Genomic DNA, 72,089 nt, shown 5'->3' on the forward strand with positions numbered 1-72,089 from the left:
TCTTTACAGAGAGCCGATTTGGAAGCCTCACATATGCAAATGGTGACACTTTATCTTCGCTCCACATAAGAAACTCATTAATCTTTGAATGCTTTCCTCTTCACTTGCAGCACTAGCATTTGTCTACAGTTTGTGGCATCTTTTCAACACAATATATTTCACCATGGACTGAAAGGTCAAATGGTTTTGGCAAAAGATAAGGAGATCTCCTGGCCTGTAAGGGATCAAACCCACAACCGTGGAGATATTAGAACGACAATCGATCCAACTGAGCTACACATATGCGTGAGACTCTCTGTGCAGCATAAAATTTAATTTAGAGAATTATTTTTCCCTCTGAATTTAAACCCTCACAATTATGTGTACTGGCTTTCTGGAAGTGGTGGATATGATGAAGAAGAGATCAGCCTCTGTGATGCAATATCAAGTGACACTGACCTTCTGTTATACTGTTCCCTGCTGCATTTTAACCTACTGGGGAAATGCTGGTATCCATGCATGTAAGGTTTCCTCCTTGTCAAATTATTTTCAAGCACATTTTTGTTGTTGAAAATAAACCTTGTGAATTTACATGATGTGTCCCTCTTCTGTTAGTGTCACCCAAATTGATACATTGTGCTCTGGCGATTCTTCAGATCATACCATTTTGTACAATACTGTATCAGTATTGTTAAACTCATATCATTAAAGAAAATAAGGCTTTTTTGTATATTTTATTATAATTGTATTTATATGTGAAAATATGTTATTTTAATATCTACATGTAAATTTGAAAAATTATTTTCCCCCCTAAAAGCAGGCAGCCTAACATTTTCAGCTGACAAAAAATTATATGAATTTTTAAAGATCCAGACTGAAAGTTTATAAAATATTGTTTTACACTATATGCTGCTGTTTTGGAAGTTTACTTATTTTACAGGTGACACTGTGGTTAACAATGCTGCCACGCAGTGCTGGAGCTCTGTGTTTATTTCCTGACGTGTTGTTCTATCTGAGTGGAGTCTGTATGTTCTCCCCATGTTTGTTTGGAGTTTCCGCCTGGTGCTGCAGTTTCCTCCCACAGTCCAAAAACATTGTGATATCATATTAGGAAGTGAATTTCATGATCATAAGTTTTCTAATGTCATTTTGTCACACCTGTCAAAGTGTGTATTGTTTGAACTTTCGTCTTTCCTGTCATTTGAACCCAGACGCCTTTGTAACTGTCTGTAGCTATAACATTTCTGCAGTTTTAGGTGAGAAAGAGATGCTGTATATTTCAACGAGCCGTCCCTTCTTGCAGGACAAGGACCCTTAATTTCTCTTGATTTGTAGGGAAATGTAAATAACAGTCAGGATGTCTCATGTTGTGTCTGGATTTGTCCACAGTGGCTTTTCTCCTTTGTGTGGTCCAATGTATACATATTGATAACAAACATTTAAGTTTCCCTTTCCGCTGGGGTTGATATTTTCATTGTGAGTTGAAATATGAAGAGCTCCTTCATTTTTAATTAATAGGTTTAATATCATACATTAGAAATTATAAGCACATAAAAATGGTTCTAAAAAGTTTGTTGCAAAAAAACCTTTAATAAAATGTATAAAAAATTGTTCCCATCAAAAGTATTACATTCAGAATTTACATCAATGAATGGTTTAATTTCTTATTTCTGAAACATCAAATTGTAGAAAGAAGAAAGATGTCCAAGCCTCCCTTTTGTAAAACACAAGGTGCAGATACAGACATTGAGGAGAGTTTGGAAACAGTGGAGTGAAGTGGACTCAGGTCACAGTATCAGTGTGGAAACAGTGGAGTGAAGTGGACTCAGGTCACAGACGGTGTCAGTGTGGAAACAGTGGAGTGAAGTGGACTCAGGTCACAGTATCAGTGTGGAAACAGTGGAGTGAAGTGGACTCAGGTCACAGTGTCAGTGTGGATCCCATCCCTTAACTACCTCACCCACACTGAGTCCCCTGTATGTAGTCCCGTTAAACTGAAGTGGGGTCTCCCTCACTGTCCCCTGCATCTCTGTATCCAGAGGGCGTCTCATCAGAGAGGAGTCTCCCTGTGAACAGACGAGCAGGTCAGTAATGGCTCTGACACAGATTGGCCTGTCAGATACCTCTTCTCTCCCAGTCAGTGTTTATTTGCTGGTGTGAAATTAGGTTGAAACTAATCTCTAATGACAAAGGTTAGTCCAGGTTTGTACAGGGTGTACTCCTGCATCTTATTCATAATAACTCACCTGACAGCGTCTGGACTCTGGGGCACACTTTTTTTTCAAAACTCTCCTCCTCTCCATCTTCTCCTTCAATTGTTGCTTTTCCAAAACTCTCCTCCTTTCCTCCTCCTTCTTCATCTTTCTTTACCTCGTTTTCACAAACTCTCCTCCTCTCCTTCTCCTCCTTTGCTTTTTTCCTGTCTCCCTCTTCCCAAAATCTCCTTCTCTCCTTTTCCTCCTTTGCTTGTTTCTTATTCTCCTCCTTCAGCTGCTTCCTCCTCTCCTCCTCCTGAGCTCACCTCCATTCCTCCTTCTCATTCTGCCTCCTCTCCTCCTCCTGCTGCAGGCGTTTCTCCAGCCCCCTAGCGTAGGCTTTCCATCTCTTCTGCTCCTTCTTCTCCCATCTCACCTCCTGCTTCTGCTGCTCCCTCCTGTTCTCCTCTGCCTCCCGGGCGCGTCTCCTCTCCTCCTTGTCCACGGTCCTCCTCATCGCATCTGCTGCCTTGGTGCGTCTCCTCTCCTGCTTCTCCTCAGTCTTCCTCCTCTGCTCCTCCTCCTTCTCCCATCTACTCTCCTGTTTCTCAGACACCTTCCTCCTCTCCTCCTCCTTCTCCCGTCTCCTCCTCTCCTTCTCCAGCACCTTCCTCCTGTCCTCCCCCTCCTTCTCCCATCTCCTCTCCTGTTTCTCAAACACCTTCCTCCTCTTCTCCTCCACCTTCATCCTCTCCTCCTCCAGCTTCCTCCTCTTTTTCTCCTCCTGCACCTCCTGTCTCCGTTCCATCAACCACCCTTCCTGCTTCTGCCTCCTCTTCTCATCCTGCCCCTGGGTGTTCAGGGACCGGTGCCTCCTGACCTGGACACTCCTGACTTTCTCCACTGGTGCCGCTGTCCTCTTCCCCCCTTGCAGCTCCTTCCTTCTCTTCAGCTCTGTAGTGTCGCTCTCATCCTCATTGACCCTGGAACAGCACAGCATCCTGATGAAGGAACGGCAGGAGCTGACCTGCATAGAGAGATGGAGTTAATACAGACACACTAACTGGACAATCCAGTACATTAACACTGCACTGAGAGAGAGGGGTTAATACAGACACACTGACTGGACACTCCAGTACATTAACACTGCACTGAGAGAGAGAGGGGTTCATACAGACACACTGACTGGACACTCCAGTACATTAACACTGCACTGAGAGAGAGAGGTTAAAACAGACACACTGACTGGACACTACAGTAAAGGTTCACTCCTCACCCCTCCTAGAGTCTCAGGAGCTACAGGGTCCTCTAAATGTCTCAGCAACTTTCAGCAACTCTGGAGGCTTGTTTTCAGGACTCGGACCTTCCTGACTCTCCTACTTCCTCTGCCTCTTCTTCCTCTTTTTCTTAGTCTTCTTCACCTCAGTCTTCTCCTGAGAGGTGATGGGAGGGAGATGAGGGAGGGGTCTGGGGACAGGCAGCTGGCTGGACAGTGGGGCAGTGACCTGGGGTGGGTCAGTGTCAGGATTGGAAGAGGTGGACATGTTGCCCTCTTCATCTTTCTCAGGGTCCACTTGGAAAGCACGCCTCTTTGCACCTGGACACTGAAGACAGACACAAGTCTTTGCTGCTGGGGTCAGTTCTTGACTTCTTATTCTTAATATGCCCTTAGTATATGCATTGTGACTGTAATAAGATCCTGTACAGGTGAGTCTGTACAGTGTGTCCAATAAGAATCTGTGCAGTTGACTCTAAACAAGGACAGAGGTTCTGTTCATCTCACCTGTTTCTGAATCTTAGGAGCTCTGATGTTCCTCGAAGGAGAGGACTCTTCTGGGGGTTGATGGGGGTAGCATGGAGCAGTTGGCAGGGAGTTTAATGAGCTCAGCGGGGTCACAGGTGAGTGGAGAGGGAGGGCCCAGGGGCTCCGAGGTCCAGGAAAGGAAGGGGTGGACAGCTGGTTCTCTTTGAAAGCCTCGTCCTCCTGGATAATGTGCCTCATGGGCTGTGGAGGCTGAAGACACACAGCAGACCTCGGTAACGGAGACACCCTTCACTTCTAATTCTGTAACCACTCTAGGTCCATATGTACTGAGTTTCACCAGGTGAGTGCACAGTTTGTCCAATAAGATCCTGGACAAGTGTGTCTGTACAGTTTTTTTAAGTGTTTGTACGGGGGCGAGTCTATACAGTGTGTTTGACTCTGTTTTGAGTCTGTACAGGTCTGTTTATATAGTGAGTCCTAATAAGAGCCTGTACAGGTGAGTCTATACAGTGTGTCCTATAAAAGTCTGTACAGGTGACTCCACACAAGGACTGAGGTTCTGTTCGCTTCTCACCTGTCTCGGAAGCTCAGGAGCTCTGACGCTCCTTAGAGGAGGGAGCTTCTCCGGGAGCTGATGGGGGCAGCATGGCGCAGTCACCAGGGGTTTCTCTGAGCTCAGCGGGGCCACAGGTGATCGAAGAGGGAGGGCCCAGGGGCGCAAAGATCCAGGAGAGGGAGGTATGGCAGCTTGTTTTCTTCAACAGCCTCGCCCACCTGGATTGTGCGTCTCCTGGGCTGTGGAGACTGAAGACACACAGAAGACCTTCCTGTTCCTGCTCTGACCACAACAGGTCAGACGGTCCTAAGACTACTACAAAGAGAAAAAATAAACCTGCTATTCACAGACCTCGGCCACAGCCTCTCCCAGGTACTTCTGCAGGATGAGGTCGACATCGACGTTGGCTGCAACCTGGTTGAAGCACTTGTCCACCTCGGAGAAGCCACACCTGACCTTTGTGTTTTCGAAGTAGGACTTCAGTGTCTCCTTGTAGTCATCCTGCTTCATGATTCCTGCGCTCTGGAAGGGAAAATCCTGGGAATAAGGGGAGGGAGAATCAGGCAAGATGTCCTGACCAGGTCTGCTGCCGTCAAACCAAACCTCCATTATCAGAGCTCCCTTTGTGTTGCCTGTTGTCTTCACTGTTTTAATTTTGGGATTGGGCCAAATTTCTTATCATCTCCTCCATGAAACTCCACTAACTCAGTACCAACTCCTGTACCAGAAAGGGAGAACAAGGACAGTGAATCATCATCATACCTCCACAGCGCCAGACAGGAGATGCAACCTAGGGGTGGAACTGTGGTGTCTCTAAAGCCAAAAGAGGGGGGGAGGTGGGTCACCCCACTGTTTATAGAGCCAATAGAGAATGGGGAAGTCTCCCCACTATTAATAGAGCCCCGCTGTTGCCATCGATGACCAAGAGTCTCACCACCTAATCGATGATGGCCCCTAGTGTTGATCTGTAAGCAGAGTGTCTTTCACCCACCCACTTGATATAACAGCAAGCTGGAGTCCCAGACCAGCTCCTGTCTCTCTCCCCTTGGATCTGGAAGATTTCCTGGGGACCAGGTTGAGTGGGGTGACGCAGGTATCTTGGAAAGTTGAGGGGGACAGGAGAGTCATTCCAGCCCCTAAGTACTGCAGTGCAAGCTGGACAAGGGGAAGGGGTTTCAGGGACTCACCAATCCCACTAAGCAGCCTCTGATCCAAACTCGGCCAGGACCTCATCATACAGCTCCAGGCAGTCAAGCTGGACAGAGGACATCGTGTTCTGAGCCCAGGTCCGCACCCGGCTCTCCTCCACCTAGAGCAGCCCCTCCAGTTCAACCCCCAGGTCCTCCCTGAGACACCACAGGGCAGCCGGGGCCAGGCTGGGGTGAGTGGGCATGCCAGCAAGTAAGTGAGGGTACACAGGGGGAGTCTGCTTCCTCTTCCTCCGACAGCCTGCAATCGTCTCCTTAATGATCTGTAGGAGGAAAGATACTGTCCCATCAGATGACAGCAGCAGACCTGACCCAACCCCACCTCCCCTTTCACACACATCCACACACAGGCATGACTGTGTCACCTTCATCACCACCTCCACCATCACAATCTCCATGATCTTAATCACGATCATGATCATGATCAACTACACCATCTTCATCACCATATCCTTCTTCATCATGAACATCATCATGTCCACCATCATCATCAACAGCTTTTTCATCAAGACCATCATCATCAAGACCACCTTAATTATCTTCACTATCATCTGCATCACCATCATCATCCTGAGCAGAACACACTGGTTGTCTTACTCTGGAAGAGCCTTTGCTCACAGCCCCTGTATCGGTCGCCCCTCTCTGGCCTTTCAGGGTCACGTCCGTCTCTGTCGAGATCTTTCAGTAAGTTGACTACTTTAGTCTCAACAGCAGCAGTAGACCAAGTTTATGCGTCTTGGAACAGGCTTATTCTTAGTCAAACAGTATTAAACACAGTAGTAAAACAGTATTTAAAACTGAGAAGCAGGAGGCATTTCTTTACATAGAACGGCGTGGGGGTGTGGAACAAGCAGTCTAGTCATGTTGTTGAAGCTGATTCCCTGGTTTATCTCAGGAGACAGCTGGATGAGACCCTATAGTCAGGACAGGTGGCACTACTGTACTAAGAGGGTGGTTGGGGCGTGGAACAAGCTACCCAACCATGTCGTTGAAGCCAATACTCACGTTTCTTTGGGATCTGCCCCAGGCATCAGTGTGAAGCCCGTCTCACTGCTTGGCTATTCCTCTCTCGCCTTAAGCGAGTCTCTCCCAGCGGCTGGGGAGTAGAAACAGAGTTACCAGCCAGGCACACAAACACACCTTCATCATCATCATCATGGGCCAAGATGACCATAAATCACAGTGGTCTGTCGTCCTCGAACCAGAAGCAGTGTCCAGCCCTCAGCTATCCAGCTTCATGATCCCCAGCATCCCTGCTGAGGCCTGTTGATGGACCAGTTCTCCTAGACCAGGAGTCTCAAGCCCCATTCCAGTCACTGGAGAGCTAAGTGCATCTCCAGGTTTTCTTTCGAACTGGGGCTAGCCAATTAAACAATTAAGCTAATTATTTTCTTAGTAAGATGTGGAAATAATGTGTTCAATAATATATTTTAATGTCTCTCACTGTTGAAGACTCAAAACGTTCAAGGCACAGTTAAATATTTTAGGCCTGTAAAATGGAATTAGAATAATTTTTCGTTTAATTAAAAAAACTGGATCAACTTTGTAACCGAGATCTGGATAGAAAACTAGGAGACTGATGTCTAGGAATGGAGTTTGGGACCCCCTGTCTCTCACACCCTCTCAATCCTAATAATAATAATAATAATGCAGACTCACTATTTTTGGGGTCCACATCCTGTGTCAGTTGAGTCTCCTGTTACCTCCCTCCTGATCTGTCGGACACACTTCTGTTACAGACAATGGCTGGACCAGACTCACAAGCACACACACCGCACAGACACACACTCCCACACACTAACACACACACAGACGCACATACTGTCATGTAGAGTCTTCTCTTCCCCCAAAAGAGGATGGCAGAGCCCTGCTACTGCGATGCGTTTTAATTTTAGGAGGAGGAGGAAGAGGAAGAAGCACAATATGAACTAGAACAGCAGTGGACTCACAGCTCTCTGGGTCTGGGGCCTGACTCTTGAACCTGTCTCCAGTCTCTGGTGGGTCTGGACATCTTCTCTGTTCACCTCTGATGATATCTGTGGACAGGACAGTTCTGTTAGACAAACGAGTTCGACCAGACTTCACTCTCACAGTCAATCAATCAATCATTTTTTTCTTATAATGTGCCATTTAATCCAGAGCATCATACCACTTTATAAAACATGCCTAGAAAATAGGGTATAAATGTGTAATACTGTAGTTTCTGAATTAACTGCTTGGATAATCCAACTACCACTGTTGTTACTGCTACTGCTATTACTTCGACCATGACTTCAAATTCTTAAACTAATTCTGATACTAATACTCTTGCTAGTACTACTGCTGTCATTATTTGCAATAGTGATAAAAACAGAGCACTCACAGCTCTGTGGACATTGGTCTGGACTCTACACCCACAAACTCACACACATTATCACACACTGACAGACACCCACCCACACAAATTAACACAGAGACACTATACTCATTCACAGGCACCACACACACACACATAGACACAACACACACTCACAGACACTACGCACATACACACGTTCACAGACACATACATAGACACTACAAATACTTACAGACACACCCACACACTCACAGACACACACCCACACTAACACTGTTAATACACTAATAATAATACACTATAACTAAGACTAACACAAATTCCACTAACATTACGACAGTAACACTATCACTAAGACTTACATTATCATCATCACCACTAGAACTGACACAAACTACTACTACACTACTAATACTATTAATAACAGTAATGCTATCACTAAAACTAACATGACGACTAATGTAAATACTCTAACAGTAACTCTATAATTATCACTAATATTAACATAAATACTAGCATTAAAAAATCAGTAGCGATATCATCACTAAAACTCACATGAACACTGGCATTAATATTAAAACTACAAGTTGTACTCACACTAATATTAACATGAATACACTAGCATTAGTACTAGTTGCTGTCCGTGACGTCACACAGCTCTTTGTGACAAGTCGAGACCTAGCCGGACACAGTGATGTGGCACGTGTTGCCGTGGTTACCATACTTATGGTTTGTAAACAGTGGAAAAATACATTTAAACTGTTGCCTACACAAATTTATCAACTTGGAATATACTTTTCTAGCTCTAGGATACAATTCCTTATTGATCGATACAAGCTGTATTGACTGTATTCTAGATTTTTAAAACAGGGTCAAGAAAAGAATCAGTACTCACCAATCGGTGAAGTTAATCAATTATTCAGTTTAATTAATTGGTTGTCGATAGATAAGTGATCAATAACTCTCCGTGTGCTCTGCGCGCCTCCAGCGGTCTCACTCTCTGATCTCGGCGCTCTGGCTGGTGTCTGTGACGTCACAGCGCTCTTTCTGACAGAGCAGAGCGCGTCTCCGCTGGAGGAGACTCCTGTCTTACACATATAACACCTCCAAAAAAAAAAACACACCGGGCTGTGAAGAGAAGCGATTCCTAACAGTTGGAGAAGGACAGCGACAGACAGGAATGAAATTAATTAAACAAAAAAAAATAGTTTACTTCACAGACTAATGCGTTGTATAGCGTACTCCCGTAGAGCAGAAAAGAAAGAGCACAAGTCACTGTAATAAGCGCTTTTAATCGTTTTACACGAATCTCCACAGAATAGAAGCCAGGAGGATCAGACTCCTGATCCTGGAGGTAGAAGTGCATCTCCTGGTTTTATTTCCACTCAAGCACTCAGTTACTCAACCTATTTGATTCTTTAATTATCTATATAACTGTTATCAGATTCTGTTTAACTGTATATTTATAAGACTCTCTATTGTAGACACGACCATTGGTCTGCTGCTGCTGAGAATCATAATACACTGATCAGAGTATCAATACTGGTGTTCATTACATAAGTTATAATAATTGCATATTGCTCAATTGTGAGTCAGAACATTTCTGACAGATGTTTGGAGGTTGAATTAAGTAAGTAATAATAAGTACAAAATATTTACAATAATTACATAATCAGACTGCTGTTCAATTATTTGTCAAAACGTTTCTAAAATATGTTTGGAGGCTGACTTACAGTAAAGACACTGAATCAGGGCAGTAATACTGAAGGGCTGGAGGTCCTGGAAAGGGTTAATAGAAGCGTCTTGCTTCTGACCTGGAACAGAGCCCATAGCTGCCAGATCAGTGACCCCTGAGCCCAGTTCACAGAGAGGAGAACCAGGAGCTCTGCTCTGTCTCTAAAAAAAGGGGGAGATGTGACTGTTCTGTCTGATATTATTCATGTAGCAGCACTGATTGTCTCAATGTCCTCTGGTTCTGGATTGTCAGGATAAAGAGAAGGATGGAGATGAGCTTCTGTTTCTTTTGGAAAGAGGAGTTTGGGTAAAGTACTGAGGGACCCAGAGCTCTGTGTGTGAGTCTGAGCTGTGAAGCTGACTGAAAAGAGTTTTTTTTTACTCTGCTTCTGATATTTTTTTTTCCTTTGCCAAGTGATGTTACATCCCCTTCAGATACTCTGCACAGATTGTCAGAGTGAGAGAAGGAGAGAGAGAAGGAGAGAGAGATGGAGAGATAAGAGCACACACAGCGAGAGAGACAGGAAGGTGGAGAGAGAGGAGAAGGAGCAGGAAGACAGTGCAGGTGTTCAACCACACTGTGACCACAGGAGACAGGAGGCTTCTCTCAGCTGCTGAGGAGCTTAGGGCTCATGGTCACTCAGGCTCAGAGGATCTGGCAGCAGTCAGGTCTGAGAGCTTCTCCTCATACTGACACTGGAGCTCTGAGAGTCACCTTCCTTTTTGACAGGAACAGCCCCTCCTGTTCAGCCCTGAGAGACACTATGAGAGAGCTGTGTAGGGAGAGGACCTGCCACCCTGTACAGCACTGGAGCTGTGAACACATGACTCCTTTTGTGTCTCCCTATACAGCACTAGATCTCTTAACAGTGGGCTCTCCTGTCTCTGTACAGCCTCATCACACTCACACCCACAGCCTCACAGTACAGCCTGGCTTCTTGTCCTGGAAGAGCGCAATGTTCAGACTCACTGCAGAGTCTGATCTGAGGCTCCAGTAAAGCTCTGCCTTATATCACTGCTGTTAGGCTGTATTAAGAAGGACTGTTTATTTTTAATTCATCATATTTTTGCTTTTTCAAATTTGAAACTGACTCCTGCTCTGCTGCTCCTAATGCTGCAGTTATTACGGTGAAGCTGTAACACAGGAGCTCTGCTATATTGAACAGGAGATTTTTTAAATACAGCATAACTACTAATACCTTTAAGAATAATAAGGAGGTGGAGGTGAGCTGTGTCCTCACTCTGTTCAGCCTGGGGGTGTATCAGCTCCACTGTATTTTTAGATAGTCTCAGTCTCACAGTCAGCTCCACACAGAGAGACATTGGGGCCACAGCTGGAGGGGCTGGAACATCTGTGTGGACTGGAGCTGCACAGGGACAGACTCAGGGTCTGAGGGACTCTACTGGAAGAGCTGCTGTCCAAGGCTCAGTACAGAGGGGACAGTCACTGCTGGGCTTTTCAGATCTCTGCTCACAGCCACAGGACAGGCAGTTCGTATAGCTTGTCTCTGTATTCCTGTGCTAACTGAGTGACCTTTTTACCACCTTGAGGACTGCTGTCTGGAGATACAACAACCTCTTTGTGACTCACAGCTGGACACCAGTCACTGGACACTGCCTGACACTCGCATGCAAATTTTATTTAGCTTTTGTATTGAACATAATTGAATAACTTGATAATTATTTAAAGTTACGTAACTTGTCTAAATAAGAGAAAAGTGCAAATTATTTTTATCTGATCCTTTCCTGTCCCTGCAGCACCTGCAGCCCTGCTGTTTGTATCGGTATCTGTGTTTCCTCCTATGAGACACAGAGCTGCTCCTGTCTCTCCTCTCCTCCGCGCTGCTGGGAGTGTCTTCAGGAGAGGAAACAGTGATGTGTCTCTGATATATATGGAGAAGACTGAAAGGGCCCTGTGTGATTGGTGTCCCGCCTGTGTGAGAGGTTCCTGCTATCAGTCTGAAAAGGCAGTGCTGTGTGTGATTGGCGGGGCGGGGGGCTGTGTTGTTACTGGGGGTCTGGTGTGCGGAGCAGCAGCTCAGTTGCCCTGTGGGCTCAGGGGTGAAGACAGGGGTCTCAGCTGCTCTCTGTCCTGATGACAATGGAGAGCTGCCTGTCCATCTTCTCTCTCGCTGTCCTGGTGCTGCACAGCTCAGCCAGTAAGTGACCAGTCTTCTCCTGTCCAGACAGACAACAACTGGAATTAAATTAAGTAAAGTTTTGATGGAAATGGAGCAATAAGTGGGTTGAACAATTTTTGAATTTTTATTTAACATTCAGCTTTGTGGGTATTCATCAAAAATATTATAACTGTATTTTATCTTGGTCTGTAAGTAAGGAAATATAATTAGCTGTGTCTAAATATAATTAGTTGCTTTTAATTTTTATTGGATTTTTTAAAAATATTCTTAAGATTTCTAAATATTATATAATAATAATGTTATAGATGGATACAGCAGAAGCTGGCCATTATCACCCTCTATTGATAATTTGTGAAAACATGGAGTGTATAAAATCTTTAAAAAGTTATTTAACTTACTCGTTACTGTAATAATAAACTTTATATATAAGTGATAATTTGAGTGATATGCTGTGACATGTGAAAAAGTCTTCATTTACTCGAAAACAAAAAAAGTGTGAGCAATAAAAAATGTTTCTAGAATAATATCATATTATACAGGATGATTCAGAAATACCCTGGGTTGTTTATTGTTTTATTGTGTTCAATTCTGACTCCTCAGTATTGTATTATTACAGACTGGTGCATTAATAGAGATACACGTGTTTTTAAATAGTGAATTATTATTGAGACTGATATTAAATTATTACAGACTGATGTATTAATAGATATACAGTTAATATGTTGTCACCACCTAAAGTGTTTATGCTAGAGAATTAAGACTGGAGTTTTAATGCTGCCATTATATCTTTGGTGTATTCAGACAGTCCAGGTTTCTATCGTTAGGCTGTGTGATATTCAGTTGCTGTGAAAACAAGTAGTTCCTCTAGGTGTTTTAAGAATATGTGTTCCAATATGATAGGAAGTTATGAATGTGAATTCTTCATTTTAAAGACATACAATTACATTTTGAAAATGTATTTTCAGTCATAGGACAATTACCTCTTGTATTTTTATAGTGTGAAAATAAAACGTGTATACTGTATGTATTTGTATTTGTATACCTTGTTCATAAAGACCAGGCTTGCTTGTTTTCACATTGAAAAGCACAGGCTGATAAAAGTTACATTCATTATTGGTTTATAAGCTATAAAATGAAAAATATTAACAAAATTGTGGAAATTCTTAGTATTGTAGGTGTATTATTATTAACTGGGGTCTCATCAGAAACTGAGGTGTAACATTAATAACATTAACAACTACAAGACATTGTGGCATTACAGGAAGAATTAAAAAATGGTAGTTGTGTTTTGTGTTTATACAGGATTTGTCTATTATTTAACAGCTAAATAATTTAATTTGTGTTTTTAGGTTAGTTATCTAATGACAGTTTTTTTTTGTAAATTGTGAAGTTTTAATAAGAATGCTTTATTGTTTTTGACTACATTCGGAATCTGAAATTATTATCAAATCCAATTATATAAGTATAAGTAATACAAATTAAATATTTAATTACATGTTATCATACAAATTAAATATTTAAAAATTAATTCGTAATCACAGGACTCAAGTTTAGATTTTTGAGCAGTTGCTCAGGACAACATCACAATAAATGTATCTGTGCCTATATGTTAAACCTGTTGAATTCAATTAAATTCAACTGTATTGTCATTAAACTTACACAGGTGCAAGGTATAATGAAAAGTGTTTCTCATTAGTCACTCAGGTGCATTATATAAATAGGACAGAAGATAAGACAATAGACAGTAACACAATAGCAAAAACAGTAACATGTAATAACATAACATAAATAACATGTAATCAAGTAATCAAAACTGTGCAAAATTCCGCAAACAGAGAAAATATTACAGGACAAAAACAGTGCAAGGTAATTCTTGGAAAAGTGCAAAAATAGTATGGTTAAAAATAGTATGGTTAATTAATAAATATTAAATATTATTACGACCGGTACAGTTTTACTGGGCTGTCTGGTATTTTTGAAAAATGTTGTTCTTTAATATAATTTAATCTGATGATCATGTGTTAAGTTTAGATGTTGGCAGGTAAAGGCTAGAAAATCATTGTCAACAATTCACATACAGACAATGGGAATATACACCTCACACACATTTCAGCACAACATGTGAAGTACCTGTCAGCCTCTGACCACTGTTGTGACCACAGGTCCCACTAACACAGAAACACTGGTCCCAGGACTTGGAAGCCACAGAGTTAGTACAGTGTCCAGTACAGTGACCACAGTCTCCTGGAACCCAGGACCAGCCATCTGAGGTTCTATAGTCATTACAGCCACTGCCCGCCGTAGTGACCACAGTATGCAGAAGCGCTTTTCTGTTTAATTTAAAACTCAGCTTTATGGATATCCCTTAAAATTATAATTGATGCTATAAATAAGGGAGCTTATATAATTAAAAATAATTATAAATAATAACAAGAATTTCACCTCTACAATTAATCATAATATTAATTCAGCTTATATGAATTTTTAAACTATTTTCTATTAATGCTGTATTAATAGTTTTATATGCAGTTATACACTATTACACACAACACAGACTAAGGATAGTGTTTTTTAAGTACTAACATATAATTATTATAACTATTAATATTGTAGATATTTAGCAACCTTATCAAAAATGATATACAACTTGACAATCCCTTATCTATTACCTTATCTATTACCACAATAATAAAATACAAAATTTTAGCTGTAATTTTGGTGTGCTAGGACTTGTGGAAATTTTCCCATTTGCAAACAAATAGGAATACAAATGTTTTAACAATAATACAACATCTTCAAAATATTTACCAGGGGTTGTTTATTTCATTGTGCTCAATTCTGCCCTCTCTAACAGGTATAATAACACACTAGTGTATTAACAGAGATCAGTGTGTTTTTAAACACTGTTGTATTAATCGGACTGATATTTAATTTTACACACTGATGAATTAATGTGTTATTAAACACTGGAGTATTTTTAGACTAATATTTTAAATGAGATAAGTGTGTTATTTAATACTAGAGTATTATTGAGACTCCAGTATTATTACCATTGACACATTTTGTATTTGCTGTATTATTAAAGTAACACTAATAATAATAACATTATAACATTATGGAAATGTTATTAAAAAATAGAGTATTTTGAGAGAAGGTGACAATTTTAGTGCAAAGAACTATTACAGACAGGTGATCAGAGATAAAAGTATATTTAAGGCCCGTTTCCGATTAACAAATAATATTAGTAACTATTGCAGGTGAATGTGCTAATACAAATAGGAGTACTGAAGGTAAATGTATTAAAATATTTTTGATCCATGGTTATTTTTGAGAATGATTACAGTAGTTTTAGATACTATGGTAATTATATTACAGAAGGATCTAACATTGTAACATGATTGAGGACAAGACATATAGTTGTGTTTATTTGTTATAACAGTCACATTCAGGTGGTAGGTATTTGTATTACAGTGTGTTGTAGTTTTCTGACCTGAATCCATACTGGGTGCTTTTAGACAACAATGTCCAGTTTCAGAGTCCTGAGGCAAATCTTGTAGTTTTTTCAACTTTAAACAAAAGTTTGGGATCTGTTCAGACTAGAGTTTTATTTGAGAAATGTGTCTATTATGTTGGAAGAAATGTGTATTTGACCCGGAAGTCCTTCATTTTGAAGAGAGAAAGGTTTAATTATTTTTTCCATGTTTATTCTGCATTTGACTGATACTTCACAGCTAAATGAATTGTTGTTTGTAAGTCTTAGATAACTAATGATAGGGATAATCTTTCTTACATTATGGAATTTGAAAAAAAAGATTAATAAAAACAACCTGTGCACTGTGATTCTAGAATATATTATTAAGTGCAACTATTCAATTCAATCTGTGAATTATGTACTAAGAGGTAAAAGCTAAAACACATTGTTCACATATTTATCATGTAAGCATAGCAAAAAATATATGAATAAAAAGTAGTATTTAAATGAATTGTAGCATATAGTGTGTAATGGAAAAAAATATTTCACACTCCAAACTGAAGGTGATTGAAAATGTAATCAAAAAGAACAAATCTAGTTACTGTAAATGTGCCCTGGACAGTAAGTATACACACTTCACGTACAGTCTGGGCTGGGACTGACTCAACAGCAACATTCCCTTGAGTGCTCACCCTGTCATTCAGACTGGGTCAGGACGTCTTTCAATTAAACCTTCAGTCTTTCATTCAGGCTCCCAGTCACACTAATCACCTCTTTATTTGAAACTGTTCAGAACACCGAATCTCCATCATTAGAGCTAAACCTTGTGAACCTAGCGATCACATTACTCTCATAGTCAAGTTTATCACTTGGTTATTTTAATTTCTCACTACTCCTGCTCTTCGATCCTGAAATATTTTCTGTGTTTTAATTCTTTCCTTTTCCTCTCTGACTCTCCAGCATTTGTTTTCTTTATTTCAGCTGGGAGACAGGTGTCCCTCTTTATTTTTTCTTTCTGCTCACCTTTTTCATTCAGCCCAGCAACCTGCATTCGATCTGTTACTCCCTGATCATTCAAACTCTGAAAGAGCTCAAAGTCCCGTGCCTGGGTTTCAATTATATCTCCTGCTGCAGATTTTCCATCTTTCTGCAGCATTACACTTCACATATTTCAGCACAAGTTGTGAAGCATCCATCTATTAAGAAAATATTTTTATTGATTCTGTTTTGGATTTTATAACTTATTTTCAAAGTAGACCATTAAAAAGACTTATCAGTGTTTAAATCAGTGTCTGATACAGACATGTGGTCAGTGTGCACTGCTAAGTACATGTGGGGCCTGAGACCCAGATACACCAGATACACCAAACCTGGTTTCAGTCATTCAGCCTTCTGACACCACAGCCACTGTCCACTGTACTGACCACAGCTTCCAGAAACCCAGAACACCATCATTACAGTCACTGTCCACTATACTGACCACAGCTCCCAGAAACACAGGAACACACTCATTACAGGCACTGTCCACAGTCCTGACCACATTTTCCAGAAACACAGAAACACCGTAATTACAGCTACTGACCACTGTACTGACCACAGCTTCCAGAAACACAGGAACACCGTAATTACAGCTACTGACCACTATACTGACCACAGCTTCCAGAAACACAGGAACACCATCATTACAGCCACTGTCCACTATACTGACCACAGCTTCTAGAAACTGATGAACATAGTCTTTACAGCCATTGTCCACTCTACTGACCACAGCTTCCTGAAACACAGGAAGACCATCATTACAGCCAACTGACCACTATACAGACCACATTTTCTAGAAACACAGGAACACCATCATTACAGCCACTGTCCACTGTACTAACCACAGCTTTTAGAAACACATGAGTACAGTCTTTACAGCCACTGTCCACTGTAGTAACCACAGCAGAACAGCCCTCTGCAGTCACACAGTGATATGGACAGAGAGATATATAACAGGATCTGGACACAGGTGTGTGGAGGGAGAGGTAAGATGGCTGCTGGTGGACTTCCTGTCACTCCACTGTCTCTTGTTCCCCATGGGAGAGACTAGCAAACCAATCAAACAGGTAAAACAAAATAAAAATTCCAGATGTGCTTCTAAAATGTCTTAGTATAAAAATATCCTGTAGACGTGGTGATAGGGATTGTTTCTCTCTCTCTGCAGGCAGTGCTGATGTGAGGCTGGTGAATGGTGCCAGTCCCTGTGAGGGGACAGTGGAAGTGTATCATGGTGGAGAGTGGGGGACAGTAATTCACTATGGTTGGGATCTCAATGATGCTACAGTGGTGTGCAGACAGCTGGGCTGTGGATCTGCTGTTTCAGCACCAGGAGGAGCTCACTTTGGACCAGGGTCTGGATCAGTCCTGCTGAATCAGGTCAACTGCAAGGGGTCAGAGGCTGTGCTGAGGGACTGTGGAAAACAAGAAGTGAAAAAGATTAGCTATTATCAGGATCATGACTGTGATGCTGGAGTGATCTGTTCAGGTAAGAGACACAGACTCTCTCCAGTCTCAAGCACTGAGGATAATTAAAACTCCTGCACCAATCTAGAGTCCTTCATCGTTTGTCCATCCTCCCATTGCTGCTGCTCCTGTCCTGCTGAGAGCTGTAACAGCACTCATCCCTGTCACTGTGTGTCTTTTCTCCTTCAGGATTGTATTTCCTGCAGTGTGTTGAAAAGATATTGAAAACTGTCTGAAACCCCCAACCCCACCTGTATGATTACTGTTAGGTTTTACAATTGACCAATAAAGAGGCCAAAGGACAGTGTTTGATCATAAGGCTGTAAATCTACAAATAAATTTACAGTATGTGACCGATAGATCAGTATAAACAAATTTATTCTTGGTCTTGATTTGAAAACTACTGTTTGTCTTCCTTGTAATTCACCAGCATCATTTTCACTTACAGTTCTGCTGTGTCTCTAATTGTGTCTCTAATTCAGATTCAAAGAGCTGTATTGATCAAAGAATTACAGCATTGACATTGAACATCAGTTGCTTTTCTCTGACATATTTACAAACATTACAACAACTACAACATTCTCTGAGATTGAGTGAAACAAATTAGTTACAACAATATCTAAAAACTATAGAAATAAAAACTATAGAATAAAAACAGTATGACTGATATATATTCTCAAAATTTAATCTATTACAAAGTAGAGGAGATCTCTCAGCTTCCTGGTCCATTTGGTAGTCAGTATTGATCCAAGGATCTCATCCACTGTTTCTTCAAGAAAGCTGGGATATCTGGGTAACCTGTTCCATATTCCTACAATCCTTTAGCAAAGGTGCCCTCAGTTCTTAGTGTACATATGTAACCTTTTTAAATACATAATGAATACAATCACATTCTTAGAAACTAACTAAAAAATCTGATGTAACATCTCAGAAAATGTCCTTCTCCCTCTGTTCCATGTCTTCCAGGGTTCAGGTTTCAGAAAAGAAAAACGCTTTGTAAGTTAGTGTCAAACCCAGAAGCCAGCTGCTGTAAACAGGCAGGTCTTTGGATGAACACAAATACAGCCTTCATTTCCAAAGTAGTGTTTCATTATTTACAGAACAATAAAAACAACCCAAAAACAAAAAAAAAACTAAAGCTAAACATTTGAATGAGCATCTTCACATGAACTAATACAACAGGCAGTTAAGCTGCTTACCAGCTCTTTAATATCTTTCTCAAAAGTGATCAGTCCCTTCCTTCTGCTCCCATCTCATCAGGGTGAACTGCTTCCTGCTTTTAAATGTCAGCTTACAGGCGACTGAGGATGGCAGATCAATCTTCATGGGTTTGACAGAAATCACAATCTTGTCTTGTCTCCACATGCTCATCCCTTTACAAATTAGAAAATAATATGTAGGCACTGTACCTGAAATAAGGTCACATATGCACACGTCTGTAGCCAATATATACTATAAATACATGAAGAATAATACTGTTTCTATTAATCTTAATAGAAGTGAGCTTTGGTAATTGAGCCTATACTTCCTAAGGGTCTGTTTCTCTTTACTGTCTTACCCTCAGCTAGTGTGTGTTGTCATATTGTCCAGAGTGTCTGTCAGTGCCCAGGTCAGACAGTCCTGCTCCAGCAGTGCCAGACTGTGACAGTCCTGGTCTTGTCCAGAGTGTGTGTCAGTGCCCAGGTCAGACAGTCCTGCTCCAGCAGTGCCAGGCTGTGACAGTCCTGGTCTTGCCCAGTGTGTGTGTCAGTGCCCAGGTCAGACAGTCCTGCTCCAGCAGTGCCAGGCTGTGACAGTCCTGGTCTTGTCCAGAGTGTGTGTCAGTGCCCAGGTCAGACAGTCCTGCTCCAGCAGTGCCAGGCTGTGACAGTCCTGGTCTTGTCCAGAGTGTGTGTCAGTGCCCAGGTCAGACAGTCCTGTTTCAGCAGTGCCAGGCTGTGACAGTCCTGGACTTGTCCAGAGTATCTGTCAGTGCCCAGGTCAGACAGTCCTGCTCCAGCAGTGCCAGGCTATGACAGTCCTGGACTTGTCCAGAGTATCTGTCAGTGCCCAGGTCAGACAGTCCTGCTCCAGCAGTGCCAGGCTGTGACAGTCCTGGTCTTGTCCAGAGTGTGTGTCAGTGCCCAGGTCAGACAGTCCTGTTTCAGCAGTGCCAGGCAATGGGGAATCTTTTCTTTGAGTATATGACATGCCATTCTGCTTCTGTGAATTTGGTGATATGGATCAGTTTTTTTTTCTTCTGTATTTATTAAGTCTACATCCCTAGCTACACTGGGAATCATGAATTGTAAGAAGCAGTTCGAAAATGGATGGATGGATTTGTGATCAGTTTCTATTTTTACTTATTCTACAGTCAAATGTGTTCCACAGGTGGCATCTTCAGCACTGTGGTTATTGCTATGAACATGTGGAACAGCTGGAATGAGGGTGATAGTTTGATTTGTAGTATTACACAAACTGATTAATTTAGTGTCTCTGATTTTCATATCTTGTATTTGCCCCAGCGTAAAGGTAATGATGCACTGAACACCTTCTTTGGAGGCACATGTTAGAGCACAGAGGTGGAGATTGATGATTTAGAGTCTTTGATCTTAATAGAGTTTAACATTCATCTACAATTATTAGATGTACATGTATCTACATTATTTCTGGAGGAAAAAAATCAATTTTACATTCAGTAAAAACATTCAGCCCTAAAAGATTTTTTGGTTTAACTATCTGATGTTGACCTTTCAGATTGTCTTCTGACTCTCCTCTCTTTCATTTCATTTTTATTTATATCCTATTATCTACTTTTTTATCTATATCTATCCTATTATCTATATTCTTATTGAAAGCACTCTGCATTATTGTACAATTGATTGTAATAGTGTATGTATTTCTAAAATGTAATTTTCTACGCCAAATTGTAGGTGTAAATCTGTTTATGAATGGAACAATAAGAAGTCAAGATTTAAATTGAGAATCTATCATATTTATTTTTTCACATGAAGTTGGTTTATTTTCATAGGGTAGTAAGTTTAATTCTCACAGGCACCAGGTTCAGTGGCAGTGAGCAATGAGCTGCACTATGAGAGATTACCTGCTCAGACTGACAGCCTGTAGTTCTCTATTGCAGGTTTTGTGAGGCTGGTGAACGGACACAGTCTCTGCTCTGGGAGAGTTGAGGTGAATCTCAAGAACACCTGGACCTCAGTGTGCGACTCTGACTTTGACTGGCAGGATGCAGAGGTTGTCTGTCGGGAGCTGGACTGTGGGGCTCCTTCGGTGATACACAGAGGCGCTCATTTCCGACAGGGCCAGGGTCCAGTCGGGTCAGAGCAGTTCCAGTGTACAGGACAAGAGTCCAAGCTACGGCACTGCCCCACTGCAGCCAGGCCAGAGCAGAGCTGCTCCCAGAGCAGAGCTGTGGGTCTCACTTGCACAGGTAAGATAAGATCACTTAACTAAAGGCAAGGTTGTTGTCATTTGTGAGTATTGTAGTATTTGTGAGTATTTGTGGGTATTGCAGAGGCAGTGTATGAGACTTGTGTAGGACTAGTGTAGCACTGATGTTGGACAGTCCCTGTGTCCCTGGAGGTCACATCTTAATTAATATCAGCTGTGGACCTCCAGTTGGCCTATATATAGGTAAATGAGAGATCTAGTGAGACATGAGGAGCAAAATAGATTACCAGTGTCCAGGAAAATTATTTGATTGAGACTTTGTTTTTGTTTTTATTTTTATTCATGTCTTGGATTTGTTAATTTTAGTTGTTTTGAGTCAGATTAGGACAGGGAGTTAGCCGAAGACTTTTCTTTTTGTGTTTGTTGTGTTTTCAGGTTCACAGCTAGTTACTTTTTTAAATTTTTCTTACTGATAGGACCTCGCATATAACTGTGATATTATTTAACTAACGTTGTATCTGAGATTGTCAAATAAACTAGTACTCTGGTTTGTTTTTTCAAAAACAGGCACAAGTGCTGTTTGTTTTTGGGTTTTTTTGCGGCTCATTGTTAGCCACAACGGGCACACCTGCACACTCTCTAAGTTTTGGGAAGGCTAGGTGGGAGCATAACACAACGCTCTTCTTCAGGTCTAAGGCTGGGGTTGTAGTGATGAAAAATAAAAGTGAAAGCCTTCAGCTTGGAGGCTGATGATCGGGCAGTATTTGTTCTGCGTCTTCTTCTCCTGGTTGTCCTTCCTGGTTTCATCAGGCCTGGAGCAGGGAGCACATTGTCTCCTGTGAGCTTCACATCACTATCTTAGGTGCTGGGAAAGCTTGGCAAAAATAAAAAGTAACACATCTTGAAGAAGCCTTAACATGGCATCACAATATTTGTTCTTAGTCAAAGCTTTCTGTTGGTCTCTCGGTCACTGAGAGCTGGATGTTACAGTTTTTTCATCTTATTGATTTTTTTTTTATTGTTGTATTTCATGTGCCCTGTTATGGTGTCATGCTGATGAAGTTCTCTCTTATCTGCAGGATACACAGGGTTCAGGCTGGCGAACGGCTCGGACTCCTGCTCTGGACGAGTGGAGCTGCAGTACGACAGTAAATGGGGGACAGTGTGTGATCAGTGCTGGGACCTCACAGATGCCAGTGTTCTCTGCCAGCAGCTGGGCTGTGGGGAGGCTGTAGCAACACCAGGACAGGCCTGGTTTGGACAGGGCAGTGGACCAGTATGGGCTGATGTGTTTGATTGCAGGGGGAATGAGAGCCGTCTCTCAAACTGCTCTGTCTCCTCATGGGGGAGAGCAGTGTGCTCTCATGGACAGGACGCAGGAGTCATCTGCTCTGGTGAGAATGCAACCATCAAACCAATTTACATCTTGATAATTAAACATGTTAACTACTAAAAATATATGAACTCGGGACATGCAGCCATTACATGCAGAATGTAAATGTGATTTTGACACATTGCTGGTGCTCCACTTCCATCAATCTTGAACTTAAACTTGAACTTTATTGCCATATGTAACCGGTACTGGTACAATGGAATTCTTACTTACAGAAAGTCTCTCGATTGTAAAACAAGTGTAAAAAAACAAAACAAAGTGCAAACAGTGCATCAAGACAATGTACAAACAAACAATAGACAATGTGCAAGTAAACATGCAGGCAGTTTGAATGTAAACAATACAGACGTGTAAACAATGACTGGAGACGTACAATAAATAAATTACAATGAGGTAGATGGTGATGGTGTGGGTGTGGTCCGAGGGGGATGGCTAAATGTGTTCGCCAGTCTCACTGCTTGTGGATAGAAGCTATTGAAGAATCTAGTGGTAAGTGTCCGTATGCTCTTATATCTCTTGCCTGAGGGCAGTGGGGTGAAGAGCTCATGCCCTGGGTGGTGACTGTCCTCTGTGATGGCCAGAATTCTACCACGGCAGCGGTCCTCATAGAGCTGTTTAATCTCGGTGAGACTGCAGCCGATGATCTTCTGGGCCATATTGACCATTCTCTGCAGTGCCTTTCTTTCTCGCGAAGAGGTGTTGCCATACCACACGGTGATCCCGTTGGTGAGGACGCTCTCGATAGTGCAGCGGTAGAAGTTCACCAACACATGTATTGGCATCCCCCATCGCATCCCCCAATCTGTTGGATCCTAGTGAAAAATTGTCTTTTAAATTGAAATTCCAACCGTTTTCTAACAGCTTCATCCAATTTAGGGTCATGGGGGAGTTGGAGCCTACCCAAGCAAACAACAGGAGAAAGTGATACCAGTCCATCACAGTGCACACACAGACACAAACACACACCGATACCTGGGGCAGTTATCCCAAAATCTAAATAACCTGTCAGAATGTTTCTGGACTGTGGTAGGAAATCCACGTGAACATGGGAAGAACATGTAGGTCATTAGTGCTGTGAGGCAAGCAATGTTAACTACTGCACCACAATGCCATCCAATAAATGAAACATGATGTCCAAACATTTTGTTGAAAAACTGTTAATAATGAACATTGGGTGGAGTGGTGGCTCTGCGGCTAAGGATCTGTGCTTATGGCTGAAAGGTTGCTGGTTCAAATCCTGTGACTGGCAGAGGAATCCTACTCTGTTGGGCTCCTGAGCAAGGCCTCTAACCTCAACTGCTCCAGGGGTGCTGTACAATGGCAGATCCTATGCTCTCTCCCTGTCTGTGTGTGTCTCATGGAGAGCAAGCGGGATATGTGAAAAGATAATTCCTAATGCAAGGAATTGTTTAGGGTTAATAAAGTGATATTATTATTATTTAAAAACAATGCTTCTTGAGGTTGAACACATGGATGTGTCATGTTAATTTTACCAAACGATAACGATGAAATCAGTCAGGTATGAACAAATTTTCCATCCTTTCACCTGGACAAAACAAATTCTCCATCTCCGTGGGCTGGTTTTATGGTACTGATATCTGACTGACAATAAAACATGATGTTCATTTATTTTTTAGATTCATCCTTGTCAGCTCTAGATGGTGGAGTCCAGCTGTCAGGAGGAGAGAGTCACTGTGATGGCCGGGTGGAGGTTCACTACAACAGCACCTGGGGGACACTCCTCCAGCACTCCTGGGGCTACAGAGAGGCCTCTGTGGTCTGCAGACAGCTGGGCTGTGGCTCAGTGGTGCAAATATACAACTCCTCTCTGTATGAGACAGGCGACAGTGCTGTGTGTCTAACAGGTATTCAGTGCTCTGTAGTACAAGTCTATAACTCCTCTCTGTATGGGACAGTGACAGCACTGTGTGTCTGACAGGTATTCAGTGCTCCGGGGACGAGTCTCACCTGGTGAACTGCAGTTCTCCACAGACAGTTAGCTGCAACACTGGACAGGATGTTGCCCAGCTCTGCTCAGGTAGGAGCCATTCAAAGTATTTTTGACTGTTATCATATGCAGATTGATATGTAGGACATAAAAGACAAACCCTAAAAGATTTGTCACAAAATATAACAGCTGGACCTGTTAAGAGTTAAAATATTGTATGAAGTGATATTTGTTCCTATTTTAAGTCTTTTGTCCATTAATATAGACTGATAATAGAGCTGGGATAAATGTTTCCTGAAACTTGAGCATGTCTGTAGAAGAAGCTCTGTATATTGTTCGATCCAATCATCCCTTTCTGTAGAGATGCAGTGTTTTGTCATCAGGTTAATGCACTGCTGACCACAGATGTGAGGCCTGTGCTTCTAATTCATTAAGATCTCCTTTCTTGCAGTTGTGAGCAACAGAGATGAAAACTGAGAATATTTGCATGACAAGTCAATACATTAATAAAGAACAATGAAACTCTACAGCCTAAGGAAACAAACATTTTATCTATTCATTTTTTTGAAAGAATGATTGGTGGGCATTACCAGAACATATGGATGTAGATGCACTTACTACATCATAAGCATTGAAAAGTACTGGTTTATTAGGTCCATAAAAACAATCTTTTAGTGTTATTAATGATATATAATGTTTTATCTTGAATGGGCTGGATTTCCATTGATATAACAAGAAAATAAACATTAAAACATTCAGAATCTGTCACGCCCGACATCCCTCCCTAGAGGGCGCTTCACTGCTCCCATTATTGTTCGTGTGATTAAGCTCTCCAGGTGTACCCTTTTAGTGTTATTATTTAAGACCAGCTCTTCCAGTCCTCGGGGCTCATCATTAGGGTAAGATGTTGCGAGGCCCGCCTAGCACCAGGACACCCTACGCCCGTCTCCTGAGGGCATAGGCCTCATCCCCGACACCTCCCGCTTCCTGAGCCCGGGGGCTGGAGGATCTCGCCCCGTCACCCTTGGACCTCCATGTTTTGTTTGTCCGTGTGCTCCCCCCTCCCGGGGATTTTAACTTTGTTGCGTCCCAGGATGGATTTCTAGTTGATGGACTCTCGGACTGTGCTTTGACCTGCCTTTGGACCCGTTTGGATTTGGATGCCGTTTTGTCTTCCTCGTACACTGTCTCACAGACTGTCACTATTATTTTGTGCACTATTAAACCCCTGTGTGTTCCTTTTTACCACGCCTCCTGTTTTCTCCAGCTCTTACCGCATCGCATAGGGTCTTCTACAAGATCTGACATGGATTTCAGTCCGTGTTCGTGACATAATCTTAACAAATCCATTGGAGATGGAGTCTCAGGTTGTCACAGAATCCAGGGGAAATTTCCACCTGGAAGAAAGTGCCCTTAAACATCTTGGGGTGCAATATCTTGTGAAGTATAGACAGTAGAGGCCTGGACCAGGGCTTGGATTGAAGATAAACCCTTGGATATTAAACCTGAATCATCACATTTCTCATATGTCTTAGTGACATAGGCAGTGCTAGAGAGGCTATATATAGGATTTAAGCAGTAAAAAAGAAGACTTCTTACAAACTGATTGCTAGAATCTGATTGATCTGCACTTGACTGACATGCAGGCAATGAAGATTAAACAAAAACTTGTTTTTTGCTCAGCATTGCCCCAAACAGCAATGATATCTCTCTAAGCCTCAGAATGGTCAGAATTCATTGACTTATAGCTATTTCTATTCGGGTTTTCTACAGACACTTAGTTTGAAGACAGGGTAAAAATCCATAGTTTACCCCTTGTTATATAAAACATTTTTCCCTTATAACTCTATAATCTGAAATCCTCTATGATGCATAAACAGGCTAACCAGAGAATTACCCTGCATCCTAAATGAACAGAATATGTTCTCACTAATATAATGCCGAAAAGTGAATGAAAATCTACTTTCTATTCTAAACCTCCAACTAGGAGAGAATGCCTTTAGCCTGAGGATTGCACAATAAAGGAAACCTGAAAATGTTTTAATGTTCTTAAATTACAAGACTGCAAGGTCTCTTAAACAAGGTTCCATTATTTAACTAGAATTTTATCTCCAGTTCTTCTTGTCTGACATGCCTCCTCTCTCTTCCTTCCTTCAGTTACCTCTCTCTTCTTTCTCTTTGTTTATATTTTATCCTGTGAATTTAGTCTGATGACAACTCTAATAAGGAGGTAATTCGAGTAAACCAAAAGATTCACTTTGTTCCTCTGTGCTTACCAGTTCTGCAGATATGTAAACTAATATTTTTGAGACTCCTAACTTTTTTTTAAGAGTCAACGTTAGCTTGAATGACACCACTCCAGCCATAATGATATATATGTCTCTTTCCTAGCCCAGCACTCCCTCAGGCTAGATGAGGTAGGAGGTAATTGTATCAGCAATGTTTATAGAAATTCACACCTGAAGAAGGCTCCACGGCCGAAACGTTGTGTTTTTTTTCTTCTTTTTTTCAGCATGGAATAAGCCTATTGTTCCTTTGCAGCCTACGCATGCTGATGCAGCTACCCACCTGAACTACTATGTTTATAGGAATGTGTCTTTATCATTTGGTCCTGCCTCTCTCCTAGCCCAGCGCTCCTTAAGGCTGGTTGGAGCAGGAGGCGATTGTGCTGGGAGGCTGGAGGTTTATCACAATGGCTCCTGGGGGACAGTCTGCGATGACTCCTGGGACCTGGCAGACTCTCAGGTGGTGTGCAGGCAGCTCCGGTGTGGGACGGCCCTCAGTGCCCCAGTGCCAGCCTCCTTCAGCCAGGGAACTGGACCCATCTGGCTGGACGAGGTGGGCTGTATGGGGAACGAGTCATCTCTGTGGGAGTGTCCTTCAGCAGGGTGGGGACAGCATGACTGTGGACACAAGGAGGATGTGAGAATCCTGTGTTCAGGTAAACGAACGAAAAAAAAATCATCCATATTCTCGAATTCCACAACGTGGATATGGTTTGCATTTGGAGTGCTTAAATATATCCTACTGAGGAAAATTCAGTTCAATACAGTTTAGTTTTATTTGTATTTTTTCAATGGACATTGTCACAAAGCAGCTTTACAGATTTCCAGGCCTGAACCAAGGCTCGAAAGGGGGAGCCTATCCTCCTCTGTTAATTAAAATGAACAGACATGGTGAAAAAGATAGTATTTTTATTTCAGTAATGTGTAGTGAGGTCCAGCAGTGTCTGGAATGTTCAGTAGTTTCCTTTGGTTGAAATTTCTCTGGGAAGTTGAGTTCGACAGGTAGAAGGAGCTGGATTCTGGGCCTGGCTTCCTAACACTCCACCTCAGAATAGACAAGAAATAAAGTATTAGTGAATGACAACGAAAACAGAAATTGGTAGGTTGCGTGGCTTGTTTTTCCTTAATATTTATCCAAAGGCTAGACTGAACAAATATGTTTTTAACCCAGATTTGAACGCTGGGAGTGCGTCTTAATTCCACACATCTGCGGGGAGGCTATTCCAGAATTGGGGAGCTCTATGAGAAAATGCTCTGTTGCCAGCTGTGACTTTTTTAATTCCAGGAACAACTAGGTAACCTGCTCCTTGTGATTGAAGTGTACGAGAGGGATTATAAGGGACTAAAAGATCACTCAAATATTTTGGGCCAAGATCACGCAAAGCTTTGTAAAAAGAGACTAAGATATAGTTATGATACAGCTGGGAATGCTGTAGAACCACACAGTCCTGTCACCTTCATATCAACTGTGTTATTGTACAGCTGTCCTTGTTTCATTACGTGAGTCAGTTATAACTGGATTAGTACGGGAAATGAGACTGGTTGCTGTTCACATTGTTTGCTTGTAGTTTCTTACCAGTTCAGAATGAAATGCTGTCTTGTCAGGGTTTGTTTCCTTTGACTTTCCTTGCTGTCTTGATAGATCATACTCTCCTGAGGCTATCTGCAGGCTGTTCAGGACAGGCAGAGGTTTACTACAATGGCACCTGGGGCAGCATCTGTGCCAACAGCATGACAGACACTACAGCTGCAGTGATCTGTAAACAGCTGGGCTGTGGAGACAAGGGCACCACTAGAGAGACAAACTCCAGGCTGAGCCCTGATCCCAAATGGCTGGACTTTGTCTCCTGCCGCAAACACGACTCCACCCTGTGGCAGTGTCCCTCCTCCCCCTGGGGCCAGAATGACTGCACAGACCGAGAAGTGGCTAATATCACCTGCTCAGGTACAGAGGGAAGAGTAATGCTCTGTAAATTAGTGTTCTGCCATATTTAGAACAGACAAAAGCTTTAAACTGAATTCTTATTAATTTATATCCAAACATGTATAAAAATGAAAGCAATGTCATTGTTATTTATTTTATAATAATAATGTTTTTATATGATTATTAATCTTTGAAGGTCCTAGAAAAGAAGCTGACAGAAGCACTCCAGCCCCTCAGGAAGAGCAGCCTCAGCTGTACTGCCCAGGTGAGTTCAGTGTGTAAAACACTCAGAGACACCGCAGCCCTGAGCTGAGGAACAGTAACCATACAGCTCTCTTCTAGAGCCACTCAGTACCTCACTGATCTCTACTACAGTCACTGAGCTAAATACACTCAGTAACCTCTCTGCTCTCATCTACAGTCACAGATCTGATGACACTCAGTAACCCTTCTGTTGACTTTCAGTCCCACTGGCTCTGCGCCTGGCTGGAGGCACTAACTGCTCTGGCCGGGTGGAGCTGCGGTATGAGGGCCCCTGGGGGACAGTCTGTGACGACTCCTGGGACCTGCAGGATGCCCAGGTGGTCTGCAGACAGCTGGGCTGTGGGGACGCAGTGAGTGCAGCAGTAGAGGCCTCATTCGGACCAGGGAGTGGCGCCATCTGGCTGGACGAGGTGAACTGCAGGGGCAGTGAGGTTCACCTGTGGGACTGCTGTCACTCTGGACTGAATCAGAGTGACTGTCGACACAAGGAGGATGCAGGGGTTACCTGTACAGGTGAGGAGAGTCTTAGAACTGTAGATGAACAAAGTAGGAGATTGATGGAGAAGATACACTGTTACACATATTCTATCACTGCTTAATATCTTAAGATCATCAGTCACAAGATCGGGATGTTGTGTAGCCCTGTGTGTGTGAACAGCACTAGACTTTAATTCTGAGCAAGACACCATTCATCCTGCAATCCTACATTTGACCTCAAGGAACACATGTAAAGATTTTTATTTTATTAAGACCACTCTGGATTCAGCTTGCTATAAAACCAAAGACAAAATAATGACAGTTCTCGTATCTCTTTTACAGGTTTGTCAGAGCCAACATCCAGTCCAGCAACAGCTACAGGTGAACAGAAATCCTCCTTGTCAGTGATAACTCCTGTCTTTCTGTCTCTTCAGATTCCCAGTGTAGCTGTAATGTCTCCTCTCCTCTCTCAGGGTGAAGATCAGTGTTTTCAGATTCCCATTGTAGATCTAGTGCCTCTCTTTCCTCTACGCACCTGATCCTGAACCATCATAGCCCCATATGGGAAATGGGGGAGGACAGAACATTCCATCTGTCAAAGCGTACATGAGCCCAAGAGCACCTCTCCTGATCCCTGTTCATCCATTGTCTCCCCCTTTCTCAGGCAGAACCAGGACAACACCCCAGACACAGCTGCTGGGAGGTCTATCTGCCTCGCCCCTGGTCCTCCTGCTGCTGGGGGCTCTGCTCTTCGTGGTGCTGGCTCTGTTAGTGGGGCAGCTGATCCAGAACAGGAAGCTGAGGAAAGGTAGGGAGGGAACTCTCCATCCACATAGTGACCTCTAGTGGTCAGTTCTGTCACTCACATGGAACTGATATTTATATAATTACCGTGAGGAATAAACCTGGTAGAGAAAACCATTTGAAGTTTAAAAAAGATTATCAACAATTACAGATGGAGATATCAGGAAATTTGCAAATCCAGAAGCATAACATTTATGTGCTCAAATGTCCAAAGAAGGTTTAGTAGTCAATGTTTGATCTTGTACTCTGCTCCCTGCATGTTAACCCTGAGTGTCTGTTTCCTCACACAGCCCTATCTAAGGGAGCACTCGCCCCTTATCATGATGCCATCTATGAGAAAATAGAGTATAAACTGGCCAGAGAGGGAACCTACAGTGCCCCCAGGAGACGTGAGTGGAGAGAGTCTTCAGGTGTGATTGATCTCCACCCTCTGAGGAAGATCTGAGGACTTAAAAATTGTAGAAAATCTAACCATCCTGGTTTCTGACTGGTTTTCTCAAGAGGTGTGTTAAGGTAGATAAAGAAAATGATCACATCACTATCCCTGGGCTGCCTTATAAAAAAAAGTATTTTTTAGTTTTAAACCTGTAGAGTTTACTTTCTCAACTGGTGTCAAACTAAGTGAAGAAAATCAACACAGCACGATTCTGGATCTGCCTTATAGACACAAACTCACATCCTGGCTTCTCTTCCAGTAGAGGACAGTGTGGTTGCTGTCTGACTGCAGGTAATATTGATCTGTTCTCCTGTTCACAGGGAGATTCCTCTCTGATGAGCTGCCCTCTGGATACGATGATGTGGAGGACAGTGAGGGAGACCCAGTACCAGGTGAGGGGAGGTGGAGTCAGGGGGCTCAGTGTGGGAGTGGGTGGTCTTCAGTCCAGTACTCACTCTCACCTCAAACCAGGATGCCATTTAGAGAACTTATGTAGAAAATACCGAATTATACAAATAGAACCACATGTGTTTGATACCTTATAAAGCCAGCTCTTCAGTGTTGCCTCACACTAGCCTTATCTCGGCAGATCACAGATGCTGAGCAAAACTATAGCTGGTCAATACTGGGGTAGTAAACAAGGTGCTGCTCTAATTGGTTTTGATAGAAAAGGAGACTGGGGAACAGCATGCTGTAAAAACTGCCTTTCAGATCAGATAAATCAGCGACCCTAGAGTTATGGCTTAACTATACTCCACAAAACATTTAAAATCACACTACAGTAACTTTGCAGCTCTATGGTCAAAGTAAGTCTGAGTCCGGAAGTGTAAATTCTCTGTCTCTCTGTGTGGTTCAGGAGACTCGATACCCTCTCTGAAAGAAGAGATCCCAGAGTACTATGATGATGCAGTAACTGTAGCTCAGAGCCCAGATGCATTGTCAGGTGGGTTACTTCAGTCCAGTCAAATGGGGGAAACTCTGCACCAATCTCAGTGAGTCTGACTCTCTCTTTGATCTCAGCCTCTGAATATGGAGTCTGTGTTATCCTTCACCAGTCACATGAGTCTGACTCTCTCTCTGTGATCTGAGCCCTGCACACTCAGTCTGCTCCTCTTCAGTTGCTCATAGTGTCCACATCACCACTCTCTCCAAATACAACCAACCTTTCTCTCCCCTGATGTCCTTCAACATCTTATTTTAACATTTAGGAATTGTTTGAAATATATCACTGAAGTGAATAGGATTAGAAATCAGGTTCCCTGATCTCCTGTACTTGTCTGGAGTTTTAGTTCCTTTGTGATATTCAGTTAATCAGTGTGTTCTGAGGAGCTCCAGCAGTCCGGTGCTCTAGATGGCTCAGTGCTCTGATATGTGTCACTGAATCTGTGCTCTTTGTGGTTCAGGAGAGAAGATGTCCCCTGTGACAGAAGAGGCCCCAGAGTACTATGATGATGCTGTAACTGTACCTCAGAGCCCAGATGCCTTGTCAGGTGAGTTATTTCAGTCCAGTCCCATAGAGAAACCCTGTACCAATCCCAGTGAGTCTGACTCTCTCCTCTCACTGTGCACTGCACAGTACATCACACTGAGTCTGGATTTTGGGGCTCACATTACTGCTCTCTGTCCAAATATATTCATACAACAAAATCTAGGATTAATTTTAAATTTATGACAGAAATGAATAGGAGAGGAAATCAGGTTCCCTGATCACCTGTACTTAAGAGTCTGGTGTTTTAGTCATAACATGATGTTTAGTTAATCAGTGTGTTATGATGAGCTCCAGCAGTCCTGCGCTTTAGATGAAACAGTGTTTTGATGACTGATAGTGACATTGTGCTCTGTGTGCTTTAGGGGAGCTAATGTCTTCTGTGAAAGAAGAGGCTCCAGAGTACTATGATGATGCCATCACTGTGCTCCAGAGTCCAGACACTGTGTCAGGTGAATTATTATTAATAAGATTGAGTACACCCTGTACCAGCCTGCATTAACCTTTGTCGTTAGAAATTAGTCTTGACCTAATTTCGCATCTGCAAATAAATACTAACTGGAAGAGAAGAGATCTCTGACAGGCCAGTCTGTGTCAGAATGACAGAGACATTACTGACCTGCTCTTCTGTTCACAGGGAGACTCCTCTTTGATGATACACAATCTGGGTACAGTCATGTGGGGGACAGTGAGGGAGACCCCGCTTCAGGTAAAGGGGGCTACAGCCAGGGGGCTCAGTGTGGGCAAGATGGTTCAGTAATGGGGAAGGCGACTCCCAGTAATCCATGTCAGTGCCACTTTCATTCAAGATAAGGGGGCATCAGGCATTTTGGGATCAATATTCGCCAGTACAGGCTGAGAGACTGTACTGGTACAAGGTTAGACTTCATAGATCAGAGTCTCATTGAAACCCAAATACTGACATACCCAGCCAATCAGATGTTTGAGGTTGATCAGCTGCTGATCTATTATGAGAGAGTGAGGTCTGGGCAGAGCAAAGCTCTGGATTCCCCAAGACCAGGAATTCTGTTCTCTGACTGCAAAAAGAATGAGTCCAGAAAATACTGTCAAAGTATTTCTTCACTGTGGTTTTAGAGCACTGGAACTTCATAAGCATAAGTGAAATCTGCACTGAACCATCAACTCATCCTAAAAAATACAATTTGATTTAAAAAATGTCCTATTCAAGGCTTTTGACTAAATGATTGTAACAACTGTTCTGTATATTGATTTTGTAGCATCCAGGTTCATAAAGAGAGAGATTTAACTGTAGGTCGTATTCTGTTTGATTTTTAAAAAAGCGGCTACTGTATATCTCTTCTTTTGGCCTGTGTAGGTGTTCTGTAAAAGTTAAATACTTGGTGACACTTTGTAGTTTCTCTGGGTGGTTAGGAAGTAGTTGCCTAAATTTGTACAATTCATGTGTGCTGTACATTTCTTCTGTGTGTTGTTTAGTGTGAGTATTGTCATTGTTAACAAATATTTAACTCATTGTGTCTGAAATATTACTTGTTTTCCCAAAGCTGTACCAAAGAACAAAGAACTAATCTGCCTTTAACTATACCAAAAGCTTGGGTATATTCTTAGCAAAATTTTAACAATTTTTACAAGGTGGGGGCTATGATTTTTTTAATTATTAATTTATCTACTCTGTCATTTCTGATATTCACCATTTTCATAACCCCTATTTGTAATTTGTAATATTATTTCAATACCTGATTCATTTGACAAACCGTATTTCAAGTATTAATTTTGTGATACTATCTATTTCTAGCATTGTTTATAGGCAATTAATTCCTATAGATTTTAAAATCGCACATATACAATTAAAAAAACTGCATACTGTACCCGTGATTAAAAATTGATGGGTCCAATTTTAATGACTTGCTAAACCAAAAATATCAGCTTAGAGTGTCCTACCTGTCCATCAGTTGTCCACTGCCTGTCTCTTACTCTGTGTCTCTGTTTCAGGTGTCCCCCACACTGGCCCTGGAGTGGACAGGGTCCTGCCCACACTGCCCTCTGAAGAAGGAGTCTCTGCCCCTGACAGGGCTGACTACGATGATGCTGGGGACGAGTCTCAGGGAGAGGATGGGTGCTGTGAGACTGACAGGGCTGTCTGGGAGAAGCTCCTCCTGCAGGTCTAGACACAGAAGAGCTCCACCAACAGAGTCACGCAGTCTTACAGCAGCTCTGAGCACTGAGACTGTCTGACACTGTCTGTGACCTGAGTCCACTTCACTCCACTGTTTCCACACTGACACTGTCTGTGACCTGAGTTCACTTCACTCCACTGTTTCCACATTCAGACTGTGACCTGAGTCCACTTCATTCCACTGTTTCCACACTGTCCTCGGTGTCTGTGTCTACAGCACCTGCAGCTTGTGTTTTAGAAAAGGGAGGCTTGAACATCCCATTTCTGCTCAGTCTTTCTTCTTTTTATATTTTGATGTTTTAGAAATTAGAAATAAAACCATTCATTGATGTTCAATTCTGAATGTACCACTTTTGATGGTAACATTTTTTTTATAAATGTTATTAAAAAGATGTTTTGCAATAAACTTTTTAAACCCATTTTTATCTGCGTGTTATTTCTAATGTATGATATTAAAAGTATCAATAAAAAATTAAGGAGCCCTTGGCCACTCACAATGATAATATCCACCTCACAGGAAGAGGAAATGTAAATGTTTATCAACTTAGTCATATAAATTGATCTACACAAAGGACACTGTAGACAAAACCAGACACAACATAAGACAACCTGGTATTAAAATTTCCCTACAAGAAGGCACAGAATCCCAAAATCTAAAACTTCAGAAATGTTATAACTACAGACATCTACTAAAGCATCTGGATTTAAATGACAGGAACACAGGAGACTTAAAAGTTTGCTCAAACAATACACACTTTGATAGGTGTGACAAACTGACATTACAAAACTCATGATCATGAAAAAACGAGCCTTTTAAGCTCACTTCCTAAAATAATATCAGAATGTTTTAGGAGTTTAGGAGGAAACTGGAGCACCTGGAGGAAACTTATGCAAACATGGGGGACAACTTACAAACTCCACACAGATAGCGCACAGGGCAGGAATGAAACACAGAGCTCCAGCACTGCATGGTAGCAATGTTAACCATGGTGCCACCTGTAAAATAAATATAATTTGTGAAACACTAAGAGATTGTGTAAAACAATATTCTATATACTTTCACTCTGGATCTTTAACAATGTATTAAACCTTTTATGTTAGGTTGCCTGGTTTTGGGGAATTTTCCAAATTAAATGAAATTAGCAATTATTAACAGAATGTATTTCTACATATCAACACTATAATAAAATATGCAAAATATTATTGAATGATTTGAGTTCTATAATACTGATACAGTAATTGTGTTTGAAATGGTGTTTTCAGTCCTGTTACTGTTATTTACAGATGTTTTTAGCACCAAAACCAGACAATAACAGTTCAGTCTTTCCCACTTCAATCTGCATCTCTCCACTATATTCTCACCAGTGAGGAAGTTAAAGACTGGCTTCATACAAGTCACCCCACTGACCTGACATCTCCAGTTTTGTGTCCATTTCTTCTTTTATTGTTCCAGTCACTTCACAATAAAGCAACTCAGACCACTTGTATCCGCTTCCAGGAAGTAAGGACACGTATTTGCAAGAGTTTCAATTCTTAGTAAAAGCTCTAAAACACCTTCTATGCCGCACAGTGAGCAATCATGCCCTCTTCCTAGGAGGATAGAAAAATAGATAGAAAATCAATTACTAAAACCATTTTGTCCACTTCCAGAGAGCCCACACACTTAATTGGGAGGGTTTCAATTCAGAGTAGGAAAAAAAAATCTCTAAATTAAATTTTTATGCTGCACAGAGAGCACTTTCTTCTGTATGGCCAGTTAGCTCAGTTGGTTAGAGTGTGGTGCTAATAACACCAAGATTGCTTGTTCCTATACGGGCGAGGAGAGCTCCTTCTCTTCTGCCAAAACCCTTTGATCTTTCTTTCCATGGTGAAATATGATGCAAAGATACCACTTACTATAGATAGATGAGTGTGTTGCAGGTGAAGAGGAAAGTGCTAAAATATTTAAAATCTCATATGTGAAGAAAAGATAGAGTGTCACTATTTGCATAAGTGAGGCTTTTAAATAATCTTTTGGAAAGACACTCAAATCCAGCCTATTAAGTCTCAGGACCAGATGATTGGCTCAATACCCAGGTGAAGATAGTCAATCAGAGAACTTAGATATAAAAAGTGTGTCTGAGTGGAAGTTTATTAGTCTTTTAAGACAGGAATTTGGGTCTCAGGTCCTATATGGTGTGGGGTGTGTCTCACTTCTGTGCTCAAATCCCAAGATTACACTCAAAGTGAGGATGAAGTGTGTTGCGGCAAATGTGATGTCAGATCAACTGCTTTTCCAGAAGCCAATGTGATATAAATTAAAGTTTTCATTTGACCGAGGATCATCGTGTGCTGAAATTGGTCCTGGTGAAGTGCATACTGTATGGCAGAAGGTTTGTGTTGTTTATAATAATAATAATAATTGCTTACACTTATATAGTGCTTTTTCTGGACACTCCACTCAAAGCGCTTTACAAGTAATGGGGATCCCCTCCACCACCACCAATGTGCAGCATCCACCTGGATATACTGTGTCAGAGTGGCCAATAGCTCCCTGTTGTTATTACAATATTTTATATAACTAAATATTTCTTGTGCATCACTGTTCTTATAGTAGTAAAAAGTAGACATTTTGCTACGAGAAGCTGGAATGGGTTCATGGAATGACAGTGTGACAAGCCTTGGAAAAAGACATGTTGTGTGCCCATCTTCAAGTGATCAAATCCTATGTTTAAATGATGTTCCAGCAAAAGTGCTCTGTTTTACTAAGTCATTATTTCTATGTCTTGTAGAGAAATAGGTGTTTCTATCGGTTCAGGTACAGAACACTAACACCCATTTTAAGCACTTGAGCATTCATAATCCTGAATTTTAAACCCACGGAATATTTATACTTTGTATTAGTATTTGTGAATATTAGAGCTTTTAAAAAAAATGTTTTAACAAATTGTGTGAGCATTTTCTGTTACATCACTTTATTGTTTTGTGCATTCTGCTGACTTTTGAAAATATATATTTTTATAAAAATATTGTTGTCTTTTGAATGTATTTCTAAATGATTGTTTTTAATATAAATTGCATGAAACACAAACAACACCCATGATAAGAAATTAGTAATTGATCATTCATTTTAAACTTTTTTACCGTATTAAATTATGCTAAGATTTTTTAACATACTGTTAGTATATCACTTTTTATCAAGTGTGCTTTAAATCTTTCGCTACACCATTGATATTCAGTTACACCTATTTAAAGGTATGTTGTACAAAAATATTAACCGTTTTATTATTTTTGCACGTTACTAAGATTTCCAACATACTGTACACATGCTGTCTCATTCCTGCGTAGAAACGGCTGTGATCTCAGAAAACCGGAAAATCCTGACATTGTACTTCAACTGACTCTCAGTAAGCGCTCCGGGTGCCACCTAGCTCTCTAACAAGCGTGCTGTAGCGACAGAAATTACACTTTGCCTGCGTTATGCATGAAATGACGAGGCTGCATGCTCCCGTATGGTCTAGCGGTTAGTGTTCTTCAATTTCACCAGGGTGACCCGGGTAATACTTTCGGTATTTAAAATTTATTTCTCGTATTGCCTGCTGCCTCTTGGTATTTTGCCAGTATCGGACACAGAAAACACAATGAGGACCTTCCCATGTTATATGCGTATCTGTTACTGTGTGAAAGAATTAAGCGCTTTTGATAACAACCATTAATTTCAATGACTACTGACATTTGCTCTGTTTTGAATAGTCAACACACTACACCGTGAAAGACACTAGAATCCTGATCACCACATAATTATAAGACAGCTACCTCTTCAAAGTGACGACAGCAGAACCAATCAGGCGTCGGCGTCTGACTAACTCAATCGGTAGAGCCTGAGACTCTTAATCCCAGCGTTGTGGTTTCCAGCCCATGTTGGGCACAGTGTATGTCATTTTCTTACACAAGGTTCCGCTCATCTTTAATCACCTTAAGGTACCTAGCACTAAATAGCAATGCATGTATTTGGTCCAGCTAAAGATTATCAAGAAGCAAATCTCTTTCCTTGCTTTAGTAGATGAATCAAGGACTCTGCTCTCAATGTATTTTCACCAGACACTAGGGCAGATAAACGCAGTTAATACGTGCCACATTATAGTATGGAATTGCTTGAGCAAAACATTGTTCATTATCGCAACCATTATTGGTAGCTTAGTTCCTCTCTATTTTTTATACAGTAGTTTCTTTAAAAAAAACATGCCTGTCAGAAGGCCAAAGAAACGAGGTGAACGTGATAACCACCGCGCTACGGAAACGACAGTACATCCTACTCCCAGAGCAGGATTGGAGACTCCACATTCTACAGCTCTCTAGCAATAGAAGAGTTCCGACTAGAGAAATGGGGATAACCTCCTCTTCAGGATGTGGAAATATATTTACCGAGACGAGTCCTTTTTTTGAAGGTCAGCACTCTGCCAGTCACCCCTCCCCTCCTCGCGCAATGTATCTCTCTTAACACACCAAAGCGATAACTATTATTACACGTTTTTGCACTCCGCATGCTGTTTTACAGGGCTCTCTTCTGCGCTGAGCTGCTCCTTTGAAATCCAAAAGGCAACAGAAGCGCTCCTATACCCGAAGTCGAACCCAGTCCGCCTGGGTGACGGAGGTTTAGAGATTACAAATAATTTAAAAGGCATTAAAATGCTAATAATATGTAACAAAATGTAAAAAAAAACACGTTAACAAGACTGCAGACAGTTTTTGAAAAGGAGCTCTGTAAAATTCACAAATACTAAGACAAGGTATGAATACTCCATGGGTTTAAAATTCAGGAATATGAATAATTTCAAATTTGTCATTTGTTTACAATTGGAATTTTTATGGTTCGTATGATTTAGCGACTTTTTTACAATATGTAAAAGAAAACAGTACAGCTAAATAAGAAAGCCTTAGAGCCACAGAGGAAAAAAAACTGCGTTTAAAGTTATTTTAAAGACGAGATAATATTGCACCATAAACTCAAATGTTTGTCCTCTTTGTGGCGCTTGCTTTTTGTTGCTTTAGCTAATTTCATGCAGTTTATTTCCGACCCATGACGTAAAGAGCTTGTGTATTTACGACAAAAAGCAGGGCAACAATTTTCATCGGTCTTATTGAAACTGTTAAAAAGTAAATGAGATCCTGTGTCCAAAATCCTGAGGTGACTTTCTTCCTGTCTTGTCATACAGAATGTATCATTAAGGACAATCACATAGGGCTTGATTTTGTTAAATGCAAGTATTTATTTCCTATCTTGGAACCACTTGTTTTTCTAGAAATTCAAACAATTTGTGAAATATGAAATAGAAATCTTGCTTATCGGTGCAGGAGAAATACTGCCAGTTGGCAAGAAAACGACAGCATTTTTTTCTTTAACCAAAAACCTGCATAGGGAGATGTAGAACAAAAATCCGCTTGAGACGTTTTCATTGGGGAGGAGGGTTGTGAAAGGGCAAAAAAATGTATCTGTTCCGTTACGAACGGCGAAGGTCGCAGGTGATTCACTCCTCTTGACTAGGTGGCGCTAGGAGGTGCAGTGAAGTTTATATCCGGCTGCAGGAACTCCTCTTTCTCAGCTCCGCTTCTCGGTTGTCTTGAAGCCGCATCCGCGCTAAAGAATGACGTCATCATACTGCGCGACACTGCGTGTATTTCACACACGTGTGGGTGACTGAATCATTTTCTTATCATTATTCATTAATATTTTTTAAAGACTTCAGGTTCTGAATACGTAACGTCTCGTCGGCTGTGTTTATGCTTGAACAGAGCAGGATCTGTGAAGAATAAAAATAAAGAAGCTATTCTGTTTAAACTTCGGAAGTGAGCCTTTGTTTCTGACCGACTCTGAAGAAGGATGGCGGAGTGCTTGTTAAATCTGCAAACCCAGCTTGACTCTTTCATGCAGGTTTTGCTCAAATCGATCGTGTATGAAGTTTCAGAAGTTTTCCGAAACAGGATTTCTGACTCTGAGGACGAGTTTCAAGACAAACTCCGCAGCGTCTCCCATATTCTGGTGAGACGGGCCGTATTTAAAATCACACAGTGTGTGGAGGACAGTGTCGGGAGTGAAATGGCGCAGCTGAAGAAGGAAAACGAGAGCCTGAAGTGGAGATTTCAGCTGTGGGAGAAGGATTCGGGAGCAAGAGGAGATCAGGGACAGACAGATCGTGTTGGACACACGCTTCTCTGTGAAGTCACTGCAGAAATAAACGAAGAAATGTTGTCAGGTCAGTGTGGTGACTTGTATGAAGTCAGAGTGTGTGTGTGTGTTAAAAACCAGTGTATATAACTGACTCACTGGTGAGATTTTTTAAATAACAAACTTTATTTTAAAACATCTCACAATAGTGAACATTCTCATTCTCATTCTCATTATCAGTACGCATTCTAACAAAGTATCTAACAAAGTAACAAAGTATCAAACTGTCATCAAATAAACTTTCCGAAAGAGGTGAGAGTATAGTGGAGAGATGCAGAGTGACGTGGGAAAGACTTGTGTGATGTAGCAACGGGATTCTTTATTGGAAACTGTTTTGTCCGGTTACGGTGCTGAAAACACCTCGTTCACATTCAACAATTGTTCCACTGAATCAATTTGTAATCCAACGTCATTAGGAAACACCATTTATAAATATTGTATTCACGTTGTATCGGTCTAGATTTTTTTATTTAAACTAATGATTGTGTAAATAAAAATTATTTTGATTTGTTTAGATATTACCGTCCTCCAGGGTCTGTGTCTGTATTAACTCCTCTGGAATATTAATCCGGTGTGTCTGTATTAACCTCTCTCTCTCTAAGTGCATTGTTTATGTACTGTGCAGTAAGTGTGTGTGAATCAACCCCTCTCTCTCTCAGTGCAGTGTTAATTTACTGTAGTGTCCAGTCAGTGTCAGTATTAACCTCTCACTTAGTGCAGTGTTTATGTGCTGTAGTGTCCAGTCAGTGTGTCTGTATTCACCCCTCTCTCAGTGCAGTGTTAATGCATTGTAGTGTTAAGTCTGTATGTATGTATTAACCTGCCTCTCTCTGTGCAGTTTTAAACTACTGTAATGTGTGGTCAGTGTGTCTGTATTAATTCCTCTCTTTCTCAATGCAGTGTTAATGTACTGTAGTGTCCAGAAAGTGTCTGTATTAACCTCTCACTTAGTGCAGTGTTAATGTCGTAGTAGTGTAGTGTCCAGTCAGTGTGTTTGTATTTATCCCTCTATCTCTCTCAGTACAATGTGAATGTACTGTAGTGTCCAGTCAGTCTGTCTGCATTTACCCCCCTCTCTCTGAGCACTGTTAATGTACGGTCTGTATAAATGCCTCTGTCTCAGTGTAGTGTTAATGTACTGTAGTGTCCATTCAGCATGTCTGTATAAACCCCTTTCAGTGCAGTGCTAATATGCTGCAGTGTCCAGTCAGTATGTATCTATTAACACCTCTCTGTCAGTGCAGTGTTAATGTACTGTTATGTCCAATCATTGTCTGTATTTACCTCTCTCTCTCAGTGTATTGTTAATGTGCTGTAGTGTCCAGTCAGTGTCTGTATTAACCCCTTTCTCTGATTGCAGTGTTAATGTACTGGAGTGTCCAGTCAGAATGTCTCTATTAACCCCTCTCTCTCTCAGTGCAGTGTTCATGTACTGGAGTGTCCAGTTTGTCCATGTCTGTATAAAGCCCTCTCTCTCACTGTAGTGTTAATGTACTGTAGTGTCCAGTCAATGTGTCTGTATAAACCCCTCTCTCTCTCAGTGCACTGTTAAAGTAAATGTAACGTGATTGTGATATTATTACAGTAGACTTACTTTTTACATGGTAGTTAGGTTTTTGACAAAGCTAAATCAGAAAACCCCCTTATACCCATTTATTCCGCTATGTTTAAACAACCCAAATTGATTGTCAGTGTACTAGTACGCATGTGTGTAGTTTAAAGCTTTTTAGATCACATGGCCTCAGCTATCACTACTATGCTGATGATACTCAAATATACATCCATACCAAACCTGACGCTGATGTGTCTGTCTCTATTCTATTTAGTTGCATCTCCCATATAAAATCTTGGATGACTCAAAATTGCCTTCATCTTAACTGTGACAAGACTGAAGTCATGCTTATTGGCACCACCCATCAACTTTGTAAAACCAATGCTGTAACTCTATCTGTAGATAATCTTATACTTGAGCTTCAGTCTATATTGAAAAACTTAGGGATGCTATTTGACGTTTGACCCATATGTGCAGCAAAAATATTGCTCCACTACGCCCTATGTTATCACTAACTGTGGCTGAAAAGTGTTGTCTAATCTTGAATCGACTACTGTAATGCTGTACTCTCTGGGGATTCTAAATCCACATTGAACAAACTCCAGTATGTCCATAATTCGGCAGCCAGAATCCTGACCAGGTCTAGAAGAAGTGTTCACATTATTCCTATCCTGGAGTCCTTGCACTGGCTTCCTGTCAAGTTGCATGTCGACTTAACAATCCTCCTGCTCACCTATAAGGCTCTCCATGGCTTGGCACCTCAGTACCTGTCTGGTTTATCACCCTACTCCCCACGTCACAACCTTCACTCTTCTAATTGTGTTCTTCTATCTGTCCCCCAGTCTGTCTACAATCAATGGGTGACATGGCCTTCTCCTGTTATGCCCCCAAGCTCTGGAACTCTCTCCCCAAGGATATCAGAGAGTCACCTTCTCTAAACTCCTTCAAATCCAGATTCAAAACCTTCTTCTTTAGAAGACCCTTCATTGAACTGTTCTTTACCCCTCTGCTCCTACTGTATTTAGTACCACCATCTACTGTCTCCTCTAACTGTGTGTTCTCATCGTGCTTATTTTGTGTATTTTTTGTTGTTGGCATTCTGTAAAATGCTTTGAGAAGCCACCTTTAAAGGCACTATATAAAATAAAGTTTTTTATTATTATTATAAAGATTTTGTCTTGTTCTGTGTTTACAGGCTCAGAGGCCAGTGCTCTCTCTGAGGCTGGGGAAAGGGCTCCTCTTGAACAGAAGCACAGTGCGGAGGAGTGGGGCTCCAGTCTGATGCAGGAGACAGAGCTCACTGCTCCAGAAGGGAAAAAGACTCTCAGTGAGCAGCACACAGAGAGCAGACAGATTGTTGAGGTTCTGGACTCTGTGCCCATGATGAAGATGGAGTCTGAGAATGGGACACCTGGACTCTTAGTATGTGATGATTTTACAGAGAAGATGAATAATCTGTACTCAAACAATATTACGCAAGTTTGTAATGAACTAGGCTGTTTCTCTGTACAAGAGCACAAAGAAGAACTGGGTGAGTTTAATCTTACAGAGCAGGACATGGATCCCCAGTTGATTGACCCTGCAGAGCAGCAGACTGATGTACCTGGTGAAGAGAACAATACTGAGTCACAGCACACTGAGAAGAGTCAGTACAGGGAGGAGCAACAGCAGCTCCTACAGGGCTTGATAATAATTAGGCCTTGTTCTGTTCAAGTGGAGAGACTGTCATTGCAGAGTCTCAAACAACCATATGATCCCTTAGTATCTGATGACTTTACACACAGGTTTAATAATCTGGTTACTGAGAAAATTGTTGAAAGTTTTAATGAACTGGAGAGTATGTCTGTTCTTGGGCAAAGAGAGGAACAACTGAATGAACTGGATGGTTTTAGTCTCAGAGAGCTGGAGAGGGAGCCCCAGATGATTCACACTGCTGAGCAGCACACTGAGGGACAAGGTGGAGAAAACAAATCTCAGTTTCAGCACACAGAGCAAGATCATTCCATGGAGCATTTTCAGAGTAAGAGACCCCAGCACGATCAGAGGATGAGGAAAGATCAGTCAAGGCTTTGCTCAGATGGAGTGGACAAACTGCCATTATGGCACAGGGAGGAGCAGTGTTTCTGTCAGTCTAGCATTTCAAAACCCTACCAGCACCTTCACACAGGAGAGAGACCTTTCAGCTGCAGTCAGTGTGGGAAGAGTTTTAGTCGGTCACGTAACTTAATAAACCACCAGCGCATTCACACAGGAGAGAGACCGTTCAGCTGCAGTCAGTGTGTGAAGAGTTTTAGTCACTCGCACCACTTAAAACGACATCAGCGCATTCACACAGGAGAGAGACCTTTCAGCTGCAGTCAGTGTGGGAAGAGTTTTATTCGGTCAGGTGACTTAAAAACCCACTGGCGCATTCACACAGGAGAGAGACCATTCAGCTGCAGTCAGTGTGGGAAGAGTTTTATTCGGTCAGGTGACTTAAAAACCCACTGGCGCATTCACACAGGAGAGAGACCATTCAGCTGCAGTCAGTGTGGGAAGAGTTTTAGTCAGTCAAGTAGCTTAACAGCCCACCAGCGCATTCACACAGGAGAGAGACCATTCAGCTGCAGTCAGTGTGGGAAGAGTTTTATTCGGTCTTGTGACTTAAAAACCCACCAGCGCATTCACACAGGAGAGAGACCATTCAGCTGAAGTCAGCGAGGGAAGAGTTTTAGTCAGATAAGCCACTTGCAATCACACCAGCACATTCACATAGGAGAGTAACCATTCAGGTGCAGTCAGTGTGCGAAGAGTTTTATTCAATCACATGACTTAAAAATGCACCAGCGCATTCACACAGGAGAGAGACCATTCCGCTGCAGTTAAGAGTGGGTTTTTTTTCCAGTCTGGTGACTTAAAAACACCAATCTAGTCACCAGGTCAGTTATCAGTCAAGTAAACTAAATTGTCTTTCAGTGCAAGTAGGCATGTGACATCCGAAGAAGGCTCCACAGCCGAAACGTTTATTTTCTTCTCTTTTCAGCATGGAACAAACCTTTACTTGTTCCTAAAATATCTATTAGTCACAGTCACTTTGTACTCACCCACTTTTGAGTTCATCTGGTCAATTAAATTATGACTATACTCTTATTTACGGTTGACTAAAATAGAAATAGCTCTTGTCACAGAGTTTAATTTATGTGTATAATAAAATGTTTTTAGTTTTATTCAATTTTAAAATGAATTAGGTCTAAATTGAATAAATTTCAATTGAATTGAATTCCTTATAGTCTTGGAATGTTAATTTTAGTCCTGTTTAATTTTCCAATTAAAACTGTTCTCATTGGATAAGCTTGTAATTGTGTAACAGCTTTTAATTTACCATGTTATGCACAGAATGTGTTGTAGCGGCAATGCTTGTTAATAAGACAGAATTAAGCGTTGATATGCTTTCCTAAAGGAGGCCCCATCTCACCCTCCATCTCTGTGGTGCAGCCACAGAGAAAGTATTCATGCAGGCTGATTTAAGATGTTTTCTTTTGATAAGGAACAAGCTCACAGACGGGGATGCACTTAGCTAAGCCTGGCTATCATTATCAATGGTCATCCATTGGCGCCTATCAGTCTAGGGAGTGCCGAATGGACATCTGGACTGCATTCCTAAGTGCCAAGAGTAAGTGACTTATATCTCATCTTGACCAACCAATCAGGGACTGGCAGGGCGTGGTAATACCACGTGGGTCTCCAATGCCCGCCAAACTCTCAACCAATCAGCACACATCTGGGTCTTGGTCAAAAAGGGAGCGCAAGCTCAGATCGGGGCTCTCCTTGGCCATTTTCGCGCATCCTCAGAGACAATCACGTGACAACTGCTGTTGTCTGCAAAAGGACTTGGACTTTGTTCTAAGCGCGAGGCCGAGGATCCTGTACGTACTCAGAATTCTACCAACGTGAATGCTCCGCTTGATCAACGGCAGCCTACAGTTGGACCCTCATCGACAACCTGAATAGCTTATTCAGAAGCAGCGCTGGACCGGGAACGAACCAGCTTCTTCCCAGGCAAAAGAGTGACTTGTGAGGACTCGCAGTCACACTCTGTGCATAGAGACTTTCTACTAGCCAGCTGGACTGCTGGTAGATCTCCTCGGAGCAACGACTGCCCTGCACGCCGCAGTCAGATTCCTCCGCCCGTCCTACTCCGAGCTGTACCTCAACTGGTTGGCCGGTAGCCAGAGGACGCCGGGACAACGCCCATTGGACAACCGCTGGAACAGAGGCTGCAACAGAGCCTGTCAGCTGGTTTGGTGTTCGTGCCGGGAAATTCCAAATCCATACACAGTGGATAAGTAAACCCCATGTTCTACATTGCGTCTCAAGAATTCAATTGTACCTCAACACAAGTTGTTATCAATTTAATTCATGAGTAATGTATTTACTTCCGAGTTTAGAGTAACAGTGGGTAATAACACTGATTAGCGATTTGGTAACCGAACGATATATATTGACATATATTCTCTGTTGTGTATCTCTTTGTGTTTGCATCTCTTCGAGATTATATACCTTGTATATTGATAACCCTCACAGTAAGGTCTGCCGCTAGTATCCAGGCAGACTAGTATATGTTTGGTGCACAGTTTAAGTTATAAAGGGTAAATAATAAAGAACAAGATATCGTATGAATTAGTAATAATTCTATAATAGTCATTTTTTTCAATGCAACTGTTTTTTAAACAAGACAAGCAGTGTATACAGTGCCTTCAGAAAGTATTCATGCCCCATTGTTTATAATGTTAAAATGAAATTAAATATTTATAGTTCTGAAGTCATCTATTAAATAAAAATGGAAAATTACTTAATTGATAAGTATTCACTCCCTTTGTTTTAACAACCTAATTTGGGTAAATTATCTTGAGAGGTCACACTAAATTATGTTAACAAGGTACACCTGTGTTCCTTTCAAGTTCACCGGTGTTCACTTGCTCGATAAATTGCACAATAAATATCACAGACTGTGAGGTCTCACAACTAAAACAGCAGATCAGATCAGTCCTGCTGTCATGAGGACCAAGGAGCTGCCTGTGGAGCTTTGAGATAAAGTTGTTAGGAGGAGAAAAGCTGGAGAAGGTTATAAAAAGATTGGCAAAGCTTTGAATCTTCCTAGGAGCCCCGTGAAGTCCATTGTAACTGAAGTGGGACATGTGTATATATCTCACTTATCCAGCATCACAGTATCACCACTTAAGCACACTGTGAGAGGTGTTGATGGGGTCTGTTAATCTAGTCTCAAACAAAAGTTAAACTAAGATGCCATAAAGCTGACCTGCTTTAGCAGCCCCAGTGGCTTAATGCTACATAATAAAAAACAGGAACAACACCCACAAACAGGATAAACCAGACCAATGTCTGCTATATATCAAAGGACAGAACCTAGAGCACGACAGAGTAGGACAAGCAGTAATTACATATCAAAGAACAGGACAAGCACTCAGATTGTGAATCAAACTTTCTTCTGACTGTATATAAGAACTGGGAAACCCTTGCAGTTTGTCTGTTCTGTGGGGCAGACCCAGCACGCATTGTCAGACTTATTGAGCTCAATAAAACTGAATCTGCACAAGACCGTGTCCTGCTCCTCTGATGAAGAATTTCCCACAATAGTTGGCGTAGTCGACAGTATTCTCCAAGTCTCCGGTAATTCCCAGACGGCACACAGGGTGAGTATATTTTTTATGTTACCACACAATTAGGTTACCGAAAAGGAAGGACCGGAAACATACGGAGAATATAAAGAATCATTTATAGGGAAAAGAGTAAGGACACGCCTCTGAGATTCAGGGTAAAAATCCCTTAACCGAGACAAGACACGATTCCTCTGAGCTTGGTTTTGAAACCAAGACAAGATGTGGTTCCTCTGAGCTCGGGGCGGGTCTCTAAACCAGGGAGCTTTCCCCCTGGGGCGAGGCAAAGTCCCTAAACGGAACAAGGTGAGCTAAGCGACGATATTGTGCCAGCAAGATTCCCTCTGAGTCCAGACAGGCACCCCTAAGGAAGCTAAGGTTAATAATATTATTAAGATTATATTATTAATAATATAAGTATAGACCAGTTGTGCTAGCAGTTTAATCACCAGTGACTGCTGAACTGAGTGTTAAGTGAGGAGTTGGCCCTGTACGCTAACACCAGACTCATATTCACTGACTGCTTCACAAGGGTACTTGTAAGTGGTAAATCTGGAGATGGTATCTAGTCCAGATAAAAAATCTCAGGGTCGTGGGTTGGAGCTCGACCTTGGGCAAGGTGTATTTTCTGAGTGAAAGAAAGCTCCCCTTCATCCTTGACCAATTTACATTTTATTGGTACCTACCACAAATCGATAATCAAGGTCCATCTGAACATTATCTAAAAGCAAATGTCTTTCCGTGTTTGAGTATCTAAATTACAGAAGCCAATGCTGCCATCAAGGAAAAAAATCCTGAGTTTTGTAGTTTTGAGACTCTAAATATCGGACTTTCAGTTTGAAGTGGTACAATGGATTCCAGGGCACATTAGTTCTTTATTCAGGATATATATGAGTGTGCTAATGGTTAAAACTGTGTTTACATGAGGTACAAACGGTAACCTTTTCATTCCGAGAAGAAAGTCAGTCTGTGCGTATTTCTCAGCGTGCGCATTGTCAGGAACACTAAACCCACAGTGACAGCAAACCTATCGATAGCCTGTAGGTACTGCCATTGCAAATGTAACAGGTTGTTCATACACACATATGATATCGTTGCTATCTCGTAATTAGGAGATCATTTGGTATTTCTTAATTAAGAGAACTCTTAATTAGAAACTCCTTGGTGGCAACAATACGCTTCCGCAATAAATCATAGACTCTTCTTTCAAAATAGCTGCACCAGGCACTTGGACACAGATAAACACAGGGATTTAAAATTCAGGAATATGAATGGTCAATTGCTTACAGTTGGGTTTTTTATGTTTCGTATTTAGCGATTTGTGTATCAATCTTTTAACAATTCATTAAAATGCTAACAATATGTAAAATAAAAACAACAGCACCGTTAAATGCTGGGGAGACGGGTAGTTTTTTTTTTTACAATCAGATTCCAATCTCTAATGCTGTGTGTGAGAGCTTGTAATGTAACTTTCCTTTTCTCACATTTTCTGACGACTATTCCAAAGGGGCACCCTGTCAACTCCTAATACTTTTTAAAAGTCTGCCTGCATGTTTGATTATTGTCATTTTATTTAGAAAAAGTTCAATATTGATCATAACTAAAGAAAATTATGATCACGAATAAAAAAAGGGGCTAAAGATATGAGTCGCTCTTGAATCAGAGCTGGGTGACACGGGCTTCTGTTCTGATATAGTTGTACGAGAAGCAGGAGGAATCGCTTCTCTCCTATGGAGCATGAGCTGAATCAGGAGGGAGACATTTCCTATACTCGTGCATATGTCAACGTTTGACCTACATCGTAAAACTAAAACTAAATTAAAAACTAACATTAAGTTGTCAGAGACATTCATTTATATACGAACAAGAGACAAAGTAATAATTCTACATTAACTTGTCCTACACTGATCAGACTAATTGAAATGTATGGATGCCCGTTTCCGCCAGGGAGTAAAAAAAAACGCGCTATGGTATCTCAGGATTCCGACTTAGTAACTCAGAATTCCAACTTTATATCTCAGAATTGCAAATTAAAAACTCAGAATTGCGACTTTATATCTCGTAATTTTGACTTTATATCTCACATTCGCGATTTCGAAATAGCCCATATTTCATTGTCTGTCCTTTCGTTATTGTAACGGATTCGGGTTCTAAGGGCTTGTGCCCTCACCACTCCCACCCTAGTTCGTGCCTCACTGCATTGCCTCGAACCCAGGTCTTGCCAGCTGAGCTTAAGAACACTTTCTTTAGCCCCGGCGGCCAGCATCCCTGTTATGCGCAGGGGAGGGCGGTGCCATCACCACACTGCAACCAGATTGTACAAATTGTATGTTGCAAAGGAACAAGTAATAGGTTTATTCAATGCTGAAAAAAAAGAAAGAAAACACAACGATCATAGGATCTATAGGCCTGAAGACTTGATAAAAATCAAATTAATTACACTAATTGTTATGGAATCCCATTTCTGCCGTGAGGCTTCCATAGTACCCGGATGGAATAGCGGCTTTTAAAAAAAATATTTAAACACCAAAAATACAAAAACGGACACAGAATATGAAATAAGATACAGAAGCGGCGAGGGCACAAGCCCTAGAACCTGAATTCATTACAATAACAAAAGAACAGACAATGAAATATGGGCTATTTCGAAGTCGCAAATGTGAGATATAAAGTCAGAATTCTGAGTGTTTAAGTCGCAATTACGAGATATAAATTCGGAATTCTAAGTTTCTAAGTCGCAATTCTGAGATACCATAGTTTTTTTTTTTACTCCCTGGTGGAAACGGGCTTCCATAGGTTCTCAGTGCTGCGAAGCAAAAGCAATCTGAAAAATCAGACAAATTATTATCAGATCATGTCAAAAGCTGATCAGTATTTCTTTACTGGGAAGCAAAGAAATGCTTGTATTACACATTTTAATATGACATGCAAAAATGAAAAATAGTAAAATTATTTTAATTGCGTTACATGTTGATAGAACAGCCCCCTCGATAAAGGAAAGTGTGGACGGATGTGTCACATTTTCCGTACTCTATCTGACAGCGAGTTTAACACACTGTCCTCGGAAATTAGAAACGAACAATAAAATAATCTGAGCCAAATCTACTTGTGTGGGTGATTTTATTCTGTCTAAATTGCGTGGAACTCCTCCACTGAGGTCAGATACACACGGTGTTCAGGCGGCTTCACGGAGACCTGCCTCATACTGGAAGCAGGTTCTAATTAGACGCTGAGAACAATCCGGGTCTCTGTGTGTAATTGATTGTGTTGATTGAGCGGTAGTGTGACCAGGTTTATGGTAGCAGGTCCTGCCAGTGTAAAAACCTAGTCACCGCTTTCATACTTTATGCTCTCTTGCTTCAACACAGTTTGGTGGTTTACTTGTCTTACTCCTGTAGCAGTTTGCCGGGACGTCAATTTGGCGATGCGCTCATTTTCTTTGTGCTGTGCCCGCACTGATCTCTGCCGGGCCGGCTGGCTGGGACTCTCGGGAATTAGCGCTCCAGGCCAACTTCCCGGCTCTCGAAGACGCAGCCCAGTCGGAGGACTTGAGCCTGGCAGATGCGCCCTCCGAAGACCTGTCTGCAAGCGAGAACAACTCGCAGTCCTCGGCTCCCGACCACCGCTGCCTTCCCGTGTCCAGAGACGCGCACTCGCCTTCTTCAAAAAGGAGAAGATGAACCCCGAAGCCGGCAGCCGGCCCTTACCCGCCTACGTCAAGAGCGTCCTGTTCCCTCCCCAGCGAGGGCGGCAGCCGGCTCACCAGGCCATCGGGGGCACCCGAGGAGTGGCTGTGTGGTGCGACTCCAGCAGGATGTACGTGAGGGTCAGTGGGAGTGATAATGAGCTCAATCCAGCTCCCAACAGAATCCATTCTGGTTTGTTTACTGTCAGACTATGCGTCTAAGGCTCTTTGGATTCCAACGTGAACAAAAGAACAAAAACAACTGCTCACATCGTGTGATTTCTACTAGAGGAAGGGAAGATATCACCTTAGAAAAAATCAGAACTTAATATTTGGATCTGGAGCCCCAAACTTATCAAATTATTAAAATATCAGATTGTGTTTCTGTAACATTTCGTGCACAATACGCCATATTTAACAAGAAAACAACAGTCACAACGAGGCCTTTACACGCAGCCTGGGGTATTTTCCCCTTTTATATTTTTGCCACTTCATATCGAACCTGTTATTTTCCCAAAATTGAACAGTAGCTTGTACTTAAAAAAATGTACAATTCACCGCTGCTATAAACAGATGTGTGCCTTGTTTGCCATTGTAAGCATTTGTTTATAAAATAAGTTCACAATACGTTAAAAACACAAAAAGCACAAACTTAATAATACAACGATACAAAATCAAAACCAAATCATAAAGCCAATTAAGTACCTATCCTTTGAAAACAGAGAACACCTTTATATACAATAAAAATGTGACATTTGTATCTACTTTTGAATTACTATACAAAGTAGACAGAATAGTCCCTGAATTCAAAGATCAGATCATGGCCAAAACAAGACAATCAGACATGAGCTGAATTCGGACATATTGCCAGCTTCAGCATCACCTATAGCTGCGAGAAAGTTAAATGTGCACAATCTGTCTTTCATCAAAATAATTGCTGGAGCAGCAGGACGCAGAGCACTACCCAGCAGCTGTAGATGGCGCTCGGGTAAGAGCTAATTCTGTTTTCAGCACAGGGAGCAAGAATGAGCTCCGTCCGGCTCCCAACAGAATCCATTCTGGTTTGGTTATTGTAAGACTGTGCGTCTGAGGTTCTTTGGATCGCAACGTGAAAAAAAAGAACAAAAAACAATTGCTCACATCGTGTTACTTCCACCAGAGGAAGGGAAGATATCACTTTAAAAAATCAGAACTGAATATTTGGATCCGGGGCCTCATACTTAAAATTAATAATTATTTAACTATCAGATTGTGTTTCTGCCACATTTCGTGCACAGTACGCCGTATTTAACAATAAAACAGTCACAACGAGGCCTTTACACGCAGTTTTGGGTATTTTCCCCTTTTATATTTTTGCCACTTTATATCGAACCTGTTATACTACCAGAAGTGCGCAGTAGCTTCTACTTAATACAAATATACAATTCACAGCTGTTGTAAACAGATGTGTGCTGTGTTTGCCTTTGTAAGCATTTGTTTCAAAAATAAGTTCACAATATGTTAAAAACACAAAAAGCACAAACTTAATAATACAACGATACAAAATCAAAACCAAATCATAAAGCCAATTAAGTACCTATCCTTTGAAAACAGAGAACACCTTTATGTCTACAATACAAACATGACATTTGTATCTACTTTTGAATTACTGTACAAATCAGACAGAGAAGTCCCTAAATTCAAAGATCAGATCTTGGCCAAAGCAAGACAATCAGACGTGAGCTGAATTCGGAACAAGAGCCTCTGCTTCGTCGTTTATTGAGCTTTTGATCAAAGTCTGTGTGAAAAAGATTGGCTATTTTAACTCTTTGATTGAAGTACACAAAAAGCACCTTCCTTCGAGCCGGAGTCAAACCAACGACCTAAGGATTCCCCCATTTCCACTGCAGTCCTCCGCTCTACCATCTGAGCTATTGAAGGGATAGCAGGTATTGCTTTCTGGATCTCAATGATCTTGAAGACACGCCCATGTAGAGCAGCATGTGATGATTTGTACTATAAAAGACCAAGTGCTCAAAGTGACGTTTACCGTTTACAGTTTTCATCTCAGGCGCACTTTTAGAAAGCAAAGATGGAGCAGTTGTGTTGAATCATTCTGCAGTAGCTGTGAGTAGAGTGGTGCAGCGGAAGCGTGCTGGGCCCATAACCCAGAGGTCGATGGATTGAAACCATCCTCTACTATGTGCATTTTTACGCACGATTGATAATTAAACTGTTTTTTTCCTCTCGTGTGTGTGATTTCTTGATGTCACACTTGCGGTACTCTTTAATCTTTACCAATAGCAGATGCCCAAATGTATCTTTGGTTGTTCTGAGATCCTTGATAGTTTCCTCAAATCCTTCAAATGAACATCCATATCAAAGCAATTATGTTTATATATATTACAATTAAGGTACATATTAAAAATATAAATGCACATTTGTATAATGCTCATTTAATAAGTATTGTCAAGGATTGTCAAGTTCTCCAACAAATCTGTGTTCTTATTTTAAAATATTTTTGCTAAGCATACAATGGGTGTATAAATGAATTCTCCGGAGTGCCAATTGAAGATACAATTCCACACGTGAAAATGGTTTTCTTGGACATTGACTTAAGTACTTAATCGTTTACTTGTTGTAGTTCCACACGAGTAAACCACGCACATTTCCAACAAAGTTCAAGAGGGTTAAGGTTTTGCGTAGAAATCCCATCAATTTTTTGCGGAGATAATCTGAAGCACATTCCTGAGTGTGCTTGAACCACCAGCCCTTTGTTTAACAGCTGCACAGAGACACACTCCCATTGCTTTTCACCATTCATATGTTTGTAGTTAAAATAAAATACTGGCATTTTCCTTCCAGCAGGCAGTATTTCTTCTGCACTGACCAAGTGTAACCAAGAACTTCATTTCATCTTTCGCAGGCTGTAATCTACAGAAAAGGAAGTGAATACTTGTATTAAGCTAAATTAAGCCAACAGAGATGCACTGCCGTTGTTTTTCTCCACTTTTCGTTAAAAGGATAAAAAAATCACTGGCATTTACTTGCAGTATTTCTTCTGTCCTGCTAAGGAAGATTTGTATTTTATCTTGTAGAAATTTTATGAATTTCCTGAAGTTCGGAAACAGCTTGTTCCAGAAAGGAAATGAACACTTGTTTCAAAGTAAATCAAGACTTATATCTCTCTCGTTGCGTGTGCTCTTATCTGTCTAACCCTTATCTGTCCATCTCTCTCCTCTTCTCTCTGGCAATCTGTGCAGAGTATCTGAAGGGGATGTAACACCACTTGGCAATGAAGAAAAATTCTCAGAGGCAGAATAAAAAATATTATTCTCTTCTCAGTCAGATTCACAGCTCAGACTCACACTTGGACAGAAGTTCATCTCCATACTGTTCTCTATCCTGACAACCCAGAACCAGAGTATATTCAGGCAATCAGTGCTGCTACATGAATAATATCAGACAGAACAGCCTAGACTCAGGTCTAATCTCTGGGCTCAGGGGTCACTGATCTGGTAGCTGTGGGCTCTGTTCCAGGTCAGAAGCAAGAAGATTCTATTAACCCTTTCCAGGACCTCAAGGCATTCAGTATTACTGTACTTTCTTTACTGTATATCAGCCTCCAAACACGTTTTACAAATGTTTTATAACACACGTGAGTGTGGAAGTACCTTAGTTTTTATGTAATAAACACCAGTAGTGACACTCTGGTCAGTATATTGATTATTAGTAGTTGATGATCCGATGGTCATGTCTACAATAGTGACTAGTTGACCAGTCTGTAGCTCTGAGCAGTGGAACTCAGATCACACAGAAGATTCCACACCAGCCCTGGGATTCAGCTGCTCTCACAAGTGTCTAACAGTCTTCTAAATTTACAATTAGATTAATTATTGTAACAGTTACACAGTTAATGTAAACCATCAGACTACCTGTGGAACTGAGAGCAGGCTGGAAATGAAGCCAGGATACACATTTTAACCTCCAGGAACAGGAGTCTGTTCCTCCTGGCTCCTATACTCTAATGATTCGTTTAAAACATTAAAAAATTATTACAGGGACTTGTGCTCGTTCTCTACTGCTCCACACGGGTACGCTTTGTAACACATTAATCTGCGAAGTAAACTATTTTTTTTCCTGTTTAATGAATTTCATTCCTTTGTTTGTCGCTCTCCTTTTGCAACTGTTATGATTCGCTTCTCTTCACAACCCGGTGCGTTCTTTTTTTTGGGGGGGGGGGGGGGGGGGGGGTGTTATATGTGTAAGAAAAGCCCCCCAGGCTCCGGACAGGAGTCTCCTCCGGCTGAGGCGCTCTGCTCCATCAGAAAGAGCGCTGTGACGTCACAGACACCAGCAAGAGCTCCGGGATCAGAGAGCGACCGCGGGAGGCGGGTGGGGTGCAGGGAGGAGAGTTATTGATCACTTATCTATCGACAACCAATTAATTCACCTGAAGAACCGTAGAATTAACGATTAACTTCACCGATTGGTGAGTACTGATTCTTTTTCCGTTCTTGACCATGTTTTAAATATCTAGAAAACAGTCAAAAAAGACTGTATCGATCAATTACCATAGTGCGTTTAGTATTAAAAATGTTCAAACTGAAATTAAACAATAATTATTCATATTATTTACGTAACTGTATCCTAAGTTGATAAATGTATGTAAGTAACAGTTTACATGCATTTTTTCCAGTGTTTATAAATCATAAATATGGTAACCACGCCGACAGGCGCCATGTCATTGTATGCATCTAGGTGTCTCGCTTTTGTCACAAAGAGTGATGTGACGTCATGGGTAGCAGCTAGTACTAATCCTAGTGTATTCATGTTAATATTAATGAGAGTACAACTGGTCGTTTTAATGCTAGTGTTCATGTGAGTATTAATGATGATAGCGCTACTGATAGTTTTAGTTTTAATGTTCATATTCATGTTAATATTAATTATATTGTTTCTGTTAAGAGTATTAACAGTAGTAGTACTGTTAGTTTTAATGATAGCATTACTGTTATTATATGTAGTTTGTGTCAGTGGTAGTGATAATGATAGTGTATGTATTAGTGATAGTGTTACTGTTGTAATATGAGTAGTATTTGTGTTAATGTTAGTTATTGTGTATCTGTAGATACTGGACAGATAGCCCTCCTGCACATCAAACAGTCCGAGTGACTGTTAGTGTCAGTTAGTGTTTACTGACCATTGACAATATACAACTATTTCTTAGCGCCAAGTTAAGTAAGCGAAAGTGTTCAAAAATCCTTTTGCCCTGTTCTGAGGGCCTGTCCACATCCTATTCCATAATGTAATTATATATAATATAATACCTTACAACAGTGACCATTTCCTTACTAACTGCATGCGTTGTACATAAGCACATAGCAGCACATTGCCACAATGTATTATCAATTTTAAATTACAACCATAATATCGACAACATTAATAAACGCATATATTATTGAAATTGAAAACAAATCTAACACAGCATCTTTTCCAGTTATATACCAAAATGCATTGCTGATATTCATTGGTCGCCATTTTGGTTAAATACTGTCACGTTTTTCAACAAAGGAGAAATCTGCAAAAATCTCAGCAATCCTCTTTTCACGAGTAAGTATAAATAATAATCATACTATTTTAATGCATCAGGTCTTACTTAATATTACTTTGATGAAAAATAGTATGTTAATAAGCAATAAATGACACATAAAAATAGTGTGAAGGTGAAGATCACACAAAATCAACTACAAATGTGGGAATTTTAAATTTTTAAGATTATAAATTACATGTAGCACATTAGCAACACTACAGTAATGCTAATATAACAACAGCGTAAGAAAATCCTGACCTTATTCCTTTCAAATGCTGATACAAGATGTGAATGATTTCAGAGTTTCAGAAGCAGGTATTGAGTCTCCTGACAGAGATCAGAGATGAATTGAGGCGTGTGGGAAAGTGTACAGAATTGGTGAACTCCCAATTCCACATCAAAAGGCTGAGCACAATGGAAGAGTTCTGTACACGAGAGCGAGTCCTTGCTGCTGGTATGATACTATATTCTCTCTATGAGAAGATAAGTCCTTGAATCTGGCACCTTAGACCACTCGGCCATCCTGACAAGCTCCGCAAGTTGGTGTGTTGAAAGCACCAGTAGTTCACAAAACTGAGAAATGCTTTGCTGGAGAAGCGCCACGTTGCCTAATGTTGCCTAAATGGATCGCGGAAATCAAATATTCGGATCGATTTAGAGTGTGCTTTACAGCCTTTGTTTAATATTTTAAATTGTTTAAAGTGTGTACTGTGTACTACGTTAAGGACTAGCTATTGCGGTAGAATATGGAGGTCATCTCCAGCTCTGAGCTCAACTGCAACAACAAGTCCTGCTGAACAAAGTCAGAGTTCAGCTGAACGTGTGCTCAGGACTCAGGAACATTGTTGTGGTTCTAATTAGCACGAACTGCAGGGGCTCTGAATCAGAACATTTTAATTTATCTGTTCAGTAAATTAAAATGCAGGACACTTTAAAATCGGATTATTACTGTGTCTCTGTCCCGTTTGTATATAACCGAATGTTTAAAAGATACCAGTAAGGACACACAACTACTAATGTGATACTCATTGGAAATAGTCCCAAAACAAGCACGTCTGGCAGCTGGTAGACCCCTGTAATAATTTTGCAGTGACAGAACACTTTGAAGATTTGCAATCTATTTAAATATGAATTTACTAAATTTCAGTTCTCTTTACTCCCCGGCATAACTGAACTCTCACTGTCGCATACTAAAGGCTTTACTAGCTGTGATACTGTTTCTAATAAAGACAGAATGAAACTGTTTTTTATGTGTCTCATGGTGATCCTCTTCTCGATCCAAATGAAATGTTTAATATGATCCCCCAAGAAAAAAAAGGAGTCCATTTCCGCCTGGAATGATTGATGCTCCATCAAACATTTTGTAATATTCCCAGAAGTTTATACAGTAGAATCCTGGTTTGTGGCTTAAATTCAAGGTAAACAAGACTAAGGAAACGAGTTGGAAACTTGATGTCGAACTGGGATTTAAATCATCCGGAACATTTCACTACATTGGGAAGTATGTGCCAGAGAGCAGCTCTTGACATCTGACAAGTTCAGTTGGTAGAGTGGAGGACTGTCGTAGAAACAAGAGGGAATCCTTAGGTCGCTGGTTCGACTCCAGCTTGAAGAAATGTGCTTTTTGTGTATTTCAATCAAACAGTTAAAATAGCCAATCTTTTTCGCTCAGACTTTGATCAAAAGCTCAATAAACGACGAAGCAGAGGCTCTTGTTCCGAATTCAGCTCACGTCTGATTGTCTTGCTTTGGCCAAGATCTGATCTTTGAATTTAGGGACTTCTCTGTCTGATTTGTACAGTAATTCAAAAGTAGATACAAATGTCATGTTTGTATTGTAGACATAAAGGTGTTCTCTGTTTTCAAAGGATAGGTACTTAATTGGCTTTATGATTTGGTTTTGATTTTGTATCGTTGTATTATTAAGTTTGTGCTTTTTGTGTTTTTAACATATTGTGAACTTATTTTTGAAACAAATGCTTACAAAGGCAAACACAGCACACATCTGTTTACAACAGCTGTGAATTGTATATTTGTATTAAGTAGAAGCTACTGCGCACTTCTGGTAGTATAACAGGTTCGATATAAAGTGGCAAAAATATAAAAGGGGAAAATACCCAAAACTGCGTGTAAAGGCCTCGTTGTGACTGTTTTATTGTTAAATACGGCGTACTGTGCACGAAATGTGGCAGAAACACAATCTGATAGTTAAATAATTATTAATTTTAAGTATGAGGCCCCGGATCCAAATATTCAGTTCTGATTTTTTAAAGTGATATCTTCCCTTCCTCTGGTGGAAGTAACACGATGTGAGCAATTGTTTTTTGTTCTTTTTTTTCACGTTGCGATCCAAAGAACCTCAGACGCACAGTCTTACAATAACCAAACCAGAATGGATTCTGTTGGGAGCCGGACGGAGCTCATTCTTGCTCCCTGTGCTGAAAACAGAATTAGCTCTTACCCGAGCGCCATCTACAGCTGCTGGGTAGTGCTCTGCGTCCTGCTGCTCCAGCAATTATTTTGATGAAAGACAGATTGTGCACATTTAACTTTCTCGCAGCTATAGGTGATGCTGAAGCTGGCAATATGAAGGCACCCGCTGGTACACCTTCTCTAACTTTCACAATCGTGATAAACATTTTTTTTAAAAAAAAGACCTTTGAAAAATTAGATATAGATGTATGTATAAAACTAGATAAAAAACATTAGCTTTATCAGTTTGTACATTAATCGATTTTGAATCAAATTTGAACTTTTTACATTGCATTTTACATTGAAAAAAAGCGTGCATACCTAATCCACCAACAGACTGAGCAATATTTTACATTGCCTTCCAGAGCTTCCAGCATGTGATGGATTTGTATGATACCACTACAGCACTGGCGCAGGTGCAAAATCCACTTTCACAGGACTTTTTCAGTGTCTTCTCTCTCAAATGGACCGAAGCACAGGAGCCAATATTATAGAAAACGACAGGTGTTTAAACAGAGGATGTCCCAATGTCTTGGACAATGCATTTTGATTTTGTATAAAAGCAAATGGTTTATCATTTAAAAGCCAACAACATTCTTTTTCTCCCTGGCGCTAATAAACTACCACACATGCGAGCTGTTGTGTGAAAGAAAATTCATATGTGCATAGGGAGCAAGAATAAAATCCAGAACTGTATTGGTGATATCGATAAACAGGGCTCATGTTCACAATAAAACCTTACTGTATAAAACGTTAAAATCCATAAATATATTTTTTTAATTATGCAAAGTGTCTGTTAAACCATTCATGAACGATTTTTAGAGAAAAAAACACACCATTATATGAGAAAATATATTTACTATATGTGCATTTAACTTACTTTTTAACAATTTCAATTTCAAGGTCGATGAAAATTGTTGCCCTGCTTTTTTGTCATAAATACATAAGCTTGTTATGTCTTGTGTCAGAAATAAACTACATGAAATTTGCTAAAGCAACAAAAAGTAAGAGTAATGTTATCTCGTGTCTTTAAAATGACTTTAAACACAATTTGTTTTTCTCTGTGGATCTAAGGCTTTGTCATTAAGGTGTGCTGTTTTTTTACATGTTGTAAAAAAGTAGCTAAATCATACGAAACATAAAAACTCTAATTGTAAACAATTGACCATTCATATTCCTGAATGTTAAACCTATGGAGTATTTACATCTTGTCTTCGTATTTGTGAATATTACAGAACTCCTTTTCAAAAGCTGTCAGGTATGGATTAGTGCCCAGGTTTCCTGGTGTTCACCCAGGCGGTCCAGGTTTGACTCTTGGTATAGAAGCGCGTTTGTGTTGCCTTCCGGATTTCAAATGAGCAGCTCAGTGCAGAAAAGAGCCCTGTAGATCAGCATGTACATTTGCCTGGACAGTAGATTTTTCAGAAAGTATAATTGGATTATAGCACGTGCCCCTGACGATGTTATTAATACGTCATATGTGCTCTTTCTTGTATTATATGTATTTTTGTTGTTCAAATTAAAAAAAATATTAAAAAAAAAACTTTCAGGATGCATCCTGCTGTATAAATAAAATGACATTAAGAATGCTGTACGCAGAGGTCTGAAGCCTGCTCCACAGAAGAAGTTTATCTGGAGGTGTTAAAGAAGTCGAGATCTCTCCATGAGAGGGGAAGCATCTCAGAAAAAGCAGGTGTAGTCGGTTCCATGGTCATAAGCTATAAGCCACCTGGCTTCCTCTGGGCAAGTAATGAGACAGAGAGAGAGCACAGTGAGTAGTCTTTTTGGAGGCGTGGGTCCGAATCCCACCACTGCCAGATGCTTCTGTGAACCTTTTTCTTCTGACTTGAAAATCGGAATTGTGGAAAATTGTGGAAAGTGGAATTGTGTTTTGACAGTCCCTTGAGAACCTAAGCAAAGTTTTTAGAAATACTTTGTCAGCTTGACATCAAGGCAGAAAACAAAAGCTTTACTGCATCCTTTCAAACCAAATGCGCTTTGCCACCTTTAGCGTTATACAAGGAACAACGTCTGCTGAGATCACTTTCCAGTCAGTGCAAATTGTACTGTGTTTTAATATTGGTTGTGCTGGCGTACTGCTTCTGTCTGTGAAACTTGAGTGTTCTGCTTCTTCACTCCGAATCATTGGCGAGAGTTGAGCTTGTTAAATCTTTGCACATGGCGCTCCATCAGAAATAACAAATGGAACATTTTTGGAACAATAATAATAATAAAAATCTTTCAATGCCTTGATTGCATAAGTGTGCAAACCCTTTATAAAGGGGATTGTAACTGTTGAAATTTAACGAGTCACATCCCAGATCATGAAGAAAGGTTATTTGCCTTCCCCAGACATCAATTGTATTGATTCTGATCAGTCCAAATTAATATCAGTTGATCTCATATAAAGAACCAGATTTTGGAGAACAAACGTTCAAACTGCACAGCAGAACCTGATGAGAAATCCATCTGCTGATTGACACCGAAGAACGTCGTTACAAATTTTTCTCCAAGCTGTTTTAAGTGTCCGGCCACCTCTGTCCTTCCTACTTTGCAGTGAGCACAATTATTTCAGTTTCTTCTCTTGTATTTCCTTGCTATTTTACTGTCTCTTTCTTCCATGTGGAGATGGATCCACAGCCCAAACCCTGTGTTTGTGCAGTGTCAGTGGAGGAGTCTTGCCCGTGTTTTCAGGGGTAGAAGCTCGCTGTTGGATTTATGTTGGTTCTTCTGTTACTTTTTCTACTTGATGGAGCTGTATTAACTCAGGCACACCTGCTTCCATGGCAAGTTATTTTATCACTGCTCACAAACCTACATACTGCAGGCACCTCTAATACTGTCACTGCATGTGGGCCACGTGTTCCTGCTGTCAGCCTACTATACCACGTTCATGCACATCTAGAAACATTACTACTCTAGAACAAGAGTGAAAAACGAAACGAAAGCACAACCACTTAAAAAAGCATATTTGTCAAACCCTGAAGTCGACGAGGATGGGACAAGAACCCACCTGTGCAGAGCACAATGGATTAACAGTCCATCACCTGTGCTGCACTGGACTCCCTGTAGATCATCAAAAGCATATTGAGCTCCTAGGTAATGAAATTGCCAGCTAAAAGCCATTTCACATCCTTTCTCAACTTGCTCAGCGAGCAGGCTCAGTGCACACCGAACGAAGATGTGACAGAGTGGTGTGTCCAAGAAGCTGTAAAAGGACAGTACTTCGCAGGTGCATGGCTTAGTTGGTTAAAGTGCTCGTCTAGTAAACAGATCCTGTGTTCCAGTGGTGCCTTTCTTCCTGTTTTCTCACACTGTTTATCGTTATAGCCATCAACATGCTTCTGCAATAAGTTTAATGGAAGTGTTCATTTCATTTTTTGCACAACTTTTTATTCAAGAAACCCACACATTGCGAAAGATAACATTCTCATCTTTCTTATTAGTGCAGAAAAACTACTGCCAGCTGGCAAGAAAACGACAACGATTTTCTTTGTCTCTAGCCAAAAATCTGTGAAAGTAGAAAAAATACGACGTCTTAGTTTCTATGGCACAATCAAGCAGGATGTCCTTCAGTTAAACACATCATTGGTAGATCAAACGCACCCAGAGACACACTTCAAATTAATCTGATCTAAACATCACCTTCTCTAAATGTGATTGGGTTTCTTTGCACATTCTCAACCATCCTGATATTTGCAGAGATTTTAAACTTTTGGCGCGACTCAAACTACAAAAAGTAAATATTTGAGTACCTAAGTCAATATCACTGGGAATTTTAATATAAACATAAACGAAAATGCTATTCAATACTTTTTAGAATATTTTAGCTGGGGATCTTCAAAAACTGAGTGTAGAAAAGAGCTAAACACCATCAGGAGTGCAGAACATGTGATAAAAGTGTTCTTTAATCAAAAAGTGAGTTTGTCTTTCACTTAGATGTTAATCGAAAGCTCAGTATACAATGAAGCAGAGGGTCATGTTCTGAATTATCGCGTCTTATTGTCTTGCTGTGACCTTTAAAATGTACTGTCGACTCCTCACTCTTCCTAACACAATTAAAGAGCCTCAAGCAAAAGTACCAATTGGGAGTTTAGTTCATTGGTAGAGCACATGCATCGTGTGTACGAGGCTCAGTTTTCAATCGTCAGCGTCTCCACTCTGGAATTCTTTTTAAAGCGATATATCTTTTCTGTGATTTCTTTCGTGTGACTTCCCTCATGTGTGAATTTCAGCGCGACGGGTAAACAGACAAAATGAATGACATTGTATCTAATTGAGAAAAGTTTGACCGGGGCAGTGTTACTAGTCGCAGCTCTGAGATCAATGTGGTTGAGTTGGAGAATGTGACTCGAGGGCCAGGAGCGCTATGGGTAACGCGTCTGATTATGGATCATAATAGTAAAGCAAAACTGAATTATAAAATCATTTTAGGAATTCTGACCGATATCTCAAACAGGCGATTCAATAAGAACGTTGAAATCTTTGAATATCACCTCATTATATATAGTGCTGCTATAGTTTTTACTCGGAGTTAAACTATCGGATTGAAGGAATTCTTACCGCGGGGTTAAATGTATTGTTGTTATTTGGAGAAATCAATGAACTCGTGATTATATGCTTTAAAACACGGCCATATGCACAGAAATAAACGACAGTGCTGATTATTTTCCAGAGACTGAGCACTGATGACCTATCCGAGCGAACTGATAAAGCTCACCCAGAGGATACTCTAGCAGAACGTGGAAGAATGTTCAGCTTTGTAACCAAGGCAACCACAGGAACAACGTAAATAAGCACAATCAATTCCCCATTTAAGTCTTTCGTGTAAGGTATGCTTTGTGAAAGTATGAAGTAAATCCCCTAATCTCTTTTGAACATGGACATTGGAACAAGGAATTTCTGATGAAGCGTATGCGCAAAGATTCAATAAGCTCTACTCCTGCCGATGATTCAGCATGAAGAAGTTAAAGTTTCACAGACAAAAGCAGCTCGCCACCACAGCCAATATTAAACATACTTGCAGGCACACCACCATGTGCACTGGCTCATCAGTGATCTCGGCAGACGTTGCTCCCTACGTAAGGCTGAAAGTTCCAAAAAGCATTTCTGTTGAGAAAACAAAACATTTTTTTCTGCCTTGATGTTAAGCTTAGAGAGCCTGTCTTTTAGAAATTCTCTCTCTAAACGCCTTGCGCAGCCTCCAGAGAGACTAAAAATATATATTTTTTGAGAAATGGGCTCACACAACCGAAGACACTAACGTTTATCTGCGTTAGAGTATATGAATAACAGTTTAACCGAAAAAGTTTGTAATTCTGATTTTGTTAAAATTCAATAAATCGTCTATCAACAGTAAGAAATTATTTTATTTCATAAACTATAAGACAATTAAGAGAGTTTGTAGGTCTTATCCGTCGCTTTTGTTCTTTTAACTCTAACGTTCAGGATCCAAACCCAGGTGCAGACGGTTGTGTTTCTTGAATCTCTTGTAATCATCCAAAGTCGATGTGTAGTCCTTCAGTACTTTCTCGAGTTGTACCATGGATATTTTATACGATCAATACTTGTCATGATCTTTTGCATTTTCCTTTACAAACTGAACAATTTCAAAGTGTGTTTATGTCTGTGCTTCACATCTACAAGAGAGCACTTGGTGGTGGTGGAGGGGAGACCCCATTACCTGTAAAGCACTTTGAGTGGAGTGTCCAGAAAAGCGCTATATAAGTGTAAGCAATTATTATTATTATTATTATTATTATTATTTGTAACAGTACAGGACACACAGTGAGGAGCTCGTGAAGCTTTCAGTTTAGTGCGGAGTTCAGAAGGAGGATTCGCTCGCTGAATGATCTCTCAAAAAATCCCAGGTGAGATTCAACAGGTGTTTTCTGCAACAGCCACGACAAGTGTGAAGCAATCTCAGGATTTCCTGAATTTGAACTAAATTATTAGTTCAAATAATTTAGGATTTAACAGAACTAAATGAGGTACATTTAAAACAGCAGAGCAACTCTGCAGCACGTCAAGTGTGCCTGCATTTAATTGTGTAAACCTGGCTCTCTCTGAACACGAGCAAAGAGTTCTCACTCAACAGAAGATTGCGATGTGAGACCTGGAATACAAAGCACCTAGAGATGCCAGGGATTGTACCTGGGACCTACTACATGCAAAGTATGCACTCTACCACTGAGCTACATCCCCGATGGCAAAGGTAATGGAACAGACTTAGAGATGTGCAGATGCTCACTGATCACAATCCACCACTCACAAAAAATGCCTGCAGTTTCCCACTTTCGAGTTTCCTCTGAGTAAATTAATGGGAATGAAGAAATAAGGAAGGAAAATTAATCGCATTGAAGCTTCAAGAGACTGGGCAAAAATTAATCTATTATTTTTGTATCCAGTCACACGTGCGACGGTGGTTAATTCCCAGATGAGGGAGAGCTTTTTTTCTACCCCCTTACTCGACTGTCTTTCAATTCTGTTTTATTTGAAAGCTTTTTGCATCTTTTAAGTGCTCTTGATTAAACTATGCATAGACAAACAGCACTACTGATGATTTTCATTGACCGATGCACACTTGTTCTGTACAACTCGAGTGATAAAGCCCTGTCTGCAAATATTGTAGAAGAACATAAAAGGGTGAAACAATGCCCCAACCACAGGAATGGTAACAGGAAGGATCGTGTTCTTATTTGATAAGTCCTTTTGAGATGTCTTGTCAATGCACACAGGCGTTAGAGCTGAATAATTTACTTTTAGTGGTGTTTTTAAACAAAGATGGAACATGCTATTTCTATACCAGGAAGAAAGGAGCAGACTAACTTTAAGAGGCAAAAACGACACCTTATCAAAGCTAATATTAATTAAAATGACATCACAACAAAAGAGTGGAGCCTTGAGTGAATAAAATTAGTTTTCATTGGACGTCTGTGTCTCCATAACTTTGAAGGTGAGTGAGAGGATTGTGATAATTTGCAGGTGCTTCTCGGAAGTTTGTTGGTGGTACAGGCGCCTTCCAAATAATTGAGTCGGGTTTGAATCCCAGCCAGTACAAACCCAAATCTTTTGAAGATAATTTGTGGTCCGCTAACACATCTTTTGAAACACTACAACAGGTAACACCCCGTGTGAAACATCATGAACATCTGTTAAACCTCTCTACCTGCCCGTTCCTCACAGAGACATGACGAGGGTCTAAAGAGACATTTTGAGCCGTAGAAACATTTTATCATTCCTCATCATCAGTACTTTTCTGTGCAGTCAGGCCAGTTCCACTTCAACTTCACCCGACAACGGAGGTCGTTTTGAAAACAATGAGAGTAAAGGGACACTGCACGTCTGCAGAACATCACGTCCGAGTTTAAGGACAGCAACATCAGAGATTGGAAGCTAGGGAGTTTCAGGTCTGTGTTTTTATTATAGGTTCAAGAAAGTCTGAATACCTTTGCAAGAAGTATTTCAGAATCCCACTCAAATCCAGTACGAATGCCGCATAGATCTGCATTGTACAATTAGTATACTGTTTGTCCGTTGAATCAAACACGCCTTATGAAGCATTTCTAAAATAGGAGAGATTGTTAGGGAATGCGTCTTCCTGTAAAAATAAAATGACTTGAAGGGCTCTATAAGCAGAGGTGTGAAAGCCTGAGTTTTACATACTCTAACGTAAATAAACGTTAGTGTCTTCCGGTGTGTGAGCCAATTTCTCCAAAAAATATTTGTTAGTCTGTCGGGAGGCTGTGCAAGGTGTTAAGAAATATAATTTAGAAAAGACAGGCTCCCTAAGCTTAACATCAAGGCACAAAAAATGCTGTTTTCTCTACAGAAATGCTCTTTAAATTTCAGCACTGTTGCAACTCCCTTCATAAAGGGTGTGCACACGTATACAACCAAGGCATTGAAAGTTTTTTTAATTATTGTTCCAAAAAACGTTCCATTTGTTTTCTTTTTAATGTTGTTGATTAAAAGATTGTATTAAATGTGAAAAAAATCTGACTGTGAAATGGTCAAAATGTTAGTGAAAAAATCAGTAATGTGAGGAAAGATGGATTGTGGGAGCCCCTTAACTACCCATGTCATGCTGTATTTCTCACTCATTCTACTGTGAGTGGTGCCGTCGCTTCTGGATAATGTCTGTCAGTGGTCATTCCAGACAGGTCAGGTATGACTGCTCTTCGGCACAAGAGACACGTGACTTGCCAGGATCCTGACAGTGTTGACTTTCTTTCAGACCCCGGATAGCTCAGTCGGTAGAGCATCAGGCTTTTAATCTGAGGGTCCCAGCGTTCAAGTCCCTGTTTGGGCGGTTGTGCTGTTTTTAAGTCTATTGTGAATATCATTCTAAATAGTCTTTTATCTTTCACTCTTCTAGCTGTACTGTGGTTATTTTAAATGTCCATTACTTGTATTTACAGTAGTGTATTTAGTGTTTCATTTCTCAAACCGAAAATGTTGAACCACATAATCATCTAAATTAAATCACAGTAGAGTACAGAACACGCAGTGAGGAGCTCACACAGTGAGTGCTCTTGAAAACAACAAGAGGAAAGGCACACTGCACATCTGCAGAACATCACGTCCGAGTTTACAGTGACAGCAGAGGTTGGAAGCGATGTAGTTTTTTTAATACTCGCTCGCTGAACGATCTCTCAAGAAACCTCGGTTGAGATTTAACGGGTGTCTAATAATCACGTTCAAAAAGGTGACGATAAGTTTTTTTTAACTAGGTACCCTTAATGGCATCACGGTGTGAGTAGATCTTAAAGTACCTGCAGACAGTGTACCCGTAATGGCAACACAGTGCTTTGAGTTCGGCTTTTCTTATTTCTTCTGCAGAACCAGTGGTATCGGAATATACTGATCCGCATGAGAAGCGCTTTCGGTTTCTGATCATTTTTATTGAGCGCTGTTCTAAACTTTACATTTGCTCGGGCTAGTTTTCCCCATGAAAAAAAGACATATCGCTAATTAGATAATTTCACTTTTTTTCTTATCAACGAGTAGAAAGAACTAAAATATATACTTCATTAAAAGTACCACAGGCAAGATGGCTGGTGGTCTAAGGCGTTGCGTTCGGGTCGCAAGTCTTTGGAAATGAGGCAATGACTGCTGACAGTAAACAGAGCTGACGCTCAGCTGCAGACAAGCGCTCCTCGTTAGTATAGTGCCGAGTACCCCCGCTTGTTGCACGGGAGACCGGGGTACGTTTCTGTGACAGGGCGCTGGTTTAATTTTTGAACAACCTGACTTCACTTAAAAAGTATACTACGTTTCGGACTAGTTAGTGCGGTAGAATATGGAGATCATCTCCAGCTTTGAGCTCAACTGCAACAAGAAGTCATGCTAAATGTAGTATAGTGAGTAGACATTGCGAGACAACAGAACGAGAGAGTAGAAAGCGGGAATATTGGTGTAAGGGCGTGATCTGTGTAGTTAACAAAATAGTTAAAATAATATAAAAACGTCTCTTAATTTAGATACACAACATTTATGGCGACGAGAGATGAGTGCTTGACGGACTCAAAGCGAGCAGAACACTGCAGATTTTAGTTCTCTTGCTGGTAGAAACGAACTTCTGAATTTTCAGACTTTTCGTTTAGTTTGCGCCATGGAAGATATGGCAGCCGCGCCGAGAAGCTTTGGTTATGCCCAGCTTTTTCCACCGCTTCTACTGAACCTCGGAGCTCCGGATTTGTATACGGAATACAAGATATGGATGGAGTCGTACAGATTGTTTTAAATAGCCAGTGGATCTTCAGAAGCTCAGGATGGCGTGAGACGTGCTACATTATTGCACTGTATCGGGGCTCCCGTGCAGCGGATTTTCGCCAACCTCCCTGGAGAAAAAGGTACATATGAACAGACTGTAGCTGCCTTAGACGCTTACTTTACACCGCGGAGAAATGTGGTTTTGGGACGGCATAAATTTACAGATGCAGCCATTCAAAGTGTGCGGTACAGACACGTACCGCAGGTAAGATGACACGGGGTACCGCGGTGCGTGATTGGTTGACCGACAGGGGCACTCGTGATCCGTTGGTCTGTCGTAGAAAGACTTACTGTAAATGTCTTTACTGTGCCCGTTGTAGATATTGAATTTTACCACTGAAGGGAAATCTTAGTAGCTGAGCATAAAAAGAATAGGAGCATACTGTAACGCGTGTGAAGGCCATAAACGATATTAATTTTGGAACGTAAACATACAGTATATAGCTGGTCTTGGTACTTTAAAGAAAAAAATACACACCAGTATTCCATTTCTCCCTAAACATTGTAAGCTTCAAATGAAACCACTAAATAAAGACATAAATATAGAAATCTTAAGATTTGTTTTATTTAATGTTGGTAGCAGGATGAACTGTCAGAGTGTATATTTTATATGTTAACAGTGAAAAAGGTATTTAGAAATGAGTTATTTCAAGATGAAAAAGAAAACATACACGAAACATGGTTTCATTACGACCAGAATCGGTCTTGAGATATTTTTAACTTGATTTACAGTATTTGAGAGGTATGTCTTAACACCGATACTACAGTGCTTAAGTACTGCTCACGTATATGTTTCTAGGTTTATATTATGCATTTCATACGGTCAAATTACTTTTGAGCAACTAATAAGAAGCGCAAAACGGTATGCGTTTTAGTTTCGTTTTGTGCTGGAACCCGTGGATTGATAAGACATATCAAGTACATACAAGTCATTTTTTAAATGTTGTAGTTCGTCTTGAAAAAATGTTACGAGTACATCATCTATCAACAATTACACAGGTTCTGTTTCCATATTGCGGATTTTGGTTAGGTATGTGGTGTCTCCGGGGGAATAGTTTATGTAAACGAAGGTCGTACTTACACCACACTTTACTGTCCTCCGATCCGTGGCGTTTCTTCCAACAACTGTCTTCCTAATACAGTCCGTAATCCGTTCCCTTAGTCCTGATTCGTTCCGAGTTCCAAAAGCTCGTAATAAAGACAATCCGCGATGTATCCTAAACCAGTGTCCGTAATCCAAAATCATAAACCTTTCTCCTTGCAGTCGTTCGTTAGCCTGATCCTTAACATCCACCTCTTTCCACTCTTTTCCTCCAAAACGCATTCACCTTACCGGCTTCCGCGCTGTTCACTGCCTCCGGGCCACTTATATCCCGGTTCCTGATGCGTCTCAGCTGTGTCTCGTTGTCTCTTAAGGTAGACCCTTTCCATCTACTGGTCAGCTGATTCTTTTTGTCCACCATCTCGCTAAGGTCCATCTCTAGCATTTTCAGCGTTTCGTTTCGGAAGTACCTGTTAGAGATGACCCTTCCCCGTGTCCTCTTACAGTATTATCAAATCCAGTGGCACTGTGTTTTAGTTTACTGAGTCCCATGTCACATGGTCTGTGATTGAAACCTGTAAAACCGGTTTAATTCGTCACAGCCAGCACTCTTCAGGTGTGAGGGTCTTCTGCTCAGAATGAAACGCTAAAATGTTTGTGTATATTCTAATGGTAGTGGGGGCAGGGTGTGTGGGAACAGGTTTGGTTGAAATTGCATTGGAGATCTATGTTCTTCACACCTGAAACATTTTCTCTGAAAGCATTTTCTTCGCAGTTTAACCGATCTTGTTACAGCATGTTACAGTTTACTATTATTAACCATATTAATTTTAAGTGCTTAATGTAAAATCTTGTAAAAATATATTTTCATTGTTCAAATATACATTAAGTCTGACTATCATATAATAAGTTAAATACAAAACTAAAGAAAAAATAGGGTTAAATATAATTCAAAATATTTTGCTAACAATGTTAACTGTTTATGAATAATAAAATGTATTAACTAAGGAGTAGGATGGCACAGTTGTTAGTATGTTTTTTGTTTTGTTTCTTTTTCATAAATACAACAGTAGTACCTGATGTCTCAGTGGCTTTCAAAATTAAATTATGCATGCAAACCTGTGAACTAGAAAGATAATTAAGATATCCATCCATTATATTCCATAATATCCATTAAATATATGGCGCTGAAATACAGTATGTGTGACGCATAAAGGACACCAAGGGATTGGGTGAGCTCCCATCACAAAAAAAAAACTGCGAACCTGCACTACAGCGACCATAGTACAGTATGGAGACCAAGGCGTTTTACGGGAAGAGACGGGGTGCTTCTGCCGCCCCAGCTTCCAAAGAGCGAAGGGTAAGCAAATACAGCAGACTTCATCTGAAATACGCGATTAAAGCGCATATTACAAGGTATTATTGCCGTTTTGAATTTTAAATTCAATTATAATTATTTCTTCGTAGCCTGTTCTTCAAGAAAACACTGCACGGGCGAAACGATCTACCACCAGGACAGTAAAAAAGAAAGCGGTAAGACGGAAAAAAAGAAAAGTTTATTTTGACTTCTGTTCCGCGACTGATGAATACTACTGTGTGACTTTATTTCTTACATGAATTATGTTATTTTGCCACAGGCCGTGGGTCTCTGCTCTCGGCCACTGGCCAGGGTGCCAACCTG

At 40.9% G+C, this 72,089-nt stretch overlaps 2 protein-coding genes and 1 pseudogene across 3 annotated transcripts; 2 read left to right on the forward strand and 1 right to left on the reverse strand.

Moving 5' to 3' along the window:
• Positions 1–4,238: 4,238 nt before the first annotated feature.
• Positions 4,239–5,739, reverse strand: LOC148826638 (uncharacterized). Of its 2 annotated transcripts, XM_088926297.1 has the most exons (3): positions 5,683–5,739; positions 4,847–5,032; positions 4,239–4,743 (listed from the first exon to the last, which is right to left on the reverse strand). In XM_088926297.1, exons 2-3 carry the CDS (start codon positions 5,003–5,005, stop codon positions 4,615–4,617), a joined length of 288 nt encoding a protein of 95 aa, XP_088782423.1. In that variant the 5' UTR covers positions 5,006–5,032; positions 5,683–5,739; the 3' UTR covers positions 4,239–4,614. The 2 variants fall into 2 exon arrangements, with proteins under 2 accessions (XP_088782423.1, XP_088782422.1); XM_088926296.1 differs by lacking the exon at positions 5,683–5,739 and having other exon boundaries at positions 4,847–5,415.
• A 6,137-nt stretch (positions 5,740–11,876) lies between these two features.
• LOC148826639 (antigen WC1.1-like) lies at positions 11,877–34,441 on the forward strand. Its single transcript, XM_088926360.1, has 15 exons — positions 11,877–11,934; positions 17,592–17,912; positions 21,009–21,317; positions 22,357–22,671; positions 24,308–24,535; positions 24,610–24,708; positions 27,245–27,559; positions 28,546–28,848; positions 29,024–29,092; positions 29,293–29,604; positions 30,233–30,376; positions 30,663–30,761; positions 31,129–31,200; positions 32,932–33,081; positions 34,266–34,441. The coding sequence occupies exons 1-15, from the start codon at positions 11,877–11,879 to the stop codon at positions 34,439–34,441; spliced, it is 2,970 nt and encodes a 989-aa protein (XP_088782486.1).
• A 5,868-nt stretch (positions 34,442–40,309) lies between these two features.
• LOC148826640 (uncharacterized) lies at positions 40,310–45,197 on the forward strand (annotated as a pseudogene).
• Positions 45,198–72,089: the final 26,892 nt, after the last annotated feature.

This window comes from Atractosteus spatula, chromosome 10 (genome assembly GCF_055471065.1).
Source record: "Atractosteus spatula isolate fAtrSpa1 chromosome 10, fAtrSpa1.hap1, whole genome shotgun sequence".
Lineage (NCBI taxonomy): Eukaryota > Metazoa > Chordata > Actinopteri > Semionotiformes > Lepisosteidae > Atractosteus > Atractosteus spatula.

What these genes read in the sequence shown, in the direction of transcription:
- LOC148826638 (XM_088926296.1), bottom strand. Translation starts at nt 5,104, where the DNA reads ATGGAGGTTTGGTTTGACGGCAGCAGACCTGGTCAGGACATCTTGCCT. An exon ending in TGGGAGAGGCTGTGGCCGAG is followed by an intron (nt 4,744 to 4,846) that starts GTCTGTGAATAG and finishes GTGTGTCTTCAG; the next exon opens with TCTCCACAGCCCAGGAGACG.
- LOC148826639 (XM_088926360.1), top strand. Translation starts at nt 11,877, where the DNA reads ATGGAGAGCTGCCTGTCCATCTTCTCTCTCGCTGTCCTGGTGCTGCAC. An exon ending in TGTGGGTCTCACTTGCACAG is followed by an intron (nt 21,318 to 22,356) that starts GTAAGATAAGAT and finishes TCTTATCTGCAG; the next exon opens with GATACACAGGGTTCAGGCTG. An exon ending in GGCTAATATCACCTGCTCAG is followed by an intron (nt 28,849 to 29,023) that starts GTACAGAGGGAA and finishes TAATCTTTGAAG; the next exon opens with GTCCTAGAAAAGAAGCTGAC.